Source organism: Ambystoma mexicanum, chromosome 6p (assembly GCF_040938575.1).
Source record: "Ambystoma mexicanum isolate Mex_15411 chromosome 6p, UKY_AmexF1_1, whole genome shotgun sequence".
NCBI lineage: Eukaryota > Metazoa > Chordata > Amphibia > Caudata > Ambystomatidae > Ambystoma > Ambystoma mexicanum.
In genome coordinates, this window is record NC_090935.1 from 282,193,222 (window position 1) to 282,265,310 (window position 72,089).

The following is a 72,089-nucleotide window of genomic DNA, read 5'->3' on the forward strand; positions in this document are numbered from 1 at the left end:
ATGCTCCAGAGCCAAGCGGGTGCGGTCTAAAGCATCTATAGTCCTAGATCAGGTTATGCCACAGCTGATGCTACGTGATGCCTGGAGGGCACTGCATCCGGATGCGAAGGAGTACACGTACTATTCGAGCATACATGATTCGAAATCTCGTATAGATTATTGGTGGGTGTCGGAAGACATGCTGGGAGGGCTAGAAAGCTGTGAAATATACCCACGAACACTATCTGATCACTCCCCAGTATCCCTGGACTTGATGTTTGGGGATGTCCCGAAACCGCAGAAGAGATGGAGAATGCCCACATATATACTTAAAGGCCCTAATGTTGTGGAGGCACTATATATAGAAATGGAAGAATTCTTCAACAACAATATGGGAACAGTGGATAAATATTCAACAGTATGGGAGGCTTTCAAGGTCTGGGTTAGGGGAACTCTGATCTCCAAATCCTTGGGGCTGCTTAAAGCGGTGAGACAGGAACTAACTGAAACAGAAACGCGACTTCGGCAATTAGAGAACTCTTATAGCGAGACCCGAAATAAGGATACGTTAGCTGAAAAAAATCATCTCCTAAAGGAATTTAATAAGCTGGCCATGAGAGAACTGCAATACATAGCAGCCCCAGCCAGGGCACGTAGATACGGGGAGGGGAACAAGGCGGGAAGAGCTCTGGCCAACATCATCAGGGCGGATCGCCAACACACTCCGATAACATGCATTGAAAGCACGGAGAGTGGGATGGTGACCAGGGGTAGATCCATCAATCTTGAATTCCTGACATTTTACCAGAAACTGTACTCAAATGCAGACGAGAAAACTGTACCGGAAATGCAGGCATACTTGAATGACCTGGAATTCCCGACCCTCCCACCAGACACAAAACTGGCCCTTGATAGCCCAATCACGGAGGAAGAAATCATAGAAGCCATAAAAGCATTGCATTCGGGAAAGGCCCCGGGATCTGATGGGCTGGGGGCGGAACTATACAAATAAATTGAAAAGGAACTTGCCCCAATTTTGTTAAAAGGATGGGAGGAAGCGCTGGAACTTGGGGAGCTCCCCGAATCCATGCGAGAAGCTGTAATAACAGTATTACTGAAGCCCCGCCGTCCCCCACAGGATATGTCATCGTACAGGCCATTATCACTCATTAACGTTCATGCTAAAATGTTTGCCAAAGTCCTGGCAAATAGACTATTACCAAGCATGCCGTCACTGATTCACCCGGATCAGAACGGATTCATCCCTACAAGATCCACTGCGCTCAATCTGCGCAGACTATTTGCAATAATGGCGCAGATCGACCCAGAGGCTCAAGCTGTGGCGGTGTCACTGGACGCCGAGAAAGCATTTGATTCGGTGTCCTGGGTGTACCTATTTGAAGTATTAGGAAGATTTGGAATGGGTCCCAACTTCATTAGCTATGTTAAATTACTGTATAAAAAAACTGGGGCGAGGGTCCTTACAAACACTGTGGTCTCTGAGTTCTTTGCACTGGGCAGAGGTACCAGGCAGGGTTGTCCATTCTCACCAATATTGTTTGCACTGACTATTGAACCAATGGCCATAATGATTAGGTTAAAACACAGGGATAAAGGAATAAGAATGTCCGGCCCAGCCCAATCGATCTCTTTATATGCGGACGATACTTTATTGTACTTTAGGAACCCTGAGATCAATATGGCACCTGTAATGCAAGATATAAATGAATTTGCTAAATACTCGGGATATAAAATAAATAACGAAAAATCCAAAATACTACCACTGACACCTCAAACCACATGCCCGGGATCCACTGGAAACCTTAAGTGGGCAACCGGACACATCCGATATTTAGGCGTGCTAGTGTCTCGAGACAAAAAAACACTCTTTGCAAACAACTATGAAACGATAATGCAGACGTTGAAGCTAAAACTGCAAACGTGGGCCAAGCTACCCATATCCCTAAATGGCAGGGTTGCGATCCTTAAAATGGTCGTGCTCCCTAAGTTACTATATTTATTTACTAATATGCCAATCTGGCCAGGCAAAACCTTTTTTGAGAAAATAAGATCAATGGGGGTCTCCTTTGTGTGGGACGGGAAAACCCCTAGAATGAAATGGGAAAAACTCACTGAACCTTATTGTACAGGGGGGCTAACCGTGCCGGATTTCGAGCTATACTATCTTGCAGCACAGGCGCAGTTCGTGAAGCATTGGTATGACCCCGAGGATAGATCGCCCCATATATGGCTTGAGAAGTTTACAGCACATCCCATAGACCTCCGTTCTATAATATTTTATTCTCAATACAAAGATCCTTGTCCCTTCGATCCAGTCGGGACCACGGTATGTGCATAGAAGGCATTATATAAAAAACTGAAGATAGATACCTTGTATGACCCAGATGTACCCCTTTGGAAATACCCCGGCATACCACCCACATTGGATAAGACGATACAAAGACACTGGGACCCAGACAGCGAAATCCAAATGCAGGACATGTTCCCGAATGGTAGATTTGTAACGCTCGAGGAACTCAATGAGGCATTAGGGGGGGGACCAACCAAAACACTTGAATACCATAGGATGAAATCTGCATTCAGTGCACGCTGGCCACTCTTCCCGGACGAGCCACCATCCCATCCCTGCATACAAGCTGCCACATCTGGTACGGGGCTGGGAGTCTCTAAACTTTATGCACTGGTACAACTACATACACCCACCACAAACCAGGTAAAAGCCAAATGGGAGGAAGACCTGAACTTGAGTATCCCGGAAGAAAAATGGGCGAAATATTGTATGCTTACCAAAGCTGTATCCATGAACGCAGGGCTCAGACTTATTCAGTTCAAGATTTTAAATAGACTGCACTACACTCCTGCAAAGATGGCCAAGTTCTCAACGACTCACTCGGGGGACTGCCCTAAATGCAAAGCTAGCCAAGCGGGAGCATATCACATGTATTGGGAATGCCCCCCTGTTGCTACATTTTGGAGAGAAATGGCAGAGATACTTGAAGACATTACACAAATCCCTGCGGACATGCATCCACCGAAATATTTGCTCGGAGATATAGGCAAACAGGGTGAAAAGATCAGACGGCTATTCAATGTAGCATGTGCTGTAGCCAAACGGTGTATACTGAGATGTTGGACAGGTACCTCTCCGCCAAAAACTGAACATTTTATTCGTGATCTGGCCTACATAAACGAATGTGAGGAACAATACACCATGACTGTGACAATGAGATGTCGTCCCAAGGACATATGGCCCCGTTCAGAATGTACTTATGCGAAATGGCCTCTGATGAGATAATGCCTGTGTAAATTGTGTTTATGATTTCTGATTTATGCCATTGACAAATATTGAATTGTATGTACCGACATATGCGGGTGCAATGAGTTTAATCTGTGTTGACCTTCAGTACTAAAAAGAGTTTAAAAAAAAAAAAGAAAATAATAATATTTTACATCCAGTCTCTTTAATCGTTGGGGGGTGCCTAAGCCTAAAATGAGCAGTTCAGTTTTGGCATTATTGAGAGCCAACAAATTTGTGGCCATCCAGCTCTGGATTTCCGTAAAGATATGGTTGATACGCTCATGATCTTTATGGTAGTCACCAGTTAACTTAATAACTATCTGCGTATCGTCGGCATAATTGGCAAAATATATGCCGATAGCCGTCAGAAGTGCGCTGAGAAGACAAGAATAGATATTAAAGAGTAATGATGACAGGCAAGATGCCTGAGGGACACCACATAAGAGAGTAGAGGCGATAGAAAAAGCATTATTTTTAGTTACTCTCATGCTACGTGGTCCCAAGTAGGATTTGAACCTTCTTGGGACCAAAAGGAACTGATCGCAACAGCACCAGTACTCGCAAACCCAGACTATGAAGGTGAGTTTCATTTATTTTCACATTGCCATGGGACACTTGGGACACTCATGACAGCTGTACTAACACAAAACACATCCTTGGGTCATAAGCCTCTGGCGTACTACAGTGGTACACTAGACACAGTCATGCAAGGACACTTCGCTTGCGAGCAGTCTCTCGCAGCCGCAGCATTCGCAATAGAGAAAAGTGCAACGATTGTGATGGGATGTTCTGTGACATTGTTTGTGGAACATTCACTGTTTTCAATATTAGAAAGATCAAAGAGCACACTAACAACACAGAGAGCAACAGCATACGAGATCATCTTATCCAGTGCTAACATACACATAATGATATGTAAAACAGTGAACCCTTCAACATTTCTCACAGAAGCATGCACAGTGGAAGACATGCAAACACACGACTGTGCTACATACAGAGGGCAGGATGGAGAAACACCCACAACAAGCGAAGATGCCTTATCTGAAGGAGAGATATACTTTATAGATGGATCAGCATCAATTAATTCAGAGACAGGAGAGAAGAATATGGGGGTGGCTGTGGTGCGACTAGAGGAAGGTGCATATGAAGTACTTGTTCAACAAAGGCTACCTGCCCATTACTCAGCACAAGCAGCAGAGTTAGTAGCACTCATTGAAGCACTGCATGCAGCAAAGGGATGCACAGTAACGATATACACCGGCTCTGCATACATGACCACAAGAGTACATGGGGGATTGGCTAGATGGGGAAGGAGAGGATTCCACAGAGCAGACGGGTCTCCAGTACAGCACACCGAGTTATTAATAGAGTTGATAGAAGCACTGAAGGAGCCTAAAGTTGTGGCCATAGTGAAATGCCAGGCCCATATAAACAACAATGATGTCATCTCTTTAGGAAATGCAGCAGTCGATGCTGCCGCGAAAGAAGCTTCATATTTAGCTAAGGAAACAGCAGGTGAGTACATATTGCAGAAGCATGTGGAAGAGGATTGCCCTGATGGGTATAACTCCATGCCCATTTCCCAAATATTAGAATTACAATGGGGAGTGACTGCTGAGGAAAACTAGTTGTGGGAAAAAAGAGGGTGTAGCCAGTCATCAACTGACCTCCTGTGGCATCAATATAATACAGGTAAAGTAGTAATGCCCCACAAACTGCTAGCAATAGCATTTCAACAGCTTCACTTCCCAGCTCATAATGCAAAACAACACATTGCAGCGGAAATACAGGAAAATTGGTTTGCACCAGGGTTGCAGGAGCAAATATCAAAAATGGCCATGGAATGTACGACATGCCAGATATATAATTGAGGGATGAAATTAAGAACACTGAGAGGAACACTGCCAAAACCAACAGGCCCATTCAGAGAGTTGCACATTGATTATGCCGACATGGGTGAAAGGTGCAATGGATCCCGCTACATGATAGTGGTGGTTTGACTGTTCTCAAGGTGGGTAGAGGCAGGCCCCTAGGCCCACCCAGATGCAAAGTGCGCTACAAAGTTCCTAGTGCGGGAAGTGTTTCCCCGCTGGGGAATTTGCGATGTAATATGCTCAGATAACGGGACACATTTTGTCAATGATCTGTTCAAAGAAGTAACAGCAATGTTGGGAATAACACATAAATTGTGTACGATTTATCACTTGCAATCGAACGGCCTGGTTGAAAAAATAAACGGCCTCCTGAAGGGGAGATTGTCAAAATTGTGCTACATGCCAAAGAAAAACTGGGTGTACTGTTTACCCCTAGCCTTGTTTGAACTGAGAAATCAACCCAACAAGGACCACCATTTGTCTTCCCATGAGATTGTAACAGGAAGACGCATGCATACAGCACACTCCCCACTTTGCAGACACTCAGGCACTCACAGAAGTGCAGCAGTATTAGGGGAAGAATTCAATGAATACCTAACTAAGCTTACAAATGCGGCCTGTATGATTGCCAGCGCCTCCATTCACACAAGGGGCAACAAGTGACACAATAACACCAGCAGCAGACAGTCCGACAGGTCTGCTCATGCATGGGGAGATGGTATATGTGAGAAGTTTCGTACGTCGATGGAACACTCCAAGATTTCATGGCATATGAAGTGGTGTATTCAACACCTACTGCTGTAAAAGTAAAAGAGCTGAGATACTGGATACATTTGACAGACATATGAAAAGCTTATGATAATGTAACACAGGAAACAGAAATGGGAATGGCAGAAGAGGAAACACAAGCTTAGAAGGGGAAAGATAGAGATTAAGAGATACAAAACGTGACAGGAAGAAGAAGCACTAAATGAAAAAGTAGAATGATGGTTATGACAAAGTTAATGTGACAAACGAAACATTGCTCTCTCTCTCTCTCTCTGACTCTAAACATCATAATATGCTAACGACATTTGAATTAAAAAATGGTCATGATAAATAAACAAGAAGAAGAAGAATGCAAATAAGAAAAACTGTTATGTATATGAGTTGCTTAATACACTTTTATGTCTCATTATGGAGGAGAAACCATGGCAAAGGAGGGTCCCTCCGATGTAAACAGCATTAGAATAGATATGAATGGCAATAGCAATTTTGACCTGCATAAATATAGTTATGAGTGCGGTTTGTTTATGTGTGCTTTGATATTCTTTTCAATGATGTTTGGACTGGTAATATATTGGGCACTAGCATTTATATCAACAGATATAAATGAGGGCGGAGGCAATGGGACAAGCATGATAACACAGGGCACGCACCTCATATGGGTGGGTTTAAACTAATCTGGGGCCACGGGACACACAACAGTGGCACACGGCATACAAACAGTACAAGCGATATGCAGGTATCAGCACGCCCCACTGGCCCATACAATCCCTCTGAATATAATATTTACAAATTGAATGACCTGAGTTCCTCCGAATTACTCTGATTATACAATGACACCACTCCAACTGCGACACCACTATCTGAAACTACTATAGGCAACCCATCCCCAACAAGCGTAGAACAAGAAAATGCAGAGATGGCCGAGAGGTTTGTTGCTTTGTACAATGAATTAGAAAAGGGGCGAGCACGGGGAACACCCTTAACGCAGTATGACGTAGGGAAAGAAAGAGTACATTCTAAAGGTAATAAAAGAGGGAGAAGGGGGTGGGGAGGTGAAAGTATGATGAATATTCCGGGTTAGGGCTAGACACAGTAGAAGATCCACAGCACCCACACCAGTCCAACAAATGGTATGCCGACATGAGCTCCACTGCAAAGCAAACAACTAACGAGAGCTGTTATGTGTGCTCTCTAATCCCCCTGCCTCAGGTACCCCCATGGTTCTGCTGCCACAGGAGTCACCTATAGTAGATGCCCAATGTCTCCTTCATCTCGCATTATGCAGAATAAAGAACACCTTCCACGCACACACTGTCTCTTTTGAAATGCTACAAAACGAAAAAAACATGCCACTCAAGACCCAAAGAAGTGGTGTGACTAAAGGAACCATTTTTAGTGATCAAATGAACATTGTATCCGGCCAATAAATGGCAGGATGAGCAAATCATATGCAAAGCAGAGGCACTACGAGGGTTGGCAGTTGAAAAGTTGCAGTGGATTCAGAAAACATGTGCTCTGATATGGGCCCAACACATCACAAAGCTCACATGGGTCACTGCCCTTCAAGTTGCAAAAGGAAATTACCTATGAACTGTGTTTGAACCTATGAAGGAAAAATAAACATGGGCACAAACAAGAACTGTAACAAAATGCTGATCATCCTAGACATGAAGAAAGGAACATCTGCACTGATGGATACATACTGGGTTTGCGGAAAGCAGGCATACCTGCACCTCCCACCGTTGTGGAGGAGCACATGCTCCCTGGCAACGCTGCATTCCGCCCCAATGGTGGGCCCGGAAAGTAACATTCAAGATGGGAAGGGGCTGTCAGCCGTCCAAGAAACAGAGGCTCCACAACCAACCAATGAGGCGCCAGTGTATGCCTTATCCGCGGAGAACATGCAAAGCTCAGTATCCACAGAACTTTTGGCACAAATTCCAGACAGGTTCCAGTTGTTCATTTCCGCTGAAACATTTTTTGCCTCCCTCATCCCAAGTATCCAAGCGTGAGCGAATGCAGAATGGCTGCAAATTACGTGCTGGGAGCTGATCCAACTGGCCAACGAAACAGAAGAAGGATTTAACATGATCAAGGTGGAGCTAAGCACCCTACGGCTGATGACGATGCAGAACAGGTATGTCCTAGACCTGTTGACGGCCATGGATGGAAGTGTTTGCCGAAAAATTTGGGAGTGCATGATGCACTTTCGCACCATCTGCAGACGCGGACAATGGAACTCTGTCGCATGTTATTGGAGCCGTGCACAACCTGGGCGAGCGGATGAAGGAAGAGGGAGGGGTGCAGCCCAACTCGTGGTTCAATGACATTTTTTCGTAGGTACCTTCCTGGCTTGGAATGATCGTCGTCAAACTATTAATACCCACCATCGTTTTTTTGCTCCTGATTTTTTATGTGTGCCAGCTGGGTCTTCGGTGCTGCGTAGACGCAGTCCCTAATGGTGCAATGATGATGGTGACAATGGGCAACGCTAAAGGAGTGGCACAGACGACACATGAGGTGCAGGTACGAACAAGGGGCCTAAATATAGAATGGTACCACTGTACTATGACGGATATATAGTGGACAGATTATATCACACTACAATAAAAGAACCCTGCACACTCGAGTGGTAGAAGGAGATATGGGTGGACCTGGAGGGTATAGGGGGTGTATATATATGACTTACACTCCTGGTGAATATGCTAGAGCTGGGGAGAGCCTCTGCGGAGTGTGTAGGGCCTGGATGCCATGAAAGGGAACACCTGCCTTGGACGAAGCGGTGGTTGAGGAGAAGAACGAAGGAGGCTGGGTGAACTGCAATATTTGTTACTTAAGTAACGAAAGGGGGGAATGTATGGAAGGAAAGGTCTTCAAGGCCCCCCTCCCCTCCATTCTCACCAACATTCAGACTATGACTCGTCCAGCAGCCATCCATGCGTCTGTGGCCATGGATGTAGGATGACTGCGGGTCGACACATGTGGCTGCAATGCTCATACAGTTGTATGGTACTAGACTCCATTTTGTGATACACTCAGAATCACTTTTGAACATAATTTAGGCCTCACTAACACAAGCGGTCTGCAGGGCTGCAGCTCTCCTCTCCTGATCGCACACAGCGAGCAAGTCACTTCTCTCGCCCTCCTCACCCCAGCGGCCATACTGTAGGCCTGTTCTCACGGGAGACTAGGCACGAATAAGTTACATGACAAACACTGTATCTTTCACTTCCCGCAGTCCATCATTGACCTGTAGATGACCGGGCGAAGCTGGGGTCTGAGAAAAACAAGCTATCTCCATAAAACTTGTCCTGTCCCCTTGTAGACCCCACATTTATGACACATGCTGTGGATAAACCCCCATCCCTGTTCCCCTTTTGAAGTGCCAGACACGCATGCCAAGCCCGTGTGCCACCCTGTTTCACCCATGCCGCTAATCCCTCTGAAGGGACTATAAATTCACTTCTGTTGTCGTATGCCACGAGATTGATTGTATATAATGAAATAAGGCAACCCTCGCCCATCCCAGACTGCACACAGAGCAGCCATGAATTGTATGTTTAAGCCCTCGCCCTGGATCAAATATCATTGGTTGTTATGGACTCCATGGGGCAATGTTTGATACCAATATGTACTCAATGATTTTCTAAATATGTATAATTCCCAGCATGACCAATCAGTATCGCTATATGTATGTTTTTTTTCATGGTGTGTGGCAAAGTGTATATAGAGCATTTTTCTTTTTATATCAATTGTATAATTCCTGAGAATTGAATCGTGCAACCCATATTATAAGTGACGTATCGCACACCCTGTTATTGTACCTACACACATACTAACCTATTCCTACCTCATTAATATGCTCCATGTGTGTGTGTCCCCTGCACAACTAAACAAGACATGACCAGCAAGATACAGGGCCTCTTCTCCCCTCTCCAACAGCTCTGCATGCCAGCCCCCACCATTCACCCTCTGGCCAGGCTGAGATGTAAAGCCTTGATTCCACCGGCGATGTGATGCTATGATTGTAACCCCTCATCTCCCCCCTGAGATAGCACTAGGTGTTCACCCTCCTGGGCCCCCAGACCTCTCTCATCCCACCACCTTTTGATGTAATGGCCATGTGCCTTCTGACTGGATAGTATCCCAGTTCACCCCAACCCTGACTGACCATGGTGGCCATATATTTACTCTCAAACTAACATGCAATAGAGATGACCCCCTCTGCAAGATCTAACAAAGAGAAAGTGATAGATGTATCCCTGGAATGTGCCCCCTGATAAGCCACCTGAACCCATGTGGCAGCCCACGAGTGTATATTATATCATGAAATACTCGCACTTAGAATTGTGTGTTATTTTCCTTGTGATGTTAGAATAACGATTTGTTTTTACAGGGCATCATGAATTACAATTAACACTGAATGAGTATGTGTGGCCGCAAGGGCAAATGTTAGAATAGTCACGAGGTATCAATCAACCATCATTTGACCGGAGCTGCACCCGGATGAGTCCAGCTGACCTACAAGTATCACCATGACCCATCGAGGAGCCTCACCAATCCCGAAGCTTTGCACCTACTCATCTATAGGTGCCCTTCTTCACTGCCCAATCTCATCGATTCATGTATCCCTTAGTTCCCACATCATAGGTGACGTGGATTTGTAACAAAATGTGAATGTTTGCTGATGTTTGGCAGAGCGCTCTGGGAGTTTGCAGAGTTCTCTGCTTGCCCTATATTGGTTTGGATAAACTTTTACTTTTTTACTTCACCCTCACTTGGTCTGGTCTCATTCCCATCTGGGGTGTGTCCATCATTGACTCTCACTGGGGAGTTTTAAATGCCTTTTTGGGGGACGCTCACTTTCAGCACCAAGAATCTGGAATGTTCTTTCTCCAGACTTGTGTTTGTGCCAATCCTTGGAAGCTTGAAAAACTGGCATTAAGACACTTGCTGGTTTGCTAAGGAGGACTTTATCTCTGACTTGATGAGAATCTGCTTCTCGGTTTTCTGTTTATCCTGATTTATGACTTTGGTTTTATGTATTGTATGTTGTTGGCGCCACTATGCCTCTGGCCTGTCTTTGCACCTTATAAATAACGCTAGATGTTGACAAGTATGCATTTGAATCTTTGTAATTAATTTACAATCTGAGAACATGTTTTCTGTCCTTAATTAAATATGCAATTTATTAAACATCATTTGGATTATTGTAACAAAGTAGTTAAATTACCTGGCTGGGAGTAGGTGTGAAGTCACTGGGAGGCACTACTGGATGGAATGATCCTCTCACTGTAGTCCTAGGCTTGGCCGGTCACCTTCAAGCACTCAGGTCAAGCAGTGGACGAAATGAATGAATTTTGTTCCACTGAAAAATTGGCGATTTCTGACAAAACTTCGCCCAATCTGCCAATTTTGCATGAGATGCAAAATTGTCTGTTTCTGGTCTTTGACACTGCAAATTTCGTTTTTCATAATTTACGTTTGTGGCAAACTAAATTACGGATGTTTTGCTACCTTAAATTTCGTATCTTCCAGAAATGTCGGGTTTTGTGCATTTCAGGCCTGAAAAAACGAACGTTTGGGGGAAAGTCCAAACAAAAAGAAAACTGCTTGAACATGTGGAGAAACAGAGTACAAACTCACTGACGGTCCAAGCGTATTTAGGATTGAATTTCACCAATTTCACTGCGCCGGTGGTAATTTGTTAGGTCAACAAATAGGCCCGCGCACTCTTTACCAAGGTAGGGAAGAAAAGTATGAGATTTTTCAAAGATTTTCAGCTCAGCTACAGTGATAAAAAGAGCATTTAAAAGCTAGTGCCTCTGAAACGCCAAATAGTACCAGATTGCTTTCATGGGACTTCCACTGAAAGCCCTACAAACCTTTCAGAACACCTGTCAGAATAAACATTTATTTTCAACCACCCAGGAGGAATGAACTGAAAATATGTATGATGCATGAGAACAAGGGACTGCAAAAGAAGCTGAAATATATGTTGCATTCTCTCATAATTTAAGGCACTGAATGATTGTAGTGTCAACTCTTCCTACCCAGCACATTTTTTGTATTCTATGCATGGGTTGGTATAGATCTCTTAAAATGAACCTTTCTTCATAGAAACATATACCTTGCTTCCACAGTGTATTAGGTGCCAAATTGCAAGTTTGGAGGTAGCTGAAAAACAGGTGGTAACAGCAATACCGTTTTTCAGTCCTCCCGATAATCACTTATCAAACCCATAAAGAGGTGGTATCTCCTGCATATGTATTTATTTTTTATTTATTTTTATATTTATATAGCGCTGAAAGCCTACGGGCATCAGGGCACGTACCACAAATCATACATCTGACTAAGACCAGAACATAATAGCAACAAACAACTGAAACAAATAAAAACGAAAAACACAACATTACAATGACATTATGACATAGTGGTGCAGGCCTGCTAAACCCACATCCCAAGATGATACAGTCAGTGTTGCCGCTCTGACACCAGTTAGTGATTTGAATTTACACAGCACTTTTAGGTCTTGCATTCTGAAGTGGGAGAATGGAAAACCAGGCTCCCGTCCTTCACCTCTCGCGCTTGGCCTAGAGGGTCACGACCCAAACACCCGCCACGAGAAGAGTTTGCCCATTTACCAGACGACCAGATACCCTGGTACAGGAACATACGGATGTGTCCATCTGCTTGCCCAGCAGCCCGCACTGGCCATGCCGACACCTGCGGCACGGATCAACTAGACTAAAATCTACACGTCGTTAGAGATGCCATGACGACCTAGACAACGGGAAGCACATCTGTACAAATATACACACTGGACATTCCCACACCAACCTACACGAAGAATATACTCAGTGCTATGACGTAGGCGACAGGCATATTCACGGACGTGCATCTTTATTATTTTTATATAGGCTTTCAGAATGCAGAAACGCAAGACGCGTCATGAACTTTTACTAGCTTGCTCACGCTTCTCTTTGAAATCAGGTACAACGATGAGAAATATAATAAAGACAATACCGATTATGGAATTATATGCTCCTATAACCTAAAGCACCTGTGCACCAAACGAACAACTTATGCACCGGGCCAAAGTAGGCCTCAAACAAGAGCTCCCGTGGACATCAACAAGACAAGAGTCAGTTGCTGATCCTACAGAATGAGCTTGGCGAAGCAACCAGCCAAGGTCGCAATGTTGCAAACCCACGTTCCAAGAGCAAATCATCAAAGGCACGATGTTGCAATCTCGCACTCCGCGCACCAACGTTAAAGTCACACCGACAAATTAAACCAGACGCACAGTAGAAAAACAATATTAATTGTGCAGAATTATGCCTCTTTCACGGTCCCTCCCCACGTGATCAAGCCGAACCTGACGAGATGCCAAACCCGGGAGAACAGAGGCGTCTGGATCCCTCGCTACGAGACACTGGCAGATACACTTGAAAGGCTCAATGGACATCTGCAACAGTGGGAACGGTACCCCGTCTAGCTATGAATAAGTCCTCACATTGTCTGCATGTACCCATAGTGAAACATTGTTGCAACTTACAGGTACACCGAGAGCTGGGAACGACGGTGGTCCCAGGCTGGGAAGCTCACGGGTGCACCAATCAGAACTTGGGGCTCTTATCACTGACGCCAGCACATTTAGCCAATCCTCAGGAGCCTTCATGTAACAATTTTCATGTATCTAATTGTAGGGACAACCCAGATATACCACCTGACTACACCTTATCCACTAATATCTTTCTCTATATGTGTGCTATACTAACCCTACCACTCGAACATCCAATTATGAGTGGCGATAGGTTTTTTGTTAACTTTCTGAAGTGACGCGAGTAGCGCGTCATAATACAGTAAAAAGGGCCTGCGAGCCCCACAATTGTGTGTGTGTCAGGACGAACGCGTGCGCTCCTTGACCCATCCCTGCCGTTTTGTCTAATAAACAGCAGAGTCACCTTGCTCCTTGTGTGCGTCTCATACTCTATCTCATCTTATCTGGGATACACACGGGAGGAGTTGGGGCCTCCCTGCCTGGAGGTCTGCGGACGGCCCGGCCGACCCCGGCAGAATTTCCCCCCGACAAGTTGGAGGCACTGCTGAGATCTGTTTAAGATCGACTTTTATTTTTACTTTTTCCAGGCACTCCCGTTGCGAGGAGGCCCGGCGGCGCGGCCCCCTCTGCCGTTGCCCCCTTCTGAGGACTACAGGACCATCGCGGAGCTGCGAGAAGACCGGACAGCGCAATCCGGATATTGGCCCTCGGGAGCCGGTTGAGAAGTATCCCGCCCGCGGTTGGCGAGTGTCCAGACGTGGTCCAGACGAGGGGAGGTGGCGAGCCGCTTGGAGGGGTGCACGCAGTCGAGCGGCCCTGCATCGAGAGAACTTGGTGAGCATGGCACACACAACGAGCAATGCGAAATTGTGAGGGAGGGGGGAGGAATTAAATAAGGGAGGAGGGAGGTGTTGCACAGGTTCGCGGCGAAGGTTTGACAATATAGTGTTGGCAATGGAATGAAAGGGAGTGAAAAGAGTGCGAGAGCAGTGACGTGAAAGAGGGGGGCGGAGCACGAAACATCACGTGTGGTCGCTCGTAGACACTGATTGGCCTAAATCGCGACTAACGTGTAGGGGTGGGCGTGTGTGGTTTCCTACGATTTGGCATTTATTGATCAATGAGTAGATGAGGTTCCCTATTGTTCGAGCAAGAAACTCGATAGGTAGATGAGGTTTCCTATTGGTCGAGCAAGAAACTCGATAGGTAGATGAGGTTTCCTATTGTTCGAGCAAGAAACTCGATAGGTGGATGACGTTTCCCTGTAGGGGGTAGCTAGTTGCATAGTTGCCAAATACGGAAGATAATTGGCTGGTTAAGCCCTCCTGTTGAGGGGCGTATCACACCCGAGGCGACGCAGCGTGTGCAGTCCAATTATATTATTGATGAGATTACCTTGTTCCAGGAGAGACAGGAAGACAGCTGTAGGGTTAGCGGGGATAAATTGCAAGTGTATTTTGAAACTAATAATGAGACTGTACTAGTAGCGTAGAGACATCGGTGACGTCACCAGTAGGGATTTTATAGGATATCACGAGCACAAGGAACATTGAGTTTTGAAAGTGGTGGGGAAGAGAAAAATGATGAGGGAGCGGATAAGAAGATAAACAATAAACGAGTGGATTGGAAGAGGAGAAGGGGAGAGGGGCGTGGCTGAGCACGGAGAACGCCAGCCACGGCAAATGTAAAAGGGGGAGGAGAACGAGGAATAAGGACGACTGTATAAGATCGTCGTAAGGGGTACGCAGTCACAGGGGGCTGCGTGCGCTTCGGCCGCAGGGGGCCGTAGGGGAAGGAATATACAATACAAAATTATACATATATATATATATATTTGTGTTTTATTATTTCTTGTTTTTTTTTATTATTATTGCATACTTTGTAAAGGATTGTCGTAAGTCCCCACACTTACGGGGCCAGGTAAACAATATAAGGTTGTAAATTGTAAACTGATAACGAAGGGAGGAGTAACAAGTAGGGCACAACTATGTCATATGGGACAGGGTCAGGAGGGTGGGGGAACACCCTCACTACCCCACTACAACACATATGCACAACACTGCCACCCCATAGGGAGAAATTAATTAAGTACAGCATAGAGTGGACCCAGGGGACGGATAACAAAATGTTAACACCATGGCCGCCTAATGGTAGTTTCGATCCATATGCCCAACATTCATTGCTAAACCATCTGCATAATACATACAAGGGGAAGAAGTTGGCGAGCCATATGGAGGTGTTTAACTTATGGAGGATGTTCCAGGGATCCCGACCAGGACCAAATGGAATGTTCTCTGTGGGAGAAACACCGGAAGTAAAGGAGATTATGAAGGAGGGAACGGATGGGGAAAAGGGGTGTGAAAGGAAAAAGAATGCGGAGAATGAAGGAGAGGGAAGAGAAAAGATTGACACTTTAGAAGACATAAAAAAGGAACCGAGCAACGAGATACCCATAACACCGGGAGTGAAAACTGAGAGAGAAGGGTTGTACCCTTTAAGAGAACTAGGAGAAATGGAAGGACAGTTAAGGGCGGCTGAAGGATACTCGAACCCGGCTTACAGCCCTCCACCATATGTGGCTCACAGGAAGATAGTGGGGGAGGGGAGGATTGGAGAAGAACAGATTGTAGAGATAGGACATGATGAGTGGGTAGCTGCACAGATATTATTAAAATTACGGGGTTCACTAACGGGAGAAGAAAGGGAGGCTGTAAAGAGAACAGGCGAGGATAGTAGAAGGGAGAGTGAGATGAAGGGGGAGGAGCTACTAATACAAAGAGAAGAGATTTTGGAGGAAAAATTGGCAAAACTAAGGGATGAGCAGAATGAATTACTAACACAGCTTGAGAACGGGGAAAAAGAGAGAGTGAGGAAAAGGAAAGAGGGTAAAAACGAATTGGACAAATTAAGGGAACGAAATGAGGAGCAAAGGATAGAAGATGGAAGGGTAAGAGCAGCAGCAGAAAGGGTGTCAAGAGTAGTATTGAGAGAAAAAAAGAAGGAAGAAGAGGAAAAGGAAAGGGAATTGGAAATATGGAGGAGGAGGGTAGTATCAGAGGCAGCTAAGAAATATGAAGAAGAGAAAGCAATAGAAAGAGAAAGGGTGAAATGGGAAAGAAAGAAAGAAGATGAAAGAATATTGGAACAGATGAGCAACGAAGTGATGGAGGAATTAAAAAGGAAAAGGGAGGAAAATAGTAGGGAAATGGAGGAGAGGAGTGAAGGGGAAAGAGGAGGGAGAAATAAGGAGAGTGAAAAATGGGGGGATGTATATAGAAGTAGAGAAGTAGCGACAACATCAACACCCGGGGGAACAGTTGATAAGAAAGGAAGAGGAGAAATGGAGCGAATAGACTTAGAAACAGTAACAGTAAAGGGGAAAAGAACAGAGTGGGGGATACCATCTATGACTGATTTTTGCAGTGAGGAGGAAGAAGGAGTAGAAAGGGTAGGAAGAAAGAGTGAAAGGGAAAGCTTAGATAAGCTGTACCTCACTAGAACCAATATAGACTCGCCATGGATCCGTAAGAGAAGGGAGGAGCTGGAACAAAGTGAGGAGAGGGTGCAACAACTAGTGGAAAAGCAAACCCATGAAGCCACACCATCGCCATCTCAAACACACCGCAGGGCAGAAACTAGCAGTAGGAGATGTGAAAGGCCTGTTAATATCAATATTAGGGGATAGAGCGGACGACATCTGGAAGAGAGCGGGATTCCATGGGATAACAATAACGAACACATCGCATGATGGGGCGCCATTTGCAAACTGCAGACATGCGCTATGGCAGGCACTGAGAGTACAGTACCCAGACACATCAGACATAGGAGCAATCACTTCCCGTAAGATGCGTGAGAATGAAGATCCCGTTGATTATATACAGGATATTCAAGAAAAGTGGCGCATGGAAACGAGAGAACAATGGGATAAAACACCAGCCATATTTTATCATATACTAGTACAAGGGCTCCCAGAAGGAGTACAGAAACAACTAAAGAAAGTAGTGGGAATGGAAGTAAAACCATGGCCTGAAATACAGCTGACAATAGTACATCACTGCAGGATATGGCAAGGAAAAATGAAACAAAAGGAAGAGGACAGGAAAACGGAAGAGGCCAAACTAGTACAGAAAAAACTAACTAAATATACAATGGAGGGGGCACTAATAACTGCGCCCACGACAATGGCCCAAAGCCCTACGCAAATAGTGGCTGCACAAGACCCAGCTCTAATAGCACCTAGACAAAGTATAATACAGCAAATGCCGCCACTACAATTACACGCACAAAACGTGGGAGGAGGGTACCAGATGCAAGGAGCAGGGTATTATGGTTATAACAGAGGGAGAGGAGGATTAATGAGAGGGAGAGGATACGGATATAATACCCAACAGCAGGTGGGGGGAGTTGGAAGTTCATACCCCACAGGGCAACAGGTATACCAGGACAACACAGGGAGCTTTCCATGGCAAAACAGAGAACCACCTGTGTGTTGGAGTTGTGGACTACTAGGACACATGTCACGCACGTGTAGGGTTAGGCCAGGAACACCAGCATGGAATGAGCAGGCACAACCTAGGCCACCACAAGAACAGCAGGGCATGCAGCAACAGCAATTAACACAACAACAGCCACTGCAACAACAGCAATTAACACAACAACAGCCACTGCAGCAACAGCAATTAACACAACAACAGCCACTGCAGCAACAGCAATTAACACAACAACAGCCACTGCCACAACAACAAGTAGTGATAACACAACAACCCCAAAATGAACAAACACAATTGGGTAGGGTGACGGTATTGGGACACAACCCTTACACAGGAAATGGCCAATCATTGTACCCCCAATAGGACAGCCCACAGACGGCCTTGGTGTGTCCCATCCTGTCAGTAACACCTAATAGTGCGGAGGAGCCACGCATAGAGGTAACGATAGGTGACAAAAAATTATCTTTCCTTGTTGACACCCGGTCTTGCATAAGGGAAGGTAAATTTAAGATGTCAGGCGAAGCCATGAACACCCAAGGATTTTCTGGGGCTAAAGGATTGGTTCCTTTTACTGATAACGTTCCCTTATCTATCGGAGATTACGATCTGTCAGTTCCACTCTTGTATTATAGTGCCTCACCAGTAAATATACTGGGGAGGGACATAATGAATAGGTTAAATATGACAATCTCCTTTACAGAGGATGGTATAATTTGCTCTACTCCAGGGATTAACATGCTAGCAGCACGACAGATTATGCAAGCATACTGTGGGCAGACAGCGATTAGGGCGGAACCAATAGATGGCGAGATATTCCAGTATGGGACAGACATGGCAATTGCATGGATGCCAGGGATAGAAGGTAAAATATGGAGGAGGCCAGCAGCTTACCTGTTCCGACCAGAAACACCTGTTAATGAACAGGAAGGAAAGGTGTTTGCAATAGACATTGAAAGCATTATTACAACAGCTGAGTATATTGCTGTGCACGCCCAAGACAAAGAAGGAAGAGCATGGAGGGCAGTGATTGCACTAGCAGAAGGATGTAGGTTGACCCAGGTGTCAGATGAGGAACTGTTTTCAGAAGAAAAAGAGGAGGGGGAAATGGTGTTCATGATGAGTGTAGAAATATGGTTACGAGTGGCTCACAAACATATAGCGCAGAAAATTGCTATGGCACTTGAGGCACCTGCATGCACCCCAGTCCCCTTCTTTAAGGAGGATATGGCAAAGGTGCCCAAATCATTATGGACCATTAGCCCTTATGACGTAGGATGCATTAAAAGCATAGGGGGTGTACGGATAAAATTGAAAAAAGGTGCAATACTACCAAGAGTAAAACAGTACCCATTGTCAAAAGAGGCAGATGAGGGCATATATGAAACTATAACGGCCCTTATAAACAATGGCATATTGGTCCCCTCAGAATCACCATGTAACACGGCTGTGTACCCAGTGCGCAAGGCTAAAGGGGGGTCTTGGCGCTTCATACAGGACCTAAGGCCCTTGAACAACATAGTGGAAGCAGAATATCCAGTAACAGCAAACCCGGCCACAATATTGTGTGGCATTCCAGCAGAGGCATCACGATTTACAGTAATAGATCTTAAAAATGCTTTTTTCTCAATACCACTACACCCCGACTCACAAGATCTAACAAGTTTCACTTACCGAAATACTAAATGGAAACATACCAGGTTACCACAAGGGTATTGTGAATCACCCTCAATTTTCAATAGAGTTATACAGATGGATTTGGGTAACGTTGAGGTGGAAAGCACAGTGTTACAATATGTGGATGACATAATAATTTGCAGTACAAATGAAAGTAAATGCAGAGAGGACTCGTTAAAAATGTTGACTATATTGGCTGAAAAAGGGTATAAAGTAGACATGGAAAAAATACAATACTGTCAGGAACAGGTATTGTACATTGGCCAACTGATATCCCAATATGGAAGAAAGATTGCACCACAAAGAGCACAGGCCATATCAAGCACTCCCATGCCACAGACTGTGAGAGAACTGCAGCAATTTTTGGGGCTATGCAATTACTGTAGAGCATGGGTATTTGATTACAGCTCATACATAGGACCCCTGCTTGAGGGGTTGAAGGAAGCAAATAAAGGGGAGAAAAGGTTGGGGTGGACTATGGAAATGAGGGAGGCATTTGACGAATTGAAGGACGCGATATCAACAGCTCCAGTACTGGCATCCCCAGACTATGAGCGACGATTTTTTATATTTTCACATTGCGACTCAGCAGTAATGAAAGCAGTATTGGCCCAAAAAACAAGCATGGGCTATAAACCAGTAGCATTTTATAGCGGTCACTTAGACCCCGTGATGTTAGGCCACTTCCCTTGCGAACAAGGCCTCGCTGCAGCTGCTTTTGCAGTAGAAAAGGCATCAGCAATAACCATGGGGTGTCCAACTACACTGTTTGTGGAACATGCATTATTTGCAATATTGAATAAACCCAAGTCCACACTAACGACACAAAGGGCATCAGGTTATGAGATCATTTTGTCTAGGGCTGAACTAGCGATTGTTAGATGTAGCACTGTTAACCCTGCAAGATTTCTAGCAGAAATAATTGAGGAGGGAGATTACGCCCACGACTGCACCCAACTAAATGAAATGTATTCATGTACTAGAAAAGTTGAAGAGAATGCACTAGAGGGAGGTGAGCTTTTGTTTATTGATGGGTCATCAACTATTGATCAAGGAGATGGGATAAGGAGAACTGGGGCAGCAGTGGTAAAAATGATGGAGGCTCCGGTGTGTGTGGCTATGAAATGTGTACAGTTACCACAGCATTACTCTGCTCAAGCCGCTGAACTAGTTGCACTAATATTGGCATTAAAAGAAAGTTTTAACAAACGTGTAACAATATATTCGGACAGTGCATATGTTACATCCACTGTCCACTCAGGGCTAACAAAATGGAGGAGAAGAGGGTTTAGGAGAGCTGACGGCACTCCAGTGCAACATGCCCTCTTGTTGGCTGAATTAATTGAAGTAATAAACGACCCCCAAGAGCTAGCCCTAGTAAAATGCACCGCACACACCAATGGTGAAGACCATGTCTCAAAAGGGAATGCAGCAGCAGACGCACATGCGAAATATGCTGCATACTTTGGGGAGATATGGGACCCCACAGACTCACAGAGAGGGAGAGGGAGGGGAATGGCTAGGGAGATGTTAATAAGAGAAGGGTATACCCATCTCCCAGCCACACAGATTATGGAATTACAAGCAGCAGCACCAATGGCCGAAAAGGAAATATGGGTAAAAAGAGGATGTACAATGTCACCAACCGACGCACTATGGCGCCAGAGTGGTACTGGGAAAGTTGTAATACCATTGGCACTTTTAAATACCGCCCTGAGCCAATTACATCACCCAGCCCATACAGGCAAGGAAATAATTGCAGCACGAATTAGAGATGATTGGTTCTGTCCCGAGTTAAATTCTCATGTTTCAAATTTTATCAGCAATTGTCTCACATGCCAACAGTTTACGGCCGGTCATACCCTAAAAGTGATAAGAGGTACCATACCCCGGCCAGAAGGACCCTTTCGGCACCTCCACATTGACTATGTTGATATGATCAACATATGTCAAGGTAATAGATACATGATTGTAGTAGTATGCCCATTTTCTAGGTGGATTGAAGCAGGGCCCTGTTCACACCCAGATGCATTTAGAGCAGCCAAATTCATAGTAAGAGAGGTCTTCCCCAGGTGGGGAGTGTGCGAAGTATTAAGATCAGATAATGGCCCACATTTCGCAAACGAAATGTTCCAACATATCACAGCCCTGCTGAGCATAAAGCACAAATTTGCATGTGCATATCACCCACAGGCTAATGGCGTATGTGAACGCCTAAATGGCTTATTGAAGGAGGCAATTGCAAAGATACAACAAACAACAAAGAAAAGTTGGTTGGATTGCCTTCCGTTAGCATTGTTCGAGCTGAGGAACAGGCCAGGGTCCGACCACCACCTCACCCCACACGAGGTGGTTACTGGACGTCAAATGCGCCTTCCTCTAACGCCAACGTCAAGGGCATTCACTGACCACGAAAGTTCAGCGAGTATACTAGGTGATGAAATGTATCAATATGTGTCATCTTTGATTACTAGTGTTGTGTTTGTGTCTCAACAGCTAGAGCGCACGCGGGGCGGGTCCACCAGAGATAAAGAAGAAGGCGCCAGTACAGAATTAGAAAAAGAGAACTTGTGCAAAATTGCCAAAGGTGACCACGTGCTACTTCGCAATTTCAATAGAAGATGGAACGATAAAAGGTTCACCGGTCCACATCTGGTAGAAGACGTATCAACAAGAGCAGTAAAACTAAAGGATAAGCGTGCTTGGAACCACCTACATGATGTAAAGATATACAAACTGCAGACCCGCCCCAGCGCCAACGACAGGTCCATTGGAACAACAGCAACAACATCCCTGACAGCGGAAGGAAGTTCTACCACAGACAACGACCCAATTGTTCCCTTACCTTCTCACTACCCAGACACCCCAGAGACGATAACTGACGAAGAAAGGGGTGATCACTACACTGCCCACCCCATGGTCACACGTTCAAAGAGTAAAAATAATTACGCCATCCCCCCCCCCAGGACAGTTGTAACATAAACTAAAAGAAATTGGTTGCACAAATACACATGTAAACACGTGAATGTTCTCTTTTTCTCTCGCACATACAGGAACTGCGTATTATTGTATTGTTAAGTAGAAAGCTAACTAACAAGTCCACTGTCCAGGCGTAGATGGTACTCCCAGACGATAACTACCCAGAAGAATTGTCACACCAATTTGTATACGAAATAAAAAGGCCAACATACCTAAAAAGAAGAAGGGTACGTGTTTACTACACAGCCTTCCTCCTGGCCATAGAATATTACATGCCCCACCTCCGCCCATACTTGCCGGTCTTAAGAGACCAATCACTTAGAGTAGCGTGGGAGCAGCTCTTCGCCTGGGCACTGAATGACTATTTGATAGGGAGAGCTTAAACAAAACAAAACTAACATTTAAAACGAGCATTTCTGAGAATTTTTAGGCGGGCAACTTTAACGTCGCAAGAATAAGCTGCCAGGACTGCAGCAAGGTAAGAGCAAAATGCCGGTGAGATTAGCAATTGTAATAAAAATAATAGGGATTTTGATAATCACCGGATTTTTGGCTGCTTCTGTATGGCAGTATAGCTGTGCTATCAATTTTGTTGCTGCACCCAAACCTAATATACCCCCGTTCCTTGCTGCAACAGGTGTTACGTCAGGTGGTAGTAGTAACATTACACCAAAGAAAAATAGAGTTAAACGCAGCACATACTCAGACAATAAAGGTATTGATAATTATGTACAAGATTCAGCACACGTCACAAACAATATATGGTACCAACACATGACCCGCATTGGTAAGCAGACAACTGAGGATAGCTGCTACGTCTGCTCATTAATACCATACGCCATGAGTGCTTCACGAACATTTGTTGCTACAGAAATAAATGAGAAGGTAGCACAGTGCATAATATACTTGGCACTGTTCCAGACGAAAGGAAGATTTCAAGGAACTGTAGTGCACATGACATGGAAAACACGAGACTCATACCCATATGAAAACAACTTCCTCAAGACCTACTTGAGTTATCACAAGACCAGTTTACATGCTGAAGCATTCAAATATATAACAAGTGGCCCTGCAAAAGGAGAAACACAGAAAGTAACACTGAAGTATCTACCATGTGATTGGTACGCCACTGAAATTCCGGGTAAACAAGGATGCTGGGAGAGGCCGCTACTGACGATAACAGGAAAGGTGTATCTGGATAACAGCTGGGAGATAGGAGTGATTGGCAGCAACATGGTAACAAAAGAAACTATCTCAACCATCGAGACACACAATCACCGATGTTGGACGACGTGGATCAAGTATGTACCAATGCTCACATGGGTAGAAGAAGATGAAGACCCAATAACGATACTACCGTTGACTGCGCCCAAGGTATGTTACCAGCATAAAGGAGAGGTGGACGTAGGATATAACACCAATTGCGCAAGTGTGACGGAGTTACCTGAGGGGGGAGCAGGAACAGCAGTAATAATGGATCATTATTGGGCCTGTGGAGAAAAGGCATACCATACACTGCCTCCCCTGTGGAATGGTGTGTGCACAATGGTACACGTCAATGTACCATCACTAGTGGTACCTAAGAAGCACGTCGATGTGGCGAAATTTCCTAGAATGAATGAAGGGGATAAGAGAAGAAAGAGATCTGCACCACTCCAGGAGGAGCAAGGGAACAGGACCAACAGCAATGACACTGTCCTAAATAGAAGAAAAAGACAAGGAGAGCCGCTGACAGGAAATTACCTATGGGGAAGGTCGGAAACGGCACTAACATCAATACCGCCAGAACACAGACTATTCAGCAGAGCAGCAATGTTCTTCTCCTCAATAATACACCCGGGATTACAGGCTTACGCAAACGCAAAATGGCTCCAAATAACTAGATGGGAACTAATGATGACCATCAATTCTACAGTAAATGGGTTCAACGCAATAAAAGAAGAGCTGCGAGCTGTAAGGATGGTAGCACTACAGAACAGATATGTATTGGACCTTCTCACAGCAATGGAAGGAGGAGTTTGTGCAAAGATAGGACAATCATGCTGCACGTTCATACCTGCCAATGATGCTGACAATGGTACACTGACAGAAGCAGTTTCACAATTAGCCCAGATGCACTCCAAAATGACGGATGAAAGCAATGGTGTGAACAAGGATGAGAGCTGGTTTTCACTATTATGGTCATGGATGCCATCCTGGCTGTCAGATGGACTGAAAATAATAGTGGGCTGTACCATATTGGCTGGAGCTACCCTGATCATAATTAGATTTTGGAAGGCACGAAAGGCACGCAATACTGACGAATTGCTGGAAATGGTGGGAATGCACCCCTTGATGCCAGCAGATGACGGCCAGCATACAGGTGTAATTATACAGGAAAGGGAGAAGCTGCGCACCCAAATAATTACCAACCATCTAGACCCACCGTCAGTAAAGACCGAGAACCCAAGAAACCCTAGGAGCTACATAGGAAGATGGGTATATTGTACTCCTGGGGGTACCTGTGAATATATGTATTGGTCATTTGAAGATCATGTAAACCACTATGGACATCTCGGAGGAATAACCAAGATATGGCGAGTAAGAGGAGATAACGAGAAGGATATGTTTGTGGTCGACAAGTCGACCAGAGGGGGGACTGAAGTGGGAGAATGGAAAACCAGGCTCCCGTCCTTCACCTCTCGCGCTTGGCCTAGAGGGTCACGACCCAAACACCCGCCACGAGAAGAGTTTGCCCATTTACCAGACGACCAGATACCCTGGTACAGGAACATACGGATGTGTCCATCTGCTTGCCCAGCAGCCCGCACTGGCCATGCCGACACCTGCGGCACGGATCAACTAGACTAAAATCTACACGTCGTTAGAGATGCCATGACGACCTAGACAACGGGAAGCACATCTGTACAAATATACACACTGGACATTCCCACACCAACCTACACGAAGAATATACTCAGTGCTATGACGTAGGCGACAGGCATATTCACGGACGTGCATCTTTATTATTTTTATATAGGCTTTCAGAATGCAGAAACGCAAGACGCGTCATGAACTTTTACTAGCTTGCTCACGCTTCTCTTTGAAATCAGGTACAACGATGAGAAATATAATAAAGACAATACCGATTATGGAATTATATGCTCCTATAACCTAAAGCACCTGTGCACCAAACGAACAACTTATGCACCGGGCCAAAGTAGGCCTCAAACAAGAGCTCCCGTGGACATCAACAAGACAAGAGTCAGTTGCTGATCCTACAGAATGAGCTTGGCGAAGCAACCAGCCAAGGTCGCAATGTTGCAAACCCACGTTCCAAGAGCAAATCATCAAAGGCACGATGTTGCAATCTCGCACTCCGCGCACCAACGTTAAAGTCACACCGACAAATTAAACCAGACGCACAGTAGAAAAACAATATTAATTGTGCAGAATTATGCCTCTTTCACGGTCCCTCCCCACGTGATCAAGCCGAACCTGACGAGATGCCAAACCCGGGAGAACAGAGGCGTCTGGATCCCTCGCTACGAGACACTGGCAGATACACTTGAAAGGCTCAATGGACATCTGCAACAGTGGGAACGGTACCCCGTCTAGCTATGAATAAGTCCTCACATTGTCTGCATGTACCCATAGTGAAACATTGTTGCAACTTACAGGTACACCGAGAGCTGGGAACGACGGTGGTCCCAGGCTGGGAAGCTCAGGGGTGCACCAATCAGAACTTGGGGCTCTTATCACTGACGCCAGCACATTTAGCCAATCCTCAGGAGCCTTCATGTAACAATTTTCATGTATCTAATTGTAGGGACAACCCAGATATACCACCTGACTACACCTTATCCACTAATATCTTTCTCTATATGTGTGCTATACTAACCCTACCACTCGAACATCCAATTATGAGTGGCGATAGGTTTTTTGTTAACTTTCTGAAGTGACGCGAGTAGCGCGTCATAATACAGTAAAAAGGGCCTGCGAGCCCCACAATTGTGTGTGTGTCAGGACGAACGCGTGCGCTCCTTGACCCATCCCTGCCGTTTTGTCTAATAAACAGCAGAGTCACCTTGCTCCTTGTGTGCGTCTCATACTCTATCTCATCTTATCTGGGATACACACGGGAGGAGTTGGGGCCTCCCTGCCTGGAGGTCTGCGGACGGCCCGGCCGACCCCGGCAGAATTTCCCCCCGACAATTCTCACACAGTTAGTCCCTAGTTTGGAGTTAATCCATGCCAAGATTTTTATTTTTCAGGGCTTCTCTGGATTCGTATTGATTGGGTTTGGGAACATTGCTGATAATCACATTTCGTGGTCCCAAGACAAAATTCCTTAATATCGGATCCGTAATATTGGCCATTTTCGCTTTCCTTTGTCGGAGGTCCTTACTAAGTGAAGAAGTAGCAGGCACAGCTGACTTGTTCAGCGGCGTGGAAACCGCTCGTGATATGTTTTCCCCTTGGCCAATTGCTGTGGGGGAAGTCTGCACCTGCAGAGGCACACCTGCATAACGTGACTCAATAGGGGCTGTTTGACATCCCTTTTGCTGGTTATTCTTAGATGAAGGGGAAGTTTGTGTGGAGTTTTCCTTACTATCAGTTTCCAACATGTTGGACTTCTCTGGGTCAGGCAAATAGAAGGGGAGACCATTGGAACCCACTAATGCCACCCCTCTCTGGAAATCCATAATGTTCAAACAAGCCCGAGCTTCTGCATTAACTGTTCTTGAAGAAGACGTCAGGGCTCTGAAACCATAGCTGTCAAAAGCTGTGTGGACCTGGGCGTTAATATCAAAGGGGCAACAACATGTTCTTCAGAATTAGGCTCCTTCTGGGAATCTTTGCTGATATCCACAAGTTCAGAGCAGACAAGCTGTTCTTGTTGCAGCTTCAGTCTGCTTTTAGCACTCATTGCTAAAACGTCAGACAAACAGTTGTTACTCCTGCGGGGTGTCTGTACTGGTGACTGCATCAGGGGCACCACCCCGCCCAAAACAGCTCCAATGGGCAAAGCATTACCCTTATTCATGCCTGCCCCTACCCTGGACTGTAGCCTGGTTACCGGCATGACTTGAAATGAAAAGCATGTATGGAGTCATTAACTCCCAATAAAGTATATTATAACCTCATTGTGATTTCCCCCACGTGTAATACCTTCATTATCCAAGGATTCTTAGTCTGTATTGAAAAGTTGAATAATTTCAGCTAAATTGATACAATAAAAAAAAAGTACTGCCTCATCTGGTCACGGCCATTGCACTGCAATTGGTCAAACTGCCATTTTGCCACATTTATTGCAGCCTTTCTTTTTAGGTGTTCTGGGTTAGAGGACACTAAAAATGATTTTGGGGTACTAGGAGGGCGAGGTAGAGATGGGGAAGCATGGGAGCGGAGTATGCAGGTCTTCCCCAATAAAAATAAAACGATGCAAAAAATATGGCAAAAAAGCAGATCTCCCTGATACAGTTTCAATGCGACTTCAGAATGGGGGCCAAGAAAAATTCGGCAGAGATGATTCCGCAATTACCATCAGCGGAAACTGTGATTTGGTTTGAAGGTATTGCTAATGCCAGTGTGATCCAGGCTCCTTGATTATTTTTGGGATTGTCCTTACTTTCATGCACTGTGTGTTTTGAACCTCCTTTGGTAGTGTCTCTTTGCTCCACATTTACTACATTGACTCCTCAAGCCTCTCCCATCTGCACTTCCTACACCTGGGCACGCATGCTTTTGCTTCCGTCTGGTCTGTATCATCTTGCTTTGTCTAGTCAGAGCTATTGACGATACCTCCCGATTGATTTCATCTCCCTGATCCCCTCTTTCTTATGCCGTCTATTTCACCCTGCTCAGTCTGTTCTACACTATCTTGATTGCCAATCTCCATACTTCACTCTTATGCTGTCTATTTCACTCTGCTCAGTCTGTTCTACACTATCTTGATTGCCAATCTCCACACTTCACTCTTATGCTGTCTATGTCACCCTGCTCGGTCTGTTCTAAACTATCTTGATTGCCAATCTCAACACTACACTCTTATGTGGTCTAGTTCACCCTGCTCAGTCTGTTCTACACTATCCTGTTTGCCAATCTCCATACATCTTGCGATTTTGATTGCCTCCTGAAGGATGGCGTTTTTTTCCCCTGCAGAGTTTTGGTTGGATTGTCCGGTCCGAAGTCTCCAAAACGAGTTAATCTCTAAGATACTTACCCGTCATGCCCATGAAGTTGCAAGTGGCAGACTCCTCTTGAAGCTGCAATGTAGTTCAACATTTTCGTCTTCTCTTTGTTTGCACGATTTTGTTGCCAAAATGTTCCTTTAGTTTATCTAGAGCCTCTTTTGGCTTACTGCACAAAAACCCAGACTCATTTAAAAGTGGAAAAGGTCGCTTTAATGTGACAGGCCAAAGCTTACAATCAAAACGCTTAACTGGCTCCATGGCCTAACAAACTAAAGAAATATTTTAACAACCAATTAAATAAATTAAACATTTTCATTTTCATTTTCCCCCAACAATTAAATAATTAAATAACCCATTTCCTCCCTAATTATCCCTTGGACCCTACCGTCTCCTTGCCCCTTTTCCAGGCGTCCCGCTTTCTCCCAGGGGCAATGCCCCTCCAGGCTCAATACCTGTTCCCCCGGGGTGACCTGCTTGTGCAAACAGCGCCACCCCATCCTTTCCCGTGTCATTCCCCCATTGTGCTTCCCTCCCCCCACATCAAAAGGGGCCATGCCCCCGGCGCCCGACCCACTTCAACACCCTTTAAACTCCCCTCTACACCAAACTCCCCCTTCCTATGACCTGCAGCCAGCCTGACCTGCCACATCAGCAACATATATTACACACAAACTTTCACAATGCCCTGACCTGTCACACAAAACTACAAACCCCTACCATCCTAACAGACCCCAAAACTCATAAAAAACTCGCCATGTCATCCAAAACCCCCCGCATAATCCCATGAACAATGGACCCCCCCATATTCCATAACCAGACACCAGCCTAAAACCAAAATGAAGGGGTGGGAGGGCGGGACAATCACCAAGTCCTAACCGTCGCCTGCCTCCCGAACCTTCCCTGAGCCCTTAAATACACCCGGGAGGCGCTCTGCCCCCCACGGCCACTCGCTGGCCGTGTGCAGCGCCAAAAACTCCCCGGGGGGAAACGCTTTGCGTTCCCCCCGGTACCCCCTTTTTGGCTTACTGCACAAAAACCCAGACTCATTTAAAAGTGGAAAAGGTCGCTTTAATGTGACAGGCCAAAGCTTACAATCAAAACGCTTAACTGGCTCCATGGCCTAACAAACTAAAGAAATATTTTAACAACCAAATAAATACATTAAACATTTTCATTTTCATTTTCCCCCAACAATTAAATAATTAAATAACCCATTTCCTCCCTAATTATCCCTTGGACCCTACCGTCTCCTTGCCCCTTTTCCAGGCGTCCCGCTTTCTCCCAGGGGCCATGCCCCTCCAGGATCAATTCCTGTTCCCCCGGGGTGACCTGCTTGTGCAAACAGCTCCACCCCACCCTTTCCCGTGTCATTCCCCCATTGTGCTTCCCTCCCCCCACATCAAAAGGGGCCATGCCCCCGGCACCAGAAAAACCCTCCCCCGAGGAGTTCTTTCTGCCCCACTCCGCCCCCCAAATATTTATTTATTTATTTATTTTTTATTTATTTTTTTTCCTACCTCCAACTTTTTTACCCAGTCTCCCAGCCAAGAACCCAAGTCCGCCAGGTAGTGATTATTCCCATACACGGAGAAGTGTACCCCATTCTCTCTAAAGATAAGGAGACCCTCATATGTTATTTCCTTATGGTCCATGACCTGCACTGCCACCAAGGCACAAAATTTTACCATTTCTCTGTTTATCCCCTTCCTGGCCCGCTCTATTGCTCCCTCACTTCTCACTCCCCCCCACACTCATCGCGGCAACAACTTAGTCCATACCACCACTGCTTGAGGCCACATTTCCCGCACCCACACTAAGTCCCTCTTCATTTTCCTTAGCAGAGCCACCCCCGTATCTCTCACCAGGTCATTCTCCCCTGCATGCATAATCACCACCTCTGGAACCCCAAGCATTCCCTCATCCCTGCCAATATAGGAAGCAGCTGATCCCATCGCAGGTCCCCCAACCCGTGCCATCTCACCACCACTTCCTTGTAACTGCACCCCAGTTGCCTTCCAAACACCCTTTTCTCTGCCTCTTTCCCAGCCCACTTAACAATTGAATGGCCAACAATCCAAACTTGCGCCAACTCCCCCTTCTTTCGCGCAGCATCTGAAAAAGAAATTACAAAATCACTGACAAGTCAAAAATATTTCAACAACAACAGTTGGCCCACAAAGTCCTACTCCACCTTTTCAACATTCCCCTTTATCAAACTCCCTGCCGTACCCCTTGTATTTCCCAGACCTCCAACGCCCCAATCTTTTCACCTTGTCTTCTCAAAAACCCAGCCTGGTACCCTCAGATGCTGCGCCCATCCTAAAGGAATGAGTCCCAAAATCCTCTGCCTTTTCTCCCACTGCCACCAGCGCCTTCCGCAATATCCCTAGCACCTGGGCCGCTGAAACCGGCGATCCATCCGCATGCTGAAAAAAAAAAACCAAGCCTGTCTTACCCCCACAGCGCTCCTTCCACACCTTGCCTGCCTGAACTGGGCATAAGACCTTGCTCCCTCAACCCAGCCGAACCCAAGAGCCCCTTCCCTTCTGATCCGTCTTAGACCTTTTAATCTTGATGTCTAAACCTTCTTCTGTAATTTGAACATCTTCCCATTGCAGTCCCCCTAGCCCCCTTTACCCCCGACCAACTCAGAAACCCTGAAAGCTCCAAAGAATAACCACGTAAAACAAGTCGCAAACAGTTCCCCTACAAGCAATAAACCATTTGTTCAACTTGTTGTGCCCAGTTTATTGCTTTACAGTCCTGCGTAGCGCCCCCTGCACCGGGGGCCCACGTGCACCCCCGTCCATGCAGGCCCTTTAGTTTATTACTCCTCTCGCCACTGCACCAGGGGCCAAACCTGCACCCCCGTCCATGCAGTCCCTTCCATATAACTAATCTTCAAGCTCCTTGCATCCATTACCACCTGTTTCCCACCTGCACCAGGGGCCCTAGTGCACCTCTGTCCATGCAGGCCCCTTTTCTGCCTTACTCCTCTCCACCGCTGCACCAGGGGCCAAACATGCGCCCCCGTCCATGCAGTCCATTCCACATAAATTCCTCTTCCAGCACCTTGCTTCGTTGCTCCACTTTTTTTTTTTTTGTTTTTTTTCTTCAGCTGCACCAGGGGCCCTAGTGCACCCCCGTCCATGCAGACCCATCTCATCACTTCCCCTTGCCGCACCAGAGGCGCTCCCATACCTCCGTCCATGCAGCCTTAAACCTACTCACCTTGTCGTGCGGCAAGCGTGAGGGCTTCACCACCGCCGTGCATGCCCTCCAAACGACAGCTACCTCCCCTTAACAATTTCCACCGTTACATCCCCCCTGCAGCCCTCCCCTACCTACGCATCTTCCTCCTCACCCTTCTCCTGCCCCCTTTAAGTTGCCCCCAAAAACCTTTCATCAAACCTTGTGCCCCCCTCCTTTTACGATAAACTGAGCCCGACCTACCAGCACACCCCAATTTACCTGGCATGCGGTCCTTCCCCCCCACCTACTTGCCCCGCTCCTCGCCCTGACCCACTGTCCCCTGCCTGAAAACAATCTGTAACCGGAGGCCGACCCGCACACCTGCTGCACTCGTGTTTAAATTTGCACATCCACCTCGTGCAGCCTTCTTTATTGAACGCCCAACATGCTGTCGAGGGCTGTCCTCTGCCTCCTCCCCCTGTCCCCTCATGGGCGGGGCGACCAAGAAAGGGCCGGAAAGGCACGGGCAGCCCACTTGCTGTGTGCAATGTCGGGGCAGGCCTCGTTGGGGCCATCCATTGCAGCCAGAGATCCATTTCTATCTCCCCCCAGACCGCCTGACTGTCCTCTGCCATTCTCGCTCTGAATTCCTCATCATACCTTACCCAGGCAAAACCCCCAAAACTCGTGAAAGCCTTCCTTATTACATCCATATATTTAAGCAGGGCCACGCACGCTCCGGAAATTTTTCGCAATACACACTGGCATAAATGATAAACGCCAACGTCCAATTCTCAATAGTCACCGGGACCCTTGGGCATGAAGCCAGTTCCCTCTCTTCCTCCTTAGACCCCTCCTTTGCTCTCACTTCCCTATGGAGCAATTTAAAGACATCCACAAATTCCCCCGCCTGAATCTTCTCCCTGGTCGCTGCCATCAAGTGCGCCCCCAATGGTTTTGTTATCCCCATGTATGGCAATTTTTTCTCTTTTCCTTTCACTTCAACCTCCTTATCTTTTCCAGCTTGCACTTCGAGCACCAATGGCTCCCACACTTTGTCCGTTTGGACCTCCACTGAGCAAATGCTCATTTCAACCCCTGCGGCTCCAATGGCCTGCACACCAACTTCTTTCCTTACACCTTGCAGTCCAGACCCTTCGTCCCCTGTCCCCCTTCTTGTGACCCCTCTCTGCCATGCAGATGACCATTCCCTTTCCCGCTCACCTCTTTCCACACCTGCCGCCTGTGGTCTGGCGTCCACACCAATGCTCCTCATCTCCTTTCTTAGAGGGCTCCTACATTGCGGATGCAAGCTCATGCCCGAGTTGAGTTGATGATCTTCTTGTGAGCCCGGAGCGTCCGCCCCGCCACTCCTTTGACGTCTTCTGGGCAGGGTTGTGGAAACCCCTGCCTGGTCCTCTTCTCTCGGGCGAGGCGTTCCGTCCTCCACCCTGGAATCCTCATTGCTAGGGGCTGTGCTGCACCCTCTAGGCTCTCCTTGCGCTGACCGAGGAGGGGCCGTACTGAAACCCTCTACCTCCACCTGCCCAGCGGGGGCTGCGCAGCGCCCTCCGCCCTCACTCCTCCTACCCATGGGGGCCGTACCGCGCCCCACTCTACCTTCCTCTATTGATGGGGACCTCTCCCTCCTTCTCCCACCTGCACTCTTCTGCAGGTATTTACCCCCTCTTCCCCTCTGCCCTGACACCCCCTTCTGTGCCCCATCCCTGCCCCCACTATTGTTCCCTCGAGCCACCTCCTTTTGAGCATTCCCAGCTTCCCTAGGTCTATCATTCACTCCCTCCCTCACTGGCTCCCCACCCAAAATCCTTTCTCCCCCGGACGCCCTCCTGTCTATCTCCCTCCTCATCTTCCTGCCCCTGGATTCCCAAACCTCCCCTCTCCCTGCCGCGGGGGTGCAAGCCACCACTACCGCGAGAGCCCCATCAGCCGTAGCTCTACGCTGCGGCCTGCCCCCACCTACCTCCCCTTCTCCCGTTACTTCCCCTACCGCCCCTTCCAATTGGGCCTTAGATGCTCTGCTAATAATTTCCAGGGCCTCCCTCAGAGCCCTAGCATCAACCAAACTCTTCTTGCTAGCTCCCTGGCCCACCTTTGTGCACCAATAATCTGGTTGTGCACTAAAAATATGCCCCCTGAAAATTAAGCTAGCTAAACTACGCCCCCGAGCCAAAACCTACCCGTGGACCTATACCCAAAATGCCAAAACTGCTATCTTTGAACAGCGTAAAATTAACACCTCATAAAAACCCACTGGTAATATGTAAACCAAAATAGTATATTTGTTTATTTATTTATATTATTTATTTATTTTTATTATTAATTTTCCTATTTTACCCCACTAAATACTGCCCCCTCTTAATGCCCTCGCCCTCAGAGACCACCCAATCCTGCTCTACAGTGCCCAGCAAAAACCCTACACCCACCAGACACAAGATCCACTTGAATACAATACCTCCCACTCTGCCCCCTGGTGTATCGCGAGATGCACTGCACTGTAACGCAATCAAGGAAAAATAGAGCTGCCCCTTTAATAGTAATAATAATAATTTGGCATTTATATAGTGCTACGAACCCAATTCGAACCTGCGTTAGCCGGCTCTGCATTGATGTCAAAGCCAGCGCTCTACTCGCTGTGCCACTTGACCAGGTATGATCCCACTGACACTAGACAGCCCATGCGTCCTTAATCTTGTCTCTGTGTGGAAAAAAAAATAAACCCGGGCCCTGGACACGGAGCTGCAGGCTGCCAATAACGTAAACAGCAAATGCCAATAAAACGCACTCTTAAAAGAGAAAACGCTCGCAGGCAACTTTCCCAAATCCCCCGAAGAATGAATTGGCTAAGAATCCGTGTTCCTAACCCCAACGCTCTACACCACCCCCTCCTCCCAATTAGAAACGGTCAAAACGTTCGCTCCACAACCTGCAAACTTAAAAAGGAAAACCAACTGAACTACAGCGGCTCCCGTAAATACCCCGCCAACAGCGCTTTCCTCCCCCCAGGTAAGAAAATGGAGGTACCTTATTTACGGTACCTCCGCTATAAAACACATTTTTTTTAATTTTTTTTTTTTTATATAACTACCTACACAACAAACCTACACGCTAAAATGCCCTATTCCTCACCTCTACTGATAACCCCTTCAAAAAGCCCAACTGAGGGAAGGCTCGGGAGCAGGCCACAGGACTGATACAATCACCAAGTCCTAACCGTCGCCTGCCTCCCGAACCTTCCCTGAGCCCTTAAATACCCCCGGGAGGCGCTCTGCCCCCCACGGCCACTCGCTGGCCGTGTGCAGCGCCAAAAACTCCCCGGGGGGGAAACGCTTCGCGTTCCCCCCGGGTCCCCCTTCTTACTTTTTTGCCTGATTTGCTTGACGTTGCACTATTGTAACCGGTTCCAGTCATGATATTGGATAAGCTCCTGAATATTGTCACTCCTAATGTCCATGGCTGTAGAGGAGGTCAGCTTTTCTTTTAGTTTTTGGAAAATGTTGTGGATTTAATCCAGTCACAATTCCTATTTGGTTGGAGGGTCGACATGGCATGGAAGGATTGGTGCAGGCATATTTAGGTTTCAACATTGTATTCTTCATCCTTTTTCCTTGTATATTTTTTTGCTCACCCTTTGGGTGGCCTATTGACTCTTTCCACTTGTTTTGAGTAACCTTGGCGTCCATGACAGCAACTCTAAGCCGGTTGATGAAGTGTCTTTGTGGCAGTCTCTTGGTGTTATCTTTGGTTTCCTCAGGCTTCCTTTGTTCCTCCTTTGTGCGCATTCTTCCGTATAACCACTCTCCTAATGGTACAGGGTTCTTGAATGGTGGGCTATGCCTATTGTTGTCTGTTACCTTAGATAGGGGAAGGTGGAGAAAAAGGAGTGGTGGCCAAGTCCAAATGGCTCTCCCTTCTCTCTTCCTTGCTGGGGAGTGTGTATCACTGACCTTGAGTTGAGATGGCAGGTCTATGCTGATGCTGTCTTAGGGCTCCCCTCTGCCTGTGGCTCCGCTGACATCGCTCCATGCACAGGTGGAGGAGTGGAGTTCCACTAGCTATTTGCCACTGAAGCAAAGTGACAGACATGACTATCTTGAGGTAAATGGTTTAATTGGTAGCACCCCAGCAGGACAGGGAGATGTCCTTGCAGCTGCTGCTGCCTATGTAGTAATGGGCAGACACCTGGAACCGTGCAGGGTCATCCATTCCAGGCATCAGCGTTCCACTCGTAAGGTGCCTAACTGACACATGAAACAAAATATAATGTGTGTCTTGTCCCTCCAATATCGCTTCACTTCGTGAACAGAGGGGCCTCAAGTGTGGTTGCAAATGCCAAATGATGGTGGAATAGGATAGCGAAGGATTCTTTGGTTGTTTTAGCCACCAGTGATTCTGCTGGAATGCTGGCCCTCTATTTCTTTATTGGAATTCTGTGATGCAGTCACATAACAGAATTGCAAACACAACATGACCACATAATCCCATAATCCCATATGACCACATCTGGGATTATGCTGTAAACTGCTGAGCCTCTACCACTCACTGGGACACAAGTCCTGGCTCCAGAACCTTTTAGCCACATCTTTCCATAGACAATGAGTGACCTTCAAAATGGCCAGGAGGAACCTTTCCCAGTCCACCACACTGGTGCTTTGGACCCTCACCTGGACCACAGCCAATATGGATTTATCTGTGACAGTGTCCGGGTTGTAATGCAGAGAATTTAGGCTGCTTTACCTCCCGACAAACTACAACACCCAAGGACTGTACATGACCGACTCGTAACTTCTCACAAGTATGTTACCAATAGCTCATCTAACACTTGTAACCTTTCCAACTCTGCTGTCCTCGTCTATACATGAGAACTCTCCCAACTCCGACGCAAAACAGTATTCAATGCGAATGACTGACCTCTCTCTTGATAGCACACATGCTTGAGGTAAACTGCTGCGTCCTGACTTGGCCCTTTAATGAGTAAAACAGTGCTGTTGGTGGAGGGAGGGATTTTCATTTGTCAGGCCGGAATTGTGAAAAGAGACACTTTTGTATTGTTTTGCGGAAATGGAAACCACAGGAATGTTGAACCTCAACCAGTATTGAGCTCTGGGTGGTTGGGACGCGGCAGGCAAAGGACTGCTTGTGGGTCTCCTCTATGCAGGCTTGCATAGACTCCAACTTTTTGATCATTCTGCTACCTGAGGTGTTGGAGCTTCCAGAGGTGTGGAGTTTAGGAACCAAGTATGTTGGTTTTCTGTATAGGTTGCTTTATCTGCTTTATAGGTGTTGCATACTATACTGGAGGTCAAAAATAAGATGTGACATCAAATATACATTTGTACTCTGGAAATGAATCCATTGCTCACAATGCAATAACATGAAGAGTTAAAGAAAGCTGTATTTATTACATTCATCATACAACATACATTGAAACAGTACAAGTGCATTAGGTGCCTATTAAAATACACGCAACAGTTACAATTGCATGCAAAAATATATTCACATCCAATTGATCCTACAGATTCCATTTGCCAATAGATAATTAATTTCCAATTCTTGCCAAATTCGTACTAATATCACATTTTTAGCAGATGCTTGCCTTGTTACAATCCTCACACAGCATATATGTGAAAAGGTGAAAGTGCATAAAGTGTTTAACTGTAATACACAAAATAATTAAAATGCAATGTAAACATACATTTAATAAATGTATCAATTAAAAACGTCCTCCCTGACATACAAGGCATTGAACAATGCTGCCGCAGCTATCTCATGAACAGACTTCAAAGAAGAATCTCCAATAGACCCACGAGACTTACTAATTCCAACTGCATCACCATCCCTAGATTCAAGCTAAGGTTGGTGGAAATAGTTTCCACGTTAAAGCTGCTCAATTGTGGAATTCCTTATCACACCACATTAGAGAAGATCAAGTTCAGACTAAGTTACACCAACTGGCTTAAGTCAAACGACATCTAATGTCCGCACGTAAATATCTATCCTAGTTGTACGAACCATGCCTCTACATCCTGTCTGTATTGTAATGATTTGTCTATGTATATTCCATTGTGTTTATTTGTTCTTTCTGCAATCCTCATCTGCACTACTGTTTGATTGCACTGCCAACTTTGTAACCTGTTAACTAAGCTTTGCATTACCTGTAACTGCTGCGCCCTGATACCCCTGGGTCTGGTGCGCATTATAAATGAATAAACTAAACTAAACTAAACATTCATATACAATTGATCCTACACATTCCTGTTAGTTAAATCATTTCAAATTATTACCAATTTCAAATTCTTGTTAGTTTCTTGCCTACTAGTAATGATCAGTTTTGACAAATAGCATCATTATATTGCAGGACTCGTCTTCCTCTGACATACCATCACATTGTAAATATAAATAAAGCACATTATATTATTTAAATATAACACACTTTCTTTTCAATACCCATAACATACCATTTTCATCAAAATGTAAAACCCTAATGTTGGGAATTAAACCAGGGTGGACACCGGTCAACAGGAGCAGGTATACCAAGATTCTATGCATTAACTTTTTTTTTGCAAGGACTTTTTTATTTTAAACTGTTAGCAGTGTTATCATCTAATTCGTCTTTAGATGTGCAAACAACGCAGAATCTAGAATAAGTAAAATTATATTTTTATCACTGCTAATAGGAAATAATTTAATATAAGTGTATACATTATACTCATATTCTCTATTCAGAATCATAAATAGCTACCTGCTGAATACTGAACATCCGCACGAAGTATTAATCCGAACAAAAAGGCTCCCTGAAAAATGGCAATAATACCATTACTGCGCCCCCATAACTGCGATTGCTGAAAATGCCGACCCGCTTTATACCACATATATATGTGGGAAGGGAGTATGTTATATAATACAAGTAGGCGTGCTTGTTGATGTGTGAGATCACAATTGCTTGGACCACTGTTTGGAGGACATGCAGGGAAATGAAGGGTTTGAATTTGCAGGTTGTGGAGATCTGTAGCCAAGTAGTTTGCACCTTTTTGGCTACATGCGTTTGGTAGGAAAGGCTTCTGTCCTAAAGGCAAATTAAGCCCATGGATTTGATGGATTTTGACAGCTGCAGGGTGAGTCCTTCCAGGCACATGGCCCCCCTCTTCTTTGTCGGTTTGAGCATCAGTCTCTGATTACTCTCTTTTTTTTTTCTTTAGATTCACAGGCCCTCTGTCCTAGTATCTAGTCTGCATTCATTCTTTGGGAGCATTTCAGGCTTGTATGTCAACACCTAGTATTTTTCATGGGCTACCAACCCAGGAATTCTACAGTACTATTTCCAGTTGTTTGTTTCAGGGTTTTTGCCCCTCCCTGGGGTCTTGGGTTTCTCACCCTGCCTTGGGGCCTGTCACTCACCCCACCTTGGGGTCTGGATCCCTTTATTCCACCTTGAGGTTTGTCTCTTATCCCACCTTGGAATCAGGATCCTTTCACTCCGCCTTGGGGTTTGTCTCTCACCCTGCCTTGGGATCTGTCTGCTTTCACCCTGCCCTGAAAGTTGGGTTTCTTTCATCTCATCTTGGGGTCTTGTGGGGTCCTTCTGCCCTCCTTCTACTACTGAGCGATGTTCCCTATGATGGGCGTTCGGGGATGGCGATCCTGCTTCTGCCCCACACTTTCCTCCTCAGGTTCTGTGTTGACGGTAGCCTGGACTCCCTTCCCACTGCCTTCTGCACGGCTCCTACATCTGTTCCTTGTAGCAGTTTATTGGTCCTCTGCGGGTGTCCTCTACTGCTCTTCAGGACTGGCCCTCTCTGGTCTCTTTCATGGCAGGGCTGCCTTGCATTCCACAGACCTGTCTTCTCCTCTGTTCGTTAGGCTGGGCGGGTGCTTCCGACTGTTGCCAAGCCTCCATGAGGAGGTTTCTTGGCCTCTTCTGCTCCACAGCCAGCTCTTTCTCTCCCAATGGTTTCGAGCTTTATCTTCCCTGTGACAAGGGGGTGTGTCACTTCTCCAGCCTCTCTTTTCTGGTACGGATGGTATCTGGAAGGGATTAGAAACCATAATAAACCATGTGTGAGCGCACTTAGATCACATTTAATTTTGTGGCAAGCTGCATCTCCAGAACAAAGAGGTTTTTCCCTAGACCTCTTATGCTAAATACGGATTGATTACTTGTGCTGGTGATTCCTGCTATGACTGTGTAAAATAGTGTTCACAGTGTTCCTTATTAGTCTATTCAACAGTACATTAAATCTAGTATATGTAACCCGACAAAAACAACGGCTAATTGCTCATGGTACTATATCTTTTACAGGACCAAGCTGAGAGACCAGCTCATGTTATAAGTAACACTCAACACAACTGGAATCGATAATTGGACTAGATGGTCTTGATAGAACTTACTACATGGGTAAGCATACCAACCTTTGTCTATTTAAAGCTAGGATACATTTACAATTAAGAGTTAACTGATAAGACCTGCTCTTGGCCACTTTATCTTCTAGACAACACTAAGAGATGACCACTGGTGAGTGCCATCACCTTTTAATTTTCACAGACAATTGGGGAGCCCATGAGGTGGAATCACTGGGGATAATTAACAGGTGGCTCCACCCACCCAAGAAACTGAACACCAAAAAGCAGCAGTCCCAAGAGACAATCACACATTGCGATAATGGTGTGGGATGCACTATAAGCACCTTTATAAAGATACAATAAACAATCAAGCATGTACAGAAGAGCCTGGCACAGGTTATTGAGTGCTTCACACATTCCTCACCCTAGATTTGCTTAAGCTAATGTTACCATTGCCAATATGAAGGACACTAATATTGGATGGTCTTGTGTTTTTGTCTGTTCTTTTTTCCATGCCATAACTTCCTGCCCTAATAATGATGAATTTGGTATGTAAATGTACTTTATTTTTTACATTGTATACAACTATATATCCTGTCCTTGTTACAATACTGTAATAAATAACAGTCTTGAAAATGACCAAGTGTCGAAACACGTGTCGGCTGTAGTACTGTAGTACTTTATGTACTGTTGAATGGACTAATAATGAACAATGTGCACACTATCTTACACAGGCATAGCGTAAATCACCAGCACAAGTGATCAATACATTGCTGTAAAGAGTTGCCAATTATCACAGATTATAATGCCTATAGAACTAATAAAGCTGTTTGTTTCTGGGGACCAGGGAGGATAAAATAAATCCCTATCTAGGGATTGCCTGTCCTCTAAGGGGAAGGATCACGCTGGCCCTGACCTTCTAGGGGGTGTTAATCTTAGCAGGATTTTCTCCATAGTCCCAATGAGGGTGGCTCCCCATTGGGGAGAGGGGAAGCATTCCCTGGATTCATCACACTATTGTGTCAGTGAGGAGGCAAAGGAGTGTTAGGTGGCCAACTGTGTCGAAGGCAGCTGAGAGGCCTAACAGAACTGGGAGGCATCAGTCTCATCTGTCATTGATTTGTCCACTGCTTGTATGTCTGAAATCTTGGTGTTGCACTTGGGGCAGAAGCCAGACTGGTAATCCTGGAGGAGGACAAGATTGTCACTTTTGGTAAGTAGATGTGTCAATGCTACTTACTTGATACGTTTCCCATTGAACGGGAGGCATGTGATGGGTTTGTAGTTGGCTAGGTTCTCTACATTAAGCAAGGTTTTTTTGAGGAATGGGTCATATTGGGTATGTATGCAATACATCTGGGAATGCAACTTTGTTGAGTGAGGCATTCACATACCAAGTACCAAGTAGTGTGTTGAGCACTAGGCCAGTGAGTCGTTTAATCAGGGATGCTGGAAGGAAGTTGTCCTAGAAAGCAGGTGGTTTAATGGAAGTGAGTGTGTCCAAGTAATCCTTAGGAGAGAGGATGATGAATTTGATCCATGAGGGCAGTGCCCAGCTGGATAGATAACAGGACTCCGTTTGATTTTGAGGCACCCATGAGCCCTCTGATTAGGTTAATTTTGTTAATGAAGAAGGTAGTGATTCCCTCACATTTCTCTTGTGAAGCCGGCACCCCAGGGACTGGGGTGAGCATGGTGCATGTTTGAGTGATTCAAAAAAGGCTTTTCTCCTGTTAAAGGTTTCCACAATGGTGGAGATGCAGTAAGCAAACTTGTCTTTGTAGACTATTGTTTGCATTGGGTGCACAGGAGTTTGGAGGATGAGAGATCCTCTGGGCTGCAGTCTTTGCACCACCACATTTCAAGGGTTCTGATCAAGCGTTTGTGGGTGGTGAGCTCAGGTGTGTACAAGGGTGTAGACAGTTAGAATTTGATGGGAACCTTGGGAGTGAATTGGCGTTCACTAGTTCTTTTGTGAAGTGGTTTAATGTACTCGGAAGGGCTGACAAATATCTTGCGGTGGGGAAGGGTGTGACAGATTCTTATAGTGTTTTTAGCAGGACATTTTTGAAAGCGCAGAGCTCAATCAAAAGGCTTTTAGTCTGGCCTTTGTGAGTCAGGTTTGTGTGAGATATGGGAAGAGAGATTGCTGCATGGTCAGTTCAGTTGAGGGGGAGCGGAGGTGGGAAGGGTTCGAGCACACAATTATGAGGTGAACACAAGGCTGAATATGTGGCCTCTGACAGGTATTGTTGGAGAGTACTATCTTTTTAAGGTCCATGGTGTCATAGTAAGGGAGAATAGAGAGTATGTTTGAGGGGATTAGTGTGCAGGACTAGTCAATCTTATCAATGACTGCCACCCCATCTCCAGTTATTCATGTGCAGTCAGCATGTTGGAGATTGTAGCCATGAGGACGGAGGATGTTGAAAATGCAGGGCAAGGAGAGGGTAAAACCACATTTCAGTAATGAAAAGACCATCAAGATCATTGTTATGAGGTCAGCGATGCTGGTGACAGGTGCGTCCGCTGAGCGGACATTAAACAACATTAGAGATGGATGCAAATAATAGGCTAGTGTTGCAGGGGTTTATGGTCTATATTGAAAAGTTCTGCCAAGGTATTATCCGGGGCTGCTTTGGGCATTTGGCTGTGTGATCCCTGGAGAGAATAGGAATATGTTCTGTTCAGAGGAAACATATGGTGATGCCTACCTGGTGTATGACAGGTAGAGTAACTTGCTCTTGGCCCTTTCCAGGCCCTAACAGGACAAACTAGGCATTTCCCTTTTCTTCATCTGCCCATCTCTGCAAGCAAAAGACACCCTGTGATATACTGTTAAGAAAGGAAAAGAATGGTTGGGACCAAGAAGGTTACTGGGGCAGAGATCACAAGCCCTCGCTTTCTTAATGTGTATTCAATATATGATGCAGATAATTTTCTCTCTAAGAGGATGGTCTGCTGGCCAGACCCGCCTCCCCCAAACTCCATGCCAAAAGCATAGTGTACACCTTTGATTGGCTAATCAGTTGCCTGATCTGCAGTCCCTGCCCTCCCATTGCACAGAGCAGGTTCAAGTCACAGGTGCCCGAGTGACAGCCAAGTCAATGCAGCACAGGAACTGCATTTAGGATAAGCACCTCTATTCCAAAATGTCATAGTTATGAGTTTTAGGGTCCTGGTGGCATATTAAATCTTAAATATAATCCATAACTGTGTTAGGGTATTGTGGATGGTAGCTCTCATAATTATCCAAGCCACAACTATTTGATATCACAAATGAGTTAGCCCTGTGCGGTCAGCTCAGCTGTGGAAGTGTTATGCTTATTTTCCCTAGCCAGGCTGTCTCTGCTGCTACCTGCAAGACTTCAGCCCTTGGGGTTTGCCTCTCTTTGATCCTTTGAGAGGACAGGTAACACCCTCTCCAGTGAGACAGCACTTCGCAGGAAGCTGTCCTGGGAATAGGAATCAAAAATCACACCCTTCCCAAAAGGACTAAGCTCACACCAGGGTGCTGCATACCAGAAGGTCCATTGATACTTTTGACAAGGTAAGAGGGCAGGGTTACTGTAGACAGAGGGAGCTCCGACCAGCTGCAGGAAGGTTCCACCATCTTGTTTTCTCTCTATATGACTCTTCCTTGCTATGCCCTCCACTTCCTTTAACACATAACACTCTGGGTGTGATTTTTTTTTCAAACTTTATTTTTGGTCTTTAAAACATTGTAACAAACAAACCAAGCACCGGTTGAATTGAGAATCCGAAAACCCCCCTCCCCCTCACCCAGAGTCGACAAATACTATGTCATATGAGAATCACACAGTGTACGTATTGCAGGCAGCGTCTGCTTGACCCGGGTGACACCGAGGGTCTGAGTTTGGAGACGGAGTCTGTGAAGGGGTTGTGTCCGCAGCGGAGATCAGAAATGAAATAAAGGGGCCCCAGATGTCAGGGGGTCGAGCATGGAGAGGCAGAGTCTTTATGAAGTCTTTTTCCACATTTTGACAGTTGTTCACATCATTTAGCCATCTTTGTAGCTTCGGAGGGGGTCCGTGTCCTGAGGAGATTGCAATCCTTCTTCGTGCCAGGACCAGTAGTAGGCCTGCTAGTTTACGACCACAGGACGGCAGGTGCCTGGTTAAGCCGAGAAGTGTCAAAGTAGGGTCAGGGTCCAATTGTTCTCCGATAATCGTGGACTTTTTTTCAAGCATCTGGCACCAGAATTGAAAGATGCGTGGGCATGACCAGGTTAGGTGCATAAAATCTGCATCCGGGGTGCCGCAGGGTTCGCAAGCTGCCGAAATTGTCGGGCATTGTGAATGAAGTCTTGCTGGTGTATGGTACACCTGGTGCAGGTAATTGAAGTGTATTTGTTTATAGCTTGTGTTGAGTGATACCTTCTGGGTTTGTCGCAGGATGTAGGTCCAGTCCTCATCTGCGATCATGGTCTTTAGGGCTTTCTCCCATCTCTTTTTAGGATTTGTAAGTGAGGGAGTCGTGTCAGTCAGAAGCGTCATGTATATCTCGGAAACTAGTCTGCTTCACCTTGTGACTGTATCACCCCGTTTAGAAGTTGCCATGTGGGGGGTTGTCGCAGAAAAGTAGCAAATCTGGTTTGAAGAGCCTGGCACAGCCGGAAATAGATAAACATGTCTAGGGCATTGCTGCTTCCTTTGTCTCTCGCTTGTTGTGGAGTTAGAAATGGGTCCTCGATGAAAAGGTCGCTTAGTGATTTGATTTGCATTTTGTCTGTCCATTGTAGATATATCCTCTTGGTGGTTAGGGATATTCCCGGTATGAACCTTGCTGGAATTAGAGGGGAGAACCTGGTCTGAACTTTGGCTTAAGTGGTAAGAACTATGTTTAATGTGGTGTGGGGCACGTGTAGTTGACCAAGGATGATTGCTCTAAGGAGATATGGGGTCCCCAGGGCCTTCTTGACCTGGACATGTTGCCTGATAAAGCTCTTGGCATACCAATGGCCAAGGAATTGGGCTTGCGCGTCCCAGTAATAGCGTTCCAAGTCTGGGAGTGCGAGGCCCCCTTTCGCCACGGGTTGAATGAGTGTGGTGTAAGCTGCTCTTGCCAACTTGTCTGCCCAGGGGAGGTCGAGTATCAAACTCTGGATGCAGTGAAGAAATTGTTGTAATAGTAACAGAGGATTGTTTGTAAATAGGTAGAGAAATTTTGGCAGAATAATCATTTTGACCATGGAGAGTCGCCCCCACAGAGTGAGCGGGAGGAGTTTCCATCTGTTTACTTTGCTCCGTAGTATTTCTACTGTTTTTTCGTAGTTGTCTTGCATAATGTCCTGGCGGGATCTAGACATGAGGATACCCAGGTATCTGACTTTCAAATTTTGGCAATGGAACTCGAAGTCCTCAGTGAATTCTTTGGTATTTGCCGTTAAGGGAAATATGATGGATTTCGAGTGATTCATTTTCAGACCTGAGAAATTGCTGAATTTGATCACCTCTCGCATGATTGGGTTCAGATTCTCTGTTGGGTTTTAGATAAAAAGGGCCATGTCATCTGCGTGCAGGGATATTATCAGGTTGTGGGGTCCAAGAGATAGGCCCTTGTCTAGATGGTGAGATCGGAGATCGGAGGCTAGAGGTTCCATTATTAGTGCAAACAGTACAGATGACAGAGGGCATCCTTGTCTTGTCCCCCTCCATAGTTCTATGACTGCCGACCTGGTGTTCCCCAAGATGATGTTGGATTCCGGGTGCTTGTACAGGAGGGTGACCAATTTAAGGAAGTATTTACCCAGGCCCATGCGCTTTAGGATGGCAAAGAGGAAGGGCCATTCGAGTGAGTCGAAGGCCTTTTCGGCATCGAGCAGGACTGGTGTTGCTTGGCCCTCGGGCTCAAGCGCTTCCATGATGCCGAACATCCTTCTTATGCCACATATCATGTTACGGCCAGGTATAAAGCCTGCTAGCACCAGGCCAGGCATTAGGGGGAGTAGTCTAGCGATAAGTATTTTGGCTAGTATCTTGTTATACAGGTTTATTAGTGAAATAGGTCTGTGAGAGGCGCTGTCTTCTTGGGATTTTCCGGGTTTATGTAGCAGGATGATATTTGCCTTTTGCCTTGTGCAGGGTCGGTGCCAGTATTCAAGTATCCAGCGCCTCCACGTACACTTGCAACAGGAGCAGGGCCAATAGGTGGGCAGAGGTTTTATAGAATTCGCCTATCAAGCCGTCAGGGTCTGGGGCTTTGGAGTTAGGGAGTTCTCTAATTGCTCTGTGAATTTCTTCTAGGGTGATGGGGTTGTTGAGTGGTTCTCTTAGCTCAGCTCTCACCCAGTATAGTTCAATATCTTTGAGGTATTTTGTAAATATTTTTTATTGTTGCATTTACAGTACAAAAAACCATACACAACAAAATACAAAAGAAGAAGAAAAGAGATAATAATACGAATAAAATACCATTCAACAAGAGAAATCTTCTAAAATCAAAAGAAAAAGAAAACATTAGAATGCAAAATGACTTCAGTTTACAAAATGTTATACTTCCAAAGATAAGTTTTTCTTATTCAACTCAGAAATTAAAAATATAAGAAAGCGATTTAGAGATAAAACTAAGGAAATAGCAGTGCCCCATACAACGACACCAAAACAAATTTCTTGATACCTGTGAACATTCAATGGTGTTATCCTTGAAAAACCAGATTGTTCTTTATCAAAGAACATACACTCAACTACCAGGTGTTTCAGGGTTTCACGGGTGTTGCTTACCCCACAAAACCTACATTAATTATTTAGTCCATTGGACTCATCCAGCATTTTCATTCTCCGCCAACTCTTAACTTTCTCATAAACAGGTAGTTGATTAAACCTAAAACGCATGAAGTTCATGCGTACAACAGAGCAGGCAAACTTTTGAATATATAAAGGCAGACATTCCCTAGCATGGGTAAACTTCGAATATTCCACAAAGCTTGTATATGAATAAATACAATCTACGGTCTCAGCCCAGTCAGACCTGAACATAATCTTTTTAACATGCCCTGGTCTGAGAATCAAATCCTCTTCGGATGCACAAATATACACCAACACAGAGCACATCTGTTTATTAAGCTCATTCATTGATGGTACAGATCCTTCTGTCATACAACCTTAAGGTTCTCATAAAGGGAATTTTTAGGCAGAGCAATTATTCTTCTGAAGAAAGAAAGCTGTCTCCAGACATACCATGCCTTCAATGACACCAGACACAACTCGTGTCCAATGATGGCATTAGGGATAGCCATAGATAGACCAAGTACATTCTTTCAATAGTGTTCCCTGAATAGTATTCAAGAGGTCACCCATAGGGGCAAAGGTCGAGTCCATAAAGGATAATTGCCTCAAATTTGGCCAGATAATATTGTCTCAGCGGAAGTAAAGAAAACGTACATACTTTGTGCTTTAAGAACTTCATATGAGCAGTAAGTTTCTTAACTTCATCATTCAAGATGAATTTCCATTGATCTATACTAACCCTGTTGGCCAAATGATATCCCAGATAGATTACAGTCTTGACTTGCTCCACAGTATCAGTTCCCATATTCCAAGAATATTGAATGTCCTTGATTCTTCTTTTTAGAACCAAGACTTTAGATTTCGAAGCATTAGGGAACAGATTATTTTTCACCACATATTCATAGAAGAGCTGCATCTTAGCTCTAAGACCTTGCAGGGTTCTATCGAACAGTATAAAATCGTCCGCATAGGTCATACACTGCCACAGTCCCTCAGCATTGCATGTATAGAGGTTGAAGAGCGTAGAGGCCAGAGTACATCCTTGCTTAACACCTGTACAGGTAGGTATTTTGAAAGAAAGAACACCATCCTCAGTTAATCATACACAAACAGATGTTTTAGAGTGAAGTAAGGCAATCAACTGGACCATTTTACGAGAAATGGCCAAGGAAAGCATTTTATGCCAGATCCTAGATCTGATCACCCCATCGAAGGCACTTGTCATATCCAATGAGGCCAGATAAACATACCCAACATTGGAATGATGAACATAATGTCTAAGGTGAGAAAGAATAGATGCATTCAAGGAAGTAACAAGCTCAACACGGAACCCAACCTGAAACTTACTTATAAGGTTAAGTTCCCTAATAACACAGTTAAGGTCCCTGTTAGGCAGAATCACATGCAGTACCCTTTGGGACCACTACAGGCAATTAGCACTACAAGTGTAAGCACAATTTCACCTTTGGTACAAGCCTGTACTACACAGTAAAGTGGTAGCGATGGCTGAGCAGCCAGACTTATCTCAAGAGTTTAAGTGAGCAGTAGAACAAGTTACACAAAGGACCAACAAATACAGTGATTCAAATATACACTTACTCAAGGTTTCTTGGTAAAAGAATATTCATTTATTTACACACTTAGTTAGAAAACATTACACTAGCACAGGCAGCTCAATATCACACACTAATAAACCACAAAAATCCAACCGGGAAGTAAATGAACAAGTTTAGCTCCAAAATGAAGTGGGAGCAAAATGGCACTTCAAATACTTATAAAAGGGAGGGAAAGACAAGGTTATAAGAATAGATAGCCCAAATACATTCATAGGCAGGGCAAAGGGTTTCAGTTAAATACAACCAGAAATTCTTCTCAACAGGCCTGGGCCAAAGTCAATGGTTCAGAGTCTTTTGTTTAGGATAGCACAATTCTGGTATATAATGGTTAAATCTTTGCCATGGATTTTAGAAGAATTTGGCTAGGCAAAAAGTTTTAGGAATGTTTAGGGAAGGACAAGCCTTCGAAGTTGAGGAAAGTTTCTCGATGGCTGAAAATATTTCCGGACCGCGTTTGCACAGTACCTTTTTGTTAGTGAAGAAAGTTGTAGCTGAGGCAGTTGTTTCTGGCAGTTCCGAGCAGGTCTCGCAGTTCCTGAGCTTCAGTCGTGGGGACAAGGAGGACGTCGGGAGGTTCCTGCACTGCCCAGGGATGAGGCCAAAAGCTGTAGCAAGACGTCGGTTTAAGGTGTGAGTGCCTTAAAGTCCACTAGCTGGTTTCCTTCCCACTGGCCATCTGGTTTTCAAGCAGCACTCTGCTGAAAATTAGACCGGTCAGGGACGATGTCCAGGTGGTTTACAAGTTGGTTGTTCCCACCAAACTCAAAGGAAGAAGTGAACCGTGAAGGGCTTCTCTGTCGATTGGAGTTTCAGGCAATTTGGACCTGCAGCAGGGCTTCACCGGTCGCCCAGGAGTTGCAGCAGTCCTCTTCCTTCAGCTGGTCTTCAGTTCTTTTGTTCCAGTGGTTGACTCTGCTTTCCAAGTCCCAGAGACCTGCTTTTAAACAGTTTTCCCCATTCATTCAGCCTGGCTGTCACTCACTCAGCAGGGTGGCTTTCCTTGCCGGACAGTCAGCCAGCCAATCACACCAGAGTGTGTTAGGGAGAATTCTCCAGAATAGCTAATTTCCCTTACCTACTGAGTCCCTCAGCAGCTTTGCTGGATTTCTAGGATTTTTTTTTCTCACCTGGTAAGAGTGTGAGCCTTTTTCTTCCACTCTTACATGTGTTTTGCTGTGTGTGTTTAACATTTTTGTGTTCATAGACTGTGGAGCTTCACCTACTCCATAGGCATGATCTTTTTACTGTGTGTTACACAGCATCTTCAGTGCAGTGACACAGGGTTGTCTTTATCAGACTTCCCAAATCAAACTGCATTTTCTGGGACTGACTACTGTCTCCCAGACCATGTAAAGTTTCCATTGACTCAGTACAAACTATCTTACATAGAGTTCCGGAAAGGGTTAATATTTATCCCTTTTTGTCTGTTTCTCATGGAACATTGTTTTGTTCCCTTTTCATTACAATTTGGCTGGTGGCAGAGGCAGGGGAATTGCTAGGTCTGGAAAAGACCCGGGGCTAAGCTTATGTCGTAACTGTTGGGACTGGGGGGTAGCTAGTCTTTTGGCTGTAGCTCCTGAGATTCTATCCGGGGCTATAACCAAAAGATCAGGGGCTACAGCCCCCTTAGCCCCCCCCTAGTAACGCCCCTGGGCAGTGGTAACTACCCTATTTTTCCTACCACGGTTATTTTAAATAGCCTTGGTATTGTTTTAGACTATCTTAGTAGCCTCAAACTTAAACCCGCTGGACCATAATTACTTTTATATGGTTCTGGCTGGATTTATTCACCATTTCTTTTTGTAAAAGTCTTTCTCATGTTTTACTCTGCGCGCCAAACCCGGTTTGGTTCTTTTGTTCGCCGTCCTTTCGCGGGCTTCTGCACAGAAGCCCTCCTTAGGCGCCTGAATGTCTGAGAGGGGACAGGATGTGAAGGAGGGGTTTGAGACTCCCTACATAGGGTCTCCTTGGAGACCCATGTCGCACTGTGGTATGATTGGCTGTGGTGAATGTCCCGGCGGGACAGCCACCCTGCTGTGTGATTGACAGGCAGGCTAGGTGAATGGGGAAAACTGCATAAAAAGCAGGTCTCTGGGGCTGAGAAGGCAGAGTCGCCACTGGATTGAGAGAAACAAACAGAAGCTGACAGAATAGGACTTCTACCACGACTGAACCTCCCGGTAAAGCCCTGCTGCGGGTCCAAATCTTCAAACTTCGATGACATGGAAGATCTGCAAGGAATCTTCTCCCCTGGAGTGGGTCGGAACAACCAGTTCACCAAACTGCTAGCCAGGTCTCCCTCCCCTGGTCTAATTTGTTGTGCACAGCTACAGTGAACCGGATAGCCAGGAGGATAGGACCCGGCTTGGGTTTTAAGGAGCGCACCTTTTATTTGTCGCTTTGCTCTGCTGCTGGTTTCTTCCCTGGGCAGTGCAGGACGCTCCAGTCTTCCTCCTTCTTGTCAGTCCGACAGTTGCTTCAGGAACCGTGAGCCTGCAAGACCTGCCAGGAACGTCTGCCGCAGCTACAGCATTCTTCTGCTCTAAAGGTACTGTGCTAACCCGGTTGTTCGTTTCATCCAGCCGCGATGAAAGTGTGTGAAATCTTTTGCTAATCTGAGGTCTTGTCCTTCTCTATTCTTTAAAGTAACTTTTTGTCCGACTAACTTCTTTCTGAACTCTTGGCAAAGACTTAACCGCAAACTACCCTGAACTGTGTGATCCTCTGCAAAGACTTTTGTCCATTGACTTTGGGCCAGGCCACTTGAATTTGATTTCCTCACTGTAGTTCCTTTTTCTAGATTGCCCTGCTTACTTACTTGTTGGTGCTGCTCAATTTCTGTCTAACTTAGTCTTTCCCTCTCTTTTAAATTACTGGAGTGCCATTTTGCTCTCACTTCATTTTGAGCCTAACTTGTCCAGAATGTATTGGGTGTGGTGTGGGTTATTAAGATCGTGATTTTTCAACTACTGGATAATAGTGAAATGTTTAATAACTGATGTGTAAATAAATGTATTCTGTTTTACTCAAAATCCTTGAGTCAGTGTTTGTTTGAATCATAGTAATTGCTGTCCTTTGTGTAACTATTGATACTGCTCACTTTACTCTTGAGATAAGTCTGGCTGCTCAGCCATCGCTACCACTTTGCTGTGTAGTACAGGCTTGTACCAAAGGTGAATTTGTACGGTCCCTTGTAGTCCTAATTGTGTGTGGTATTCCCAAAGGGTACTGCATATAATTCTGCCTAACATAGTGCATTCAGGTCTCCTCGGATACTAAGCACAGGGAGTTTCGGGCACCTCCCTCACATCCTGTCCACCCCAGACACTCTGGCACCAGAGGAGGGCTTCAGCGCTGAAGCCCGCCAAAGGGCATGAACAAAGGGACCAAACCTGGTTTAGCGCACAGAGTTACACACATGAAGGACTTTTCCTAAAAGAAATGGCGAAAAAAGATGACCAGAGTCTGTTTTTACAGATATGTCTGGGGCGCCATATTGAAAAACATGCCCCTGATTTTTAGCTACCATTGTTAGCGGTCGCGTAAAATCACAGTAGTTGATCTAAACCACTGACACCAGCCATTTAAAATAGGAAAAGGTAGCATTTTACTGATAGATGAGTGTTTTGAAGGGGAAGCTAGGCAACACCTCCAGCACTCTATTGGAAGATAGTGTGTGCTGGATCAGTAAATTTAAAAAGACTAGTAAAGCCAATTTAACTTTACATGCTCTGGGAGACTGTAGTCAGTCCCAGAGAAGGTATTTAAACCTTGGGGAATCTGAAATACATCCCTGTGCCACTGCACTGAAGGTGCTGTGTGACACACATAAAAAGAGAATGACACTGGAGTTGTTTAAAAACACCATAACCAAAGAACACAAAAGTAAAACACATTGAAAATTAAAAGCTCAAAGCCCCAAAATATAGCAAAAGAGCTGGAGGGCTCTGAGGTAGAGAGAATTTAACATGTGTGTGAGAATTCTCCCTAAAAGTCCCTTAACAGCAAAATAGAAAAAAACCTTACTAGTGGCATCCGTTAAAGCTATTGGACGATAGTTGGACAAATCAAGTTTATCGCCCCTTTTGAAAATAGGTACTATGATTGACTTAGACCAGGAAGCAGGCACTGTATGTGACAGTAAGATATGGTCGAACATAGATTTTAGAAGCTCGACCCAGGTTCCAGGATCTTCTGTAGGAACAAAGAGGGGAATGCCATCAGGACCTGGGGCCCTAGTTGGCTTAAGACTGCCAGTCGCCCAGGCTATATCCTCCTTGTTCCAATTACAAAGTCCCTTCACAGGAGAGCCCAAATCATAGTCATCCAAAGCTCCAAAAGCATCAGGCATAGCATATTTCTTTTAGTATAAAAGGAAACCCAAGAAGCCGAGTCTATGCTCCCTTTGACATTCCCCAACAGCCTGTTCACCGTGGACCAAAAGTGGCCATCTTTACCCTTGCACAGAGACTCCAACATATTTTGATGGCAAAGAGAGTATGCATCCATCCTAAGGGATTTGACGTAATTGTTATGCCTCAAGATAATCGCACATTTGAGTTTCCCGTATTCACAGGGTGTTAATCCATCTTTCCTAAGAGCCGCAAGTTCTTTTCTTTTGTGGACCTTAGACGATAGAATTCTGTCTTCGAGATATTGGGACATGTCTTTAGGGTTGGCAGTGTAGTTAGTGTTGTAAAGCTTTTGGTAGTAGACGCGAAAGGCTTCAGTGATTTCCTCTTCGGTATGTACCAGATTGCCATACTGGTCTTGGATCCTCTCAACTAGGGTTGGTTTCTTTTCTGCTGCCACTAGTCGTGCCAGGAGGGCTCCGGGTCGCTGTCCTTCGCCGTATTGCCGTACTTTGTGGCCCCTGGTCAAAAATGTCACTTCCCTTTTGGCTGCAGACCTGAAGTTATCCAGCTTACCTTGAGGGTGTCTGGGATTGAGCATCATTCGTTGTTGTGCATTTATGCTCAAGCTCTTTCAGCCGGGACACAATGGTGCTTAGTTCTTTCCTGATCAGCTTCAGAATCCCGTTCTCTTTTGCCAAGCACACCCCCCTTGAGGTAGCCTTGCAGCTTTTCTCAGAGGATGCCAGCGGACGAAACAAAGCCTTGGTTTAATTCAATAAAGGATATTATCTCAGCTCGAAGTTTGTCTGTGAAGACCTGGTCTTGTAAAGCTCCTGTTTTAAATCTCCATTGTGGACTGCCTTTCTTGTTGTCTAGTGCAGTGCATTCGAGAGTGACTTTGGAGTGATCAAAAAGGGTCCTTGGGAGGATTTGGCTATGTCCCCAGTGGAAATGGATTTTGAGGGGACACCTTTAAGTAATCAAGCCACAAGCTCGTATTATGAACACATGAATGAAAGGAGTATTTGCAGGTCTTCCAGTGTTCGTGTCTCCAAATATCTATGAGGTTATAGGCCTTACAAATTTCCATAATCTGAAGACTTGCCTTGGAGGGGGGGCCGTTAGGCCCTGGGATTTGTCTTTTTTAGGATCTAGCTGTGTGTTTAGGTCTCCGCCCCAGATGATTGTGGCTGATCCAGCGGCCTCCAGGTGTGTCATCACCCAGTAAAAATAAATTGTGCCATCGATTTTCGGCCATATGAGTTCACCAGGATGATTTATTTTCCTTCCAGGATCCCTCGTACAAGGAGTGGCTTTCCTTCTGAGTCTTTTTTCGGTCGCTATTAATATGAACTTCACTGTTTTGTCAACCAAGATGGCAACTCCTCTGGCAAAAGAGGAATATGATGAGAAATATCTATGACAGCCCCGCCGTTTTCAGAGCTGGGGAGAAGATGTGTCTCCTGAATCAGGGCTGCGTCTATCTTGTGCCTTTGGAGATATTGGGATATTTTGCGAGTTTTAGTTGGCTGATTGCCTCCTGTGATGTTCCATGTAGCAAGATTGAACGCAACATTTAGCGCTTATCTCTGTGACTGAGTTTTTCGGTATTCTCTGAGTTTGCATTTGATTTGTGGTGTTGTTCTGTTGTCTGCAGGTTGGTGATGCTTGGTTAACTGGTTGTAGGTCTGAATAACTGGGTGGTAGTGGTGCCTGGCGGTGGGTGGTGGGTCTTCGACCGGTGCATTCCCAAAACTGTGTACTTCTTCCCTCCCTCCCACTGGAAACCCCCAACTTGCCCGTAAACTTTCCCACCCCTTTATCTAAAGTCATTCTAGGTGCTGTGCCTGGGGCGCCAGAGCCCACCCAAGGACAGTAGCTCCCGTCTTAGTTCATATTATTGCTGGGTTCCAGAGTGCAGTTTGTGTTGTAAGATCTTTGTGGTGAGTATGTGTTTTCTTGTGTCATGGTGGGTTTCTTCTGGATCGGTCCCTTCTTGCTGGACGCGGGATGTTTTCAGGAAGTCTGCAGCCAATCCCGTCTAGGAAAAGTTTTCTTTTACCAGCAAATTGAAGAATTGAACTTTTCCATCGTGCTGGACCCGCAATTTTGCTGGATATAGCATGGAGTATGACATTTGGTTGTCTTGCAGACGTCGTTTTACTCCTGAGAAGGATCTCCTTAGGGCTTGGACGGCTGGGGAGAAGTCAGGGTAGAGGTGGATGCTCTCGCCATCAAATTGAAGGTCTCCTTTTTCCCTCGCAAGCCGAAGGATTGTGTCCCGATCTTTAAAGTTGAGGATTCTAGCAATGATCGGACGTGGGGCAGCACCCGGGATGGGCCAACTGGAGGGTACTCTGTGCGCTCTTTCAACTATGAATAGCTGTGATCCCGAAGAGGTCTATGCATATCTTCTTGACAAATTCCTCCATTTTCCCCGGCATCTGCCTCTCCCTCACCCCGACCAGCCTGATGTTGTTGCGCCGTGAGCGGCCTTCGAGATCTTTGTTTTTGGCGGTTACGGCCCTCATTTGACTTTCTAACGTAGACACTCTGGAGGCAAGTGAGGTTGAACCATCATCGAGGTCGGAGACCCTTTGTTCTACGGCATCCAGCCTGTCCCCGTGTTTATCAAGCCGGTGCTGCAACAGGTCTACCTTGGATGATAATGTGTCAAGCTTGCTGTCCAAGTTGCCTATTCCGGCTTTCAGGTCGAGCAAGATCTCCTGTATGTCTACAGTTTGGGATAACTCACCCTCGTGATCCGTTTCCATGGATAGGGACTCCATTTGGTCATTTTATTTGGGGGTTTTACACACTGTGCCGGGTTCGAAATTTAATTTCCTTTGTGATTTGTCAATTTTGCCCATCTCGTTTTACTTGTACTTGGGCCGAGGGTGCAGTTGGGTGTAACCCGGAAGGACTGGGTTACCCAAACGGATCTGAGTCGGGTCGATGGTCAGTCCATTGGGCTGGCTGGTGCAGGTGCAATGTAGTGTAGCCTGGCGATGGACCGAGTCTGGAGTATGTGTCAGATGATATTATCTCTTTGCCAGCCACGGGAAGTGCTCTCGGGTTGGAAGATGGCTCTGTGCGCCTCGTCTGCTGGAATTCAGGATTTCTGGGCTGGCAGAGTGGGATATTACTGCAAAATGGAGGCTGTTTAGAGCTTGTATTTGTAAGAGCAGGTAGTGTTTCAGGATTGTTAGGAATAGCTGCGGATCTGCAGGAGTTGGGGTGGTCCGGCCTTGTTGGTGATAGAGTGGTTGTGAGTGACTTGTTTGAGGACCGATCACTGTTGTAGTTTACGGTAACTGACAGTAGAATTTAGGCTACATCGCTCTGGAACCCAGGTGTGGGTTCATTGTGCTTTCGAGTTTATGAGGTGGTGTTTGGGCTGACTGCTTGTTTTGCGGGGTCCTCCGGTATGGGCTAGTGTTGGGTCACCAGGATTAGGAGGTGAGGTTGCCGTTTAGTCCACAGTGCCTGTTCTGTAAGTGTGGCGTGTGGGGCAGCCTGAATGAAGAGTGTAAGAAGGAAGCCTGGGGGACTCTGGTCGCACCTCGTGGGGGCCTCGGTGTCTCTGGTCTAGAGGCTCTGGTGTCCATGGATTTTGTTAGTAGTTCAGGGTCTTCTCTTGCTAAAAGAACCACTTGGTTGTGTCGGGGTACGGCCTGAGGTGCGCACCGGGGGTCGTGGAGATCCGACTTCTCGTTGTGTGGCTCGGTGGGAGCAGTCTTTGTCTTTAACCGTTCTAAATTTAGCAGGGCTGTGGGTCTTAGACTGCGGACCGGTTATTCCTGTCTGTGTCCTGATTAGACTGCATATAGGGGTCTGGTGCACTGTGTGGCGTGGCCTCTGGCGTTAGTGTCTAAACCTTGAGCAGATTCTGATGAATCTTCACCATGGTGGGCCATGCGGATGCCGCTTGTGGAGGGGTCCAGGGCACCTCATGCGGGTAGGGGAGGGGTAGGCTGGGAGCGATCAGTCTACTCACCTGGCTGTATGGGACCCACATCGGTGCTTGTGCTCTGGGCTCTCTGCCTCTCGGTGTGGTGTCTTTATGGCGGCTGGTGTGTCCTTCTGTGCTGCCCTCTGGTGTTCCTGGCGCAGAGTCTGGGCTCCTCCCTTTTGAACACCACGGGTGTATTGCTCACGTATCTTTGGACCAGCTGGGCCTTCTGGCTCTTTCCGGTGACTCGGGAGGACTTCTGTTGTGTCACTGGGATCGATTTGTCTCGAAGTATGTAGTTTTTAGAGTCCGGGCCCCCACATGAGACTTGCGCCCGTTTCTTGTTGTCTGGTGATGGGGTCTCGTATAGTGTGGGGCACAGAGTCGATCCGCCCAGCTCCTGCGTTTTCATATGGTGATCACGGCAGAGTTTGGCAGTCCCACAGGGCTGGTGGAAACCCAATCAGGGCTGTTCCCGGGGGCCGCAAGGCAAGGCGAGCACCACATAGGTGGGGTCTTGCTCCGGTCGATGATTCTGGGCAAGTTGACCCCCGGATGCAAGAGCGGGCCATGTGCAATTTTTGTTGTCGGTTGGTGAGTGCTTGCGTGTCAGTGTGCGAAGAGTCTGCAGGTTGACAATGTTATCAGGTTTTCGCTTCCTGGATCTGGTCGCTTCCTCTCCCGTCCGGGACTGCGGGTTGAACATCCTCCCTGACGCTCCGCCCGAGAGCGCTCTGTTAGCTCTGGCGGGGGAGGGTTGTTCGGCTGGGCCACACACCAATCGGAGACTGCAGAGGACGCTCTGGCCGAAAAGGGTGTCCTGCGGCTCTGTAGCTAAGCTAATGCCTCAGGAACGAGGACACGTTGGGCAGTTTATTCACGCCAATTGCGAGCACTCCGTAAAGCTATTCATTTGCAGGATTTATTGGGAGCTCTGCCGAAGCTCAGAGAGGAGCCGCCATCTTGGTTGGTTCCCTAGCGCCCTCTCGTCACTCTAGGTGTGATGTCACAAGGCAAAATCCACCTCTTCTTAGAACAGGGATTGGACCCTGTGAGAAACCAAAGGGTGTCCCACCGACTTGTCCCTTGGGATCTGTCATCCAGGTGGCCGGGGCACGGCCATCACTATTGGATCCAGCCCCCGGGGGTGGACCAGTGTGGGAGGATCACCTGGATGGGGGTCTCTGTGGAGTGGGAGCGGGGCACCCAGGGGAAAGACACAGAATCCCTACGCCCATTTCCCTGTAGAACACCCTCATTCTTTATAGTATCTAGGAACCTTATCCCCCCCTTCCTACACACACTCGGTTGCACGGACAAAGCGGCTTCAGAGGAAGACAGACTCACACACAACCAGTCTGTTTGACATGTCCCAATATCAGAGTCAGACAATTAACCCTGATGACTTGCACCTGAATCCTGTTCCCTTTCCCCACTGCGATAATAGGCGGAGCATGAGAGGAACATGAAAGCAAGAAGAGTGAGGCAAAAAAAGCAATCTGAACCAGCAGAGCGGCAGGAAAATAGATCCCGTGGAACTGGAGCGACCATGAAAGCAGAGCAGAAGGGGCGAAGAGACAAGAGAAGGGCCGTGGTCTGGCCAGATGCATAGTGAAGGTCACGCAGACTTTTCAAAGGAAACCTCTGCACTAATGCAAAAGGTGAAGGCGGGTCTTCCTTTGGGTGAACAACAGAGTTGGGAGGAGGTGAGCTGTACTGTGCCATAGCCTTGGCTTTAAGGAAACGCTAGATGAATGTTATCGAGAGCTACCGGTAAGTGAACTGTGAGCCCAGCTGGCATTATCGAGTGAAAGATACCAAAGGGTCTGATGAGGCTCAAAGGGTTTTGTGAAACCGCAAGCAGTATACATTGTAACTAGAAGGATGAATGCAGAAGCTGTGCGTGTCATAGAAAACCGCGAAGGAAGCCTGCAACATTGCAAATGAGTTTAAGATTGAAACATTGGAAGGATAACAGAGTGGTCCGGTAATAGAATATTACCTTCCCGAAAGGCTCCGCACCCAGAATAAAACTGTTAGATTGAAAGTAAGATAATTGGAAAAGACTGCAAATACCAGTAGGCCTTAGAAAAGGCCAACCAAAGTAACAGAAAGTCAAAGTGGTCATACGAAAGTGCAAGCAAAGTCCTTGTGAAATGGAAAGACTTTGACAAGTGGGAAACGTAGTGAACAAGTGTAAAGTTAAGATAAGTTAAAGTTGAAAGGCAAAAGTGAACCCTACAGAGGGACGCCAAGAGAAAGCTAAGGGGAGCTAAGCCCGCATTGTGATAAAGTTGAAAGGCAAGTGTGAACCCAATGGAGGGATGCCAAGCAAAAGCTAAGGGGAGCGAATCCCATACTGTGATAAAGTTGATAGGCAATTGGGAACCCGACAGGGGTATGTCAAGGGAAAGCTAAGGGGAGTGAATCCCACATTGTGATAAAGATGAACTGAACTGTGGTTTGAAGGCTACAATGAACCCGTTGGAAGGATGCCAAGTAAAAGCAAGGGAAAGTGAATCCCGCATTTTGTTTAAGTGACTGAACAGTGGTGTAAAGACGAAGGTGAGCCCAACAAAGGGGTATCACGAGGAAGCCAGGTAAGAGGGGAAGCTGGCATGGTGAGAGCTTGGGGAAAGTCTTGTGATGCCAAGCAAAAGACATTGATTCAAGGGATCCTGCCTTTTCTAAAGAAACTGCTTCCTGATGCCTATAGACTCAAGGGGGGCTCTCAGTCATGCCACTGTTCCGCACTGTCCCGTGATTTAACATGGGGAAGGGAGTTCACTAGTTCAGCAGTACTGACTTATCGAAACCCTTTTGGACATTTCAGTTTGCACTACACTCTTTTGTTATACATATCATTGTCCCACATCCTTTTGTTATATAGAGTAAGGATTTGACAATAGGTTTATCAGTATAGGCCACTGTGCCGCACTGTCCCGTGATGTAACGTGGGGAAGGGAGTTCACTAGTTCAGCAGGAGTTATCGAAACCCTTTTGGACATTTCAGTTTGCGCCACACTCCTTTGTTATACATATCATTGTCCCACATCCTTTTGTCATATAGAGTAAGGATTTGGCAATAGGGTTATCAGTACAGGCCATTTTGTTTTAACACGACACCACTAGGACAGCATTTTCTTTACATTGATGTTTGTAGCTTGCTCCCATCTTAGATTTACGCTTATATTAGGCGTTTTTCTCACCCTTATACTGTTTAATAAACATCCTTGGATTATACTCCTTGTGTCTGTCATGCTTCTGATTAACACGCGTTCCTACAACCCTTAAAGCAAGCTTGATCGTATTCAATAAGCTTGAGACTTTTGCCTTTAAAAGAAGGGATCTCCCACTACTTAGATTTGCACTGTTAACCTGCCTACCCTCTGAATTCGTGCCCAGGTTCCTGCCGGCCCAGCTGCATATCGGCACTGCCTCCTGGCACCCCCTGCACTTGTGGTCTGTATGTGTCTCCCTACCGTCCCATTTCCTGCACTTATTAGACACCTGTTGTCTGTACTTCTAACACTTGCACTTGCCATCTGTTGGCTGCACTACTTGTAATGTTGATTCCTTGTCCTGCACTTGTCCATACCACCTCACCCACACCCCTGGCACTTCTCCCCTCCCTGCTTCCCTGCATTAGCATGATCTCAATGTCACTAGGCTTAGTAAGATCCTTGTTTCTTGTCCTCCCTCCGTTTCCCCTCCCTTGCCTTGTCGCGCCTTGAAGCACTTGTGTATAGGCCCGTTATAAATGCCACATCATATCATTCACTTTGCAACAAACACCTAAGGAAGAATTTCATTGGACATCTGAAAGTTGACATTCCACTAGTGAGGCGAGGACTGAGTGTCCAAGGCAGAGGCAAGCTCTGTTCCCAACCCATACTCCAGGCATATTGAGGTTGACCTGCTTCTGGAACAAGACCTGCAGCCCTGCCAATCACAATGCTGCTCAGTAGCTCATTGTGTTGAAGGGACCCCTGAAAGTGTGCACTATCCTCCCTTGCATTGGGAGCCCGATGCCAATGACTAGACGTGTCTCTGACCTCGCAATCACAGCACTTGCAGGAGTTCCCTTCCCCAAGCTTAATTCACATTTGTTAGGGGTTCCCTTCCCCTAACTTATCACACTTCTGGTCTCTCTCTCAGTCAGGCTTGGACCTTTTACTGGTTTCGAAGACTTTCGAATGTGCAAGTCTTTTACTAAAGTCCTCTGCACAACCACTTCGACTATCTCTTCAGCTCACACTTTTATGTCATTTGCCCCAGTGTCTCTTGGTCTTAGTAGTTCAATACCATAAGCACAAAAGTTCAAAGAAATAATTCTCTTCAAGCATTCACCTTTTCACTTCCCCTTTTGCCGGGGTTAATTTTGACCATTGCGCATTTCAAGTTTCATTCACTTGGCCGCTTATATAACAAAAATTTCACATTTCGCTGACACTTTCGAGTAGGCTACTTACTTTCGCCAGACCACTCTGCTACTATGTATCAGCAAAGGTCCTGACTGGCTTCACATTTATCAGACAATTAAAAGTTCATCACTGTTAGTTTTGTTTCACGTCTCATCAGCATGTGCGCAACTTTCACTTGTGAGGTATACTGTTGGGGCTTCAATCTTTCCTCGACACAAACCGGCCTTTCTTGTCTTTCACTAACTCACTGGTTGTGCGTGTTCCTTTCTTGTCTCTGCGGCTTTGATTCACGAGTCAAGGTTAACACTTGGCTTTCTCTCCTTCACGGTTCCCGGGAAGCAACGACCTACTGCAGGGATATTCAGGGTTTCCCTACCCTTTGCTCTAGCCCCTCCATCGGTTGTCCTGCTCCGGTAGGTTCGCCTTAGCCCCAGAAGATCTGCTCCAGCTCATGGTATGGTATGGTATCAAAGCGCTCAAGGAGGGAGGGAACAAGGGGGAAAAAACAAGTAATTCAGAGCCCTTGAATTTCTGAACGATACATATCTGCAAGGGCAGAGTGGGTGCATGGAGCAAGTGCATATAATACAATTAATGGTGTGGATAACAGCAAATAAGTCTGACAATGGGGGTCATTACGACCCAGGCGGTAATTACGCCAACTTTACCACCATGGTGTAAACTATGTTTACACCATGGTGGATGGCGGATTTACCGCCCCATTCCAAGGTGAGTGGGGCGGTAAATCCCCATTTCCCATTTTCCCTTCCCCATTCCCATTTTTGCCCCATAGGGCATAATGGGAGTGGGGAAGGCGCTAATTACGCCACCGTAAATTACGGTGGCGTAATTAGCATCATGGCGGGTTAGCGCCATGGATTTTAACGGCTGCTAAAAACAGCCGTTAAAATCGGAATCAGGCGTTAAGGGTTAACGACGGCGTTAACCCTTAACACCTGAGTTGTAATGAGGCCCAATGATTCTGCAGTTTTTCCAAGTGCATTTAGGCTCCACCATGCAAGGAGGGGAGACGAGGGAAAAACAGATTGACTATCTTCAAGGCGTGGTGCATTAAGATTGCGAAAGTGCACAGACAGGTGCAGTAGATGCGAGGGGGGTACAGGTGCAAGTGGTAGAGGTTTGGGGAGGGGACCAAGTGCACCCAGTCAGTCAGAAGCTGGGCTAAGTGCTGAGAAGATGCTACTCTCATGGGTCATTGACCAAGTGCAGTAACGATGAGGCAAGTGCAAGGCCCGGAGGCACGTGCAAGAGGACTGGCGAGGGTGCCACGGACCTGTGAGACTCTGAGGTACACTGGGTGGCTAGTCAGCAGGCTGCATGGAATAGGAGGGAGAGAGGGATAGAGCAGAGAGAAAGGTTAGCAAGATAGAGGGAGAGAGAAGGAAGAGGAGAAGGGGAATGTCTTAAGGAGTTTCCGGAACTTAAGGAGATCAGACTGAAGACAGAGTGTGGCAAGGAGGCTATTCCAGAGGGAGGCCTCTGCAGAGAATAAACATCTCCCTCCAAATCTCTGCTTGGAGAACCGGCTCACTCGCAGAAGGTTGGAGGTAGATGAGCGGAGGGCTCGGGAAGGACAGTATTTATGTAGAAAACGTTGCAGATAGGTAGGTCCCAGGCACCAGAAAGCCTTGTGGACAATGCAGAGGGTCTTGCACTTGATCCTTGCAGCCACAGGGAGCCAGTGGCGGGATTTCAATGCCGGAGAGATGCAGTCCATGGGCTTGAGGCCAAGGATAAGTCTCACGGTTCTGTTCTGGATGAGTTGCAGAGGGTGCAGAGCAGAGGCAGGGAGGTTGGGAAAGAGGCTGTTGCAGTAGTCCAGCATTGAGAGAATAGGGCTCTGGAGCCAGTGAGACACTGGGGGTAGGTAAGAAAAGAAGGAGTACCTCTGAGGAGGTGTAGCTGGTAGTTGGACTTTTTAGATATGTCCAAAATGTGAATGGAGAAAGAGAGAGTGGAATCGAAGATGACCCCAAGGTTTTTTGCCTCGCAGGTAGGTGCGGGCGCAGGTCCAAGGGAGGCCGGCCACAGTGAGAGTGTGAAAGCGGGAGCAGGAGTTCCAATGTAAATGATCTAAGTCGTACTGCTATTGAAGCAGAGGTCATTTTCAGCACACCATGACTGAATTACGGACAGACAGACAGACAGACAGTCAGATACGAGCGAGGTAGAGGAGGTGGCTGAGGGTGGCCTGAAGGAGAATTGCGTGTCATCTGCATAACACTGGAAGTTAGAGATGAAAGTGCCAATCAGACGTGCAAGGGCAGCCATGTAGATATTGATGAACCAGGGGGGTAGGTTAGAACCCTGGGGAATGCCAGTAGCTGAAAGAGTGATATTAGAGAGAAAGGACCCAAGTTCCACCTGGGATGGGCGGTCAGAAAGGAAGGAGGTCAACACCGCCAGAACCTGACCTGTGATTCCCAGGGTGTCATACAGACGTGCGATCAGGATGTTGTGCTTTGCCATGTTAAAGGCAAAGGAGAGGTCAAGAAGAATGAGGGCAGAGGGATTGTTAGTGTCGTGATTTTAGAGCAGGCCTTCACCGGTGTTCAGAGGAGCAGTTTCCGTGCATCCGGATGCTCTAAAGCCCGACTGATGGTTGTGGAGGTAACCAGCAGTTTCAGTGTGGAGGGCGAGCTGAGAGATAGCCAGCTTCTCCAGGAGTTTTCCCAGGAAAGGGGTGATAGATATAGGGCGGTAGTTTTCTGGAATTGAGGGGTCGGCAGAGGGTATCTTAAGTAGAGGGTGCAAAGGGAGTGCTTAAGAGAAGTTCGGAAAACTCCAGTGGCAACAGAGAGATTGCAGAGATCAGCCAAGGCTGGAGCGGGAGAGTCAATGTTGGTCTTAATGGTTTCGGAGGGGCAGGGTCCACCTGTTTGGATGAAGCCTTCATAGACCAGACTTGTCTGGCGACCTCAACAGTGTGACGGGAGTGAGAGAAGAAAGAAGTGTTGGATGGCCCAAGGGCAGCTCCAGAGTTGTTGGCGAATGAGGTGGTGTGGAGGTGAGAGAGGAAAGAATGTCTTGTGTTTTTACTGCAAAGTGGCAAGCCAGGGCCGAGCAAAGGTCCTGAGTGGTGGTGACAGAAGAGGAGTGAAGTGGGAGAATGGAAAACCAGGCTCCCGTCCTTCACCTCTCGCGCTTGGCCTAGAGGGTCACGACCCAAACACCCGCCACGAGAAGAGTTTGCCCATTTACCAGACGACCAGATACCCTGGTACAGGAACATACGGGTGTGTCCATCTGCCTGCCCAGCAGCCCGCACTGGCCATGCCGACACCTGCGGCACGGATCAACTAGACTAAAATCTACACGTCGTTAGAGATGCCATGACGACCTAGACAACGGGAAGCACATCTGTACAAATATACACACTGGACATTCCCACACCAACCTACACGAAGAATATACTCAGTGCTATGACGTAGGCGACAGGCATATTCACGGACGTGCATCTTTATTATTTTTATATAGGTTTTCAGAATGCAGAAACGCAAGACGCGTCATGAACTTTTACTAGCTTGCTCACGCTTCTCTTTGAAATCAGGTACAACGATGAGAAATATAATAAAGACAATACCGATTATGGAATTATATGCTCCTATAACTTAAAGCACCTGTGCACCAAACGGACAACTTATGCACCGGGCCAAAGTAGGCCTCAAACAAGAGCTCCCGTGGACATCAACAAGACAAGAGTCAGTTGCTGATCCTACAGAATGAGCTTGGCGAAGCAACCAGCCAAGGTCGCAATGTTGCAAACCCACGTTCCAAGAGCAAATCATCAAAGGCACGATGTTGCAACCTCGCACTCCGCGCACCAACGTTAAAGTCACACCGACAAATTAAACCAGACGCACAGTAGAAAAACAATATTAATTGTGCAGAATTATGCCTCTTTCACGGTCCCTCCCCACGTGATCAAGCCGAAACTGACGAGATGCCAAACCCTGGAGAACAGAGGCGTCTGGATCCCTCGCTACGAGACACTGGCAGATACACTTGAAAGGCTCAATAGACATCTGCAACAGTGGGAACGGTACCCCGTCTAGCTATGAATAAGTCCTCACATTGTCTGCATGTACCCATAGTGAAACATTGTTGCAACTTACAGGTACACCGAGAGCTGGGAACGACGGTGGTCCCAGGCTGGGAAGCTCACGGGTGCACCAATCAGAACTTGGGGCTCTTATCACTGACGCCAGCACATTTAGCCAATCCTCAGGAGCCTTCATGTAACAATTTTCATGTATCTAATTGTAGGTACAACCCAGATATACCACCTGACTACACCTTGTCCACTAATATCTTTCTCTATATGTGTGCTATACTAACCCTACCACTCGAACACCCAATTAAGAGTGGCGATAGGTTTTTTGTTAACTTTCTGAAGTGACGCAAGTAGCGCGTCATACTACAGTAAAAAGGGCCTGCGAGCCCCACAATTGAGTGTGTGTCAGGACGAACGCGTGCGCTCCTTGACCCATCCCTGCCGTTTTCTCTAATAAACAGCAGAGTCACCTTGCTCCTTGTGTGTGTCTCATACTCTATCTCATCTTATCTGGGATACACACGGGAGGAGTTGGGGCCTCCCTGCCTGGAGGTCTGCGGACGGTCCGGCCGACCCCGGCAGAATTTCCCCCCGACAAGTTGGAGGCACTGCTGAGATCTGTTTAAGATCGACTTTTATTTTTACTTTTTCCAGGCACTCCCGTTGCGAGGAGGCCCGGCGGCGCGGCCCCCTCTGCCGTTGCCCCCTTCTGAGGACTACAGGACCATCGCGGAGCTGCGAGAAGACCGGACAGCGCAATCCGGATATTGGCCCTCGGGAGCCGGTTGAGAAGTATCCCGCCCGCGGTTGGCGAGTGTCCAGACGTGGTCCAGACGAGGGGAGGTGGTGAGCCGCTTGGAGGGGTGCACGCAGTCGAGCGGCCCTGCATCGAGAGAACTTGGTGAGCATGACACACACAACGAGCAATGCGAAATTGTGAGGGAGGGGGGAGGAATTAAATGAGGGAGGAGGGAGGTGTTACACAGATGCGCGGCGAAGGTTTGACAATATAGTGTTGGCAATGGAATGAAAGGGAGTGAAAAGAGTGCGAGAGCAGTGACGTGAAAGAGGGGGGCGGAGCACGAAACATCACGTGTGGCCGCTCGTAGACACTGATTGGCCTAAATCGCGACTAACGTGTAGGGTTGGGCGTGTGTGGTTTCCTACGATTTGGCATTTATTGATCAATGAGTAGATGAGGTTCCCTATTGTTCGAGCAAGAAACTCGATAGGTAGATGAGGTTTCCTATTGGTCGAGCAGGAAACTCGATAGGTAGATGAGGTTTCCTATTGTTCGAGCAAGAAACTCGATAGGTAGATGACGTTTCCCTGTAGGGGGTAGCTAGTTGCATAGTTGCCAAATACGGAAGATAATTGGCTGGTTAAGCCCTCCTGTTGAGGGGCGTATCACACGCGAGGCGACGCAGCGTGTGCAGTCCAATTATATTATTGATGAGATTACCTTGTTCCAGGAGAGACAGGAAGACAGCTGTAGGGTTAGCGGGGGTAAATTGCAAGTGTATTTTGAAACTAATAATGAGACTAGTAGCGTAGAGACATCGGTGACGTCACCAGTAGGGATTTTTTAGGATATCACGAGCACAAGGAACATTGAGTTTTGAAAGTGGTGGGGAAGAGAAAATGATGAGGGAGCGGGTACGAAGATAAGCAATAAACGAGTGGATTGGAAGAGGAGAAGGGGAGAGGGGCGTGGCTGAGCACGGAGAACGCCAGCAACGGCAAATGTAAAAGGGGGAGGAGAACGAGGAATAAGGACGACTGTATAAGATCGTCGTAAGGGGTACGCAGTCACAGGGGGCTGCGTGCGCTTCGGCCGCAGGGGGCCGTAGGGGAAGGAATATACAATACAAAATTATACATATTTGTGTTTTCTTATTTCTTGTTTTTTATTATTATTGCATACTTTGTAAAGGATTGTCGTAAGTCCCCACACTTACGGGGCCAGGTAAACAATATAAGGTTGTAAATTGGAAACTGATAGCCAAGGGAGGAGTAACAAGTGGGGCACAACTATGTCATATGGGACAGGGTCGGGAGGGTGGGGGAACACCCTCACTACCCCACTACAACACATATGCACAACACTGCCACCCCATAGGGAGAAATTAATTAAGTACAGCATAGAGTGGACCCAGGGGACGGATAACAAAATGTTAACACCATGGCCGCCTAATGGTAGTTTCGATCCATATGCCCAACATTCATTGCTAAACCATCTGCACAATACATACAAGGGGAAGAAGTTGGCGAGCCATATGGAGGTGTTTAACTTATGGAGGATGTTCCAGGGATCCCGACCAGGACCAAATGGAATGTTCTCTGTGGGAGAAACACCGGAAGTAAAGGAGATTATGAAAGAGGGAACGGATGGGGAAAAGGGGTGTGAAAGGAAAAAGAATGCGGAGAATGAAGGAGAGGGAAGAGAAAAGATTGACACTTTAGAAGACATAAAAAAGGAACCGAGCAACGAGATACCCATAACACCGGGAGTGAAAACAGAGAGAGAAGGGTTGTACCCTTTAAGAGAACTAGGAGAAATGGAAGGACAGTTAAGGGCAGCTGAAGGATACTCGAACCCGGCTTACAGCCCTCCACCATATGTGGCTCACAGGAAGATAGTGGGGGAGGGGAGGATTGGAGAAGAACAGATTGTAGAGATAGGACATGATGAGTGGGTAGCTGCACAGATATTATTAAAATTACGGGGTTCACTAACGGGAGAAGAAAGGGAGGCTGTAAAGAGAACAGGCGAGGATAGTAGAAGGGAGAGTGAGATGAAGGGGGAGGAGCTACTAATACAAAGAGAAGAGATTTTGGAGGAAAAATTGGCAAAACTAAGGGATGAGCAGAATGAATTACTAACACAGCTTGAGAAGGGGGAAAAAGAGAGAGTGAGGAAAAGGAAAGAGGGTAAAAACGAATTGGACAAATTAAGGGAACGAAATGAGGAGCAAAGGATAGAAGATGGAAGGGTAAGAGCAGCAGCAGAAAGGGTGTCAAGAGTAGTATTGAGAGAAAAAAAGAAGGAAGAAGAGGAAAAGGAAAGGGAATTGGAAATATGGAGGAGGAGGGTAGTATCAGAGGCAGCTAAGAAATATGAAGAAGAGAAAGCAATAGAAAGAGAAAGGGTGAAATGGGAAAGAAAGAAAGAAGATGAAAGAATATTGGAACAGATGAGCAACGAAGTGATGGAGGAATTAAAAAGGAAAAGGGAGGAAAATAGTAGGGAAGTGGAGGAGAGGAGTGAAGGGGAAAGAGGAGGGAGAAATAAGGAGAGTGAAAAATGGGGGGATGTATATAGAAGTAGAGAAGTAGCAACAACATCAACACCCGGGGGAACAGTTGGTAACAAAGGAAGAGGAGAAATGGAGCTAATAGACTTAGAAACAGTAACAGTAAAGGGGAAAAGAACAGAGTGGGGGATACCATCTATGACTGATGTTTGCAGTGAGGAGGAAGAAGGAGTAGAAAGGGTAGGAAGAAAGAGTGAAAGGGAAAGCTTAGATAAGCTGTACCTCACTAGAACCAATATAGACTCGCCATGGATCCGTAAGAGAAGGGAGGAGCTGGAACAAAGTGAGGAGAGGGTGCAACAACTAGTGGAAAAACAAACCCATGAAGCCACACCATCGCCATCTCCATCACGCACTCCCCCATCGCACCCTACATGCTCAACCACCACACGCACGCTGCGCAAAATAAAGCTTGCGCCATTCATGGACGAAGTGACTCCCTATGCGTGCCGGCTTAGGGACCTCCCTAGCCGCAGGCAAGACAGACAGATAAGCATACCCATATTAAACACAGAGGATGACGAAACAAGGGGAAGGGAAGGAGAGGTAGATAGGAGGAGGGGTAGCAAGGAAGAATTTGATGTGGTAAGGGAAATAGGGGAGGAGGAGGGGTGTGAGGACTCAATATTATGGAACATAAAGGGTGACACAAGACACAACTTAATGCCACTGTTGGAGAGAGGAGGGGTTAGACCGCAGTATGTACCATGGAAGCATACGGATAAAGAAAATATAAAATGTAGGCTCCCATCACTAAGTGGAGGTGCGGGTAAGTGGATATATGAAATGGAAAAACACACCGCAGGGCAGAAACTAGCAGTAGGAGATGTGAAAGGCCTGTTAATATCAATATTAGGGGATAGAGCGGACGACATCTGGAAGAGAGCGGGATTCCATGGGATAACAATAACGAACACATCGCATGATGGGGCGCCATTTGCAAACTGCAGACATGCGCTATGGCAGGCACTGAGAGTACAGTACCCAGACACATCAGACATAGGAGCAATCACTTCCCGTAAGATGCGTGAGAATGAAGATCCCGTTGATTATATACAGGATATTCAAGAAAAGTGGCGCATGGAAACGAGAGAACAATGGGATAAAACACCAGCCATATTTTATCATATACTAGTACAAGGGCTCCCAGAAGGAGTACAGAAACAACTAAAGAAAGTAGTGGGAATGGAAGTAAAACCATGGCCTGAAATACAGCTGACAATAGTACATCACTGCAGGATATGGCAAGGAAAAATGAAACAAAAGGAAGAGGACAGGAAAACGGAAGAGGCCAAACTAGTACAGAAAAAACTAACTAAATATACAATGGAGGGGGCACTAATAACTGCGCCCACGACAATGGCCCAAAGCCCTACGCAAATAGTGGCTGCACAAGACCCAGCTCTAATAGCACCTAGACAAAGTATAATACAGCAAATGCCGCCACTACAATTACACGCACAAAACGTGGGAGGAGGGTACCAGATGCAAGGAGCAGGGTATTATGGTTATAACAGAGGGAGAGGAGGATTAATGAGAGGGAGAGGATACGGATATAATACCCAACAGCAGGTGGGGGGAGTTGGAAGTTCATACCCCACAGGGCAACAGGTATACCAGGACAACACAGGGAGCTTTCCATGGCAAAACAGAGAACCACCTGTGTGTTGGAGTTGTGGACTACTAGGACACATGTCACGCACGTGTAGGGTTAGGCCAGGAACACCAGCATGGAATGAGCAGGCACAACCTAGGCCACCACAAGAACAGCAGGGCATGCAGCAACAGCAATTAACACAACAACAGCCACTGCAACAACAGCAATTAACACAACAACAGCCACTGCAGCAACAGCAATTAACACAACAACAGCCACTGCAGCAACAGCAATTAACACAACAACAGCCACTGCCACAACAACAAGTAGTGATAACACAACAACCCCAAAATGAACAAACACAATTGGGTAGGGTGACGGTATTGGGACACAACCCTTACACAGGAAATGGCCAATCATTGTACCCCCAATAGGACAGCCCACAGACGGCCTTGGTGTGTCCCATCCTGTCAGTAACACCTAATAGTGCGGAGGAGCCACGCATAGAGGTAACGATAGGTGACAAAAAATTATCTTTCCTTGTTGACACCGGGGCAACCCGGTCTTGCATAAGGGAAGGTAAATTTAAGATGTCAGGCGAAGCCATGAACACCCAAGGATTTTCTGGGGCTAAAGGATTGGTTCCTTTTACTGATAACGTTCCCTTATCTATCGGAGATTACGATCTGTCAGTTCCACTCTTGTATTATAGTGCCTCACCAGTAAATATACTGGGGAGGGACATAATGAATAGGTTAAATATGACAATCTCCTTTACAGAGGATGGTATAATTTGCTCTACTCCAGGGATTAACATGCTAGCAGCACGACAGATTATGCAAGCATACTGTGGGCAGACAGCGATTAGGGCGGAACCAGTAGATGGCGAGATATTCCAGTATGGGACAGACATGGCAATTGCATGGATGCCAGGGATAGAAGGGAAAATATGGAGGAGGCCAGCAGCTTACCTGTTCCGACCAGAAACACCTGTTAATGAACAAGAAGGAAAGGTGTTTGCAATAGACATTGAAAGCATTATTACAACAGCTGAGTATATTGTGTACCCAGTGCGCAAGGCTAAAGGGGGGTCTTGGCGCTTCATACAGGACCTAAGGCCCTTGAACAACATAGTGGAAGCAGAATATCCAGTAACAGCAAACCCGGCCACAATATTGTGTGGCATTCCAGCAGAGGCATCACGATTTACAGTAATAGATCTTAAAAATGCTTTTTTCTCAATACCATTACACCCCGACTCACAAGATCTAACAAGTTTCACTTACCGAAACACTAAATGGAAACATACCAGGTTACCACAAGGGTATTGTGAATCACCCTCAATTTTCAATAGAGTGATACAGATGGATTTGGGTAACGTTGAGGTGGAAAGCACAGTGTTACAATATGTGGATGACATAATAATTTGCAGTATAAATGAAAGTAAATGCAGAGAGGACTCGTTAAAAATGTTGACTATATTGGCTGAAAAAGGGTATAAAGTAGACATGGAAAAAATACAATACTGTCAGGAACAGGTACTCTACATTGGCCAACTGATATCCCAATATGGAAGAAAGATTGCACCACAAAGAGCACAGGCCATCTCAAGCACTCCCATGCCACAGACT